The sequence below is a fragment of the Rhinoderma darwinii genome, chromosome 11, assembly GCF_050947455.1.
Source record: "Rhinoderma darwinii isolate aRhiDar2 chromosome 11, aRhiDar2.hap1, whole genome shotgun sequence".
Taxonomy (NCBI): Eukaryota; Metazoa; Chordata; class Amphibia; order Anura; family Rhinodermatidae; genus Rhinoderma; species Rhinoderma darwinii.
The window spans coordinates 99,568,473-99,640,561 of NC_134697.1; the positions used below are offsets into that span (position 1 = coordinate 99,568,473).

The 72,089-nt window shown below is 44.0% G+C and overlaps 2 protein-coding genes across 2 annotated transcripts; one reads left to right on the top strand and one right to left on the bottom strand.

Moving 5' to 3' along the window:
• The first annotated feature begins 1,624 nt into the window (after positions 1-1,624).
• On the top strand, positions 1,625-40,610 carry TNKS1BP1 (tankyrase 1 binding protein 1). The gene is made up of 10 exons (XM_075842149.1): positions 1,625-1,674; positions 7,495-7,566; positions 8,381-8,819; positions 9,597-10,497; positions 17,245-17,714; positions 18,827-21,740; positions 25,307-25,448; positions 25,837-25,988; positions 27,615-27,724; positions 37,674-40,610. Exons 2-10 carry the CDS (start codon positions 7,515-7,517, stop codon positions 37,732-37,734), a joined length of 5,241 nt encoding a protein of 1,746 aa, XP_075698264.1. The 5' UTR covers positions 1,625-1,674; positions 7,495-7,514; the 3' UTR covers positions 37,735-40,610.
• A 3,529-nt stretch (positions 40,611-44,139) lies between these two features.
• On the bottom strand, positions 44,140-50,076 carry LOC142663543 (glutathione S-transferase P 2-like). The gene is made up of 7 exons (XM_075842277.1): positions 49,989-50,076; positions 49,733-49,768; positions 49,185-49,297; positions 46,789-46,876; positions 44,929-45,032; positions 44,466-44,573; positions 44,140-44,383 (listed from the first exon to the last, which is right to left on the bottom strand). Coding segments are annotated over exons 1-7 (636 nt in total). The 5' UTR covers positions 49,990-50,076; the 3' UTR covers positions 44,140-44,197.
• Positions 50,077-72,089: the final 22,013 nt, after the last annotated feature.

Here is a 72,089-nt window from a genome sequence, read left to right on the forward strand (position 1 = left end):
TCCTGCATATAATGTATATAAGTGTCCCGCATATAATGTATATAAGTGTCCCGCATATAATGTATATAAGTGTCCCGCATATAATGTATATAAGTGTCCTGCATATAATGTATATAAGTGTCCCGCATATAATGTATATAAGTGTCCCGCATATAATGTATAGAAGTGTCCCGCATATAATGTATAGAAGTGTCCCGCATATAATGTATATAAGTGTACTGCATGTAATGTATATAAGTGTCCCGCATATAATGTATAGAAGTGTCCCGCATATAATGTATAGAAGTGTCCCGCATATAATGTATAGAAGTGTCCCGCATATAATGTATAGAAGTGTCCCGCATATAATGTATAGAAGTGTCCCGCATATAATGTATAGAAGTGTCCCGCATATAATGTATATAAGTGTCCAGCATATAATGTATATAAGTGTCCCGCATATAATGTATATAAGTGTCCCGCATATAATGTATATAAGTGTCCCGCATATAATGTATAGAAGTGTCCCGCATATAATGTATAGAAGTGTCCCGCATATAATGTATAGAAGTGTCCCGCATATAATGTATAGAAGTGTCCCGCATATAATGTATATAAGTGTCCCGCATATAATGTATAGAAGTGTCCCGCATATAATGTATATAAGTGTCCCGCATATAATGTATATAAGTGTCCTGCACTTCTTTGCCGAGGCAGTCCATTTACGAGTCGTTTACGCCTGAAAATAGGTTGTGTGAACCCGTGTGTGTGTGTGTGTGTGTGTGTGTGTGTGTGTGTGTGTGTATAATAGTGCATGTATATAACTGCGTGTGTGTAATACTGTGCATAACATTGTGTGTGTGTATAACTGTGTGTGTGTATAACAGTTCATGTGTGTAACAGTGCGTGCGTGTGTGTGCGTGTAACATAACAGTGCGTGTGTGTGCGTGTAACATAAGTGTGTGTGTGTGTGTGTGTGTAACAGTGCGTGCGTGTGTGTAACAGTGCGTGTGTGTGTAACAGTGCGTGTGTGTGCGTGTAACTGTGTGTGTGCGTGTAACAGTGCGCGCGTGCATGTAACATAACAGTGAGAGTGTGCGTGTAACATAAGAGTGTGTGTGTGTAACAGTGCGTGTGTGTGTGTGTAACTGCGAGTAACTGTGTGTAACAGTGCATGTAACTGCGTGTGTGTGTGTAACTGTGTGTGTGTGTAATTGTGTGTGTGCCTGGATGAGGGAGTAAGGCTTTTTTTTGCCACCCATGTGCCCGGGCACCCCCATGATTCCGCGTTTGAGAAGCCGCATCTGCGCGATGTTCACTGAAGAAGCTCTGATTGTCTGGCACATAAAGCCGGGGCGCTTGCACTGTGTTCACACATGCAGTTTTTGGTGCAGTTTTCTTCCTTTATCCTTTCCCTTCTAGATTTGCCGGTGTGACTCGGTGTCCGTTGAGTTGCCGGCGGTGCAGCCACATTTTTGGGTTTTCTTGGTCACTGCCTTTTTTGTCCATAATATTTCTTTTTCTGTGCGGCTCATTATGCAGGAGCTGCTTAATATTCATGAGTGGGCGTGCATATGTGAGATGGAGGCGGAGCCACCTCTGAGTAACAACAGAGGAATGCTCTCCTGACTTTCATTCTGCTGCTGGTAAAAACAGTCGCAGACTCACAAGTCAGAGGGACAGACGCAGATGCAGGTACCATATGGAGAGCGGGCGGCTTGCATGGGTCTGCTGGGTGGCATGCTGTCATGCATATTTGGATATGTAGAGGACTGTGTGTGGGGGGTGCTGCATTTTAGAGTGTACTGTTGCTTTAAGCGTCTTGATACATTGTATGATATGGTCCCTGATTTGGTCCTGCTTGGGTCATCTGGTGGTCCATGGGTGATGTCGAGTTCCCTTACGCTCACGTCCAGCCAGATGCTGATGTCTCCAATATTTAAAGGGATAAGACACAATTGGTTGAAATTAATGTATGTAGAGTTATAGAAATGTATGTAGTTCGGGGTTAACAAGAGTCGGGGGCATAGCTGGGTGCTAGGAGGGGGCGCCAACATGCCCGGGCTCTGAAACTTTGCCCTTGGTGAAGAATACTCTGAATGTAGCATATAGTGGTGGGGCGGGTGAGAACCGGGTGTGCCGGAGTCTGTTGCAGTTTCTGCTTGGCATCGAAAACTTATTGCTCAATTCTTGGCTCCTCTTCCTATTTCCCTTGAGGATTTCTTTGTACTTTGGAACATTGTATCAGGCACGGATCACGATACAGGGAGACGAGGCCGGCCCTGAACACACACACATGGACCTGTGCCAGACCCACCGCCAAATCGTTCTACAAGACCCCCGTGGGGCCATGTGTTCATACCAAGTAGCTGCAGCTAAAGGGTTAATGGGGCAGACGATGGTTCAAGAACAAGGCATGTCACCCAGTTCTGGTGGTAAAAGGGCTGATGTGTGGGGAAAGATACTACCTCTATATACATTACATGTACTGTCCCTTTAAATGCAGAGATTTGATCGCCGCTGGGAAGCAGATTTTTTCCAGATGTTTACTTTTCTCCCGAGAGGTCATGTAATCCTTGTATACATTTTAAAGGAACGTGATCTATTTAAAGAACATTCCCCAAGAAATAAGTCAATGATGGGGGGGGGGGGGGTCATCCAGCTTCTCCCGGTTCCTGAATGATAAATGTAATAGATTTCCGATCCAGCTTCTAAGCCGACAATAGTGAATATTGGTTGTCACCCAGAAACGCACATAATGAAGAGAACGAGGGACGGATTGTGGGTGTGGGGTTAGTCTTTTGGGTAGGTTGTTGAAGGGATCCATTTTTAAGCCCCGGGAACTCCCCAAAAACTCTTAAAATGCCCATTTTGGAGCACAGTCGCAGAAGCCCCACCACTTTGTAGGACCGTTTTGCAGGACCATCTCGCGATTGGGACTGGGAGCTATGCCTAATGGTAAATGTGCCGTCCAACGCAAGTACTCAGGCCTCCTGCGCAGATCAGACCCATATCCAGGATGCGGCACTTGTAGTAGGGAGCCGCATCCACCCTGCGCCGCCGTCGCGTGATTATTACTACCCGAATACAATATCTGATGGAGGTGGCCACAAACCCGACCATACTTAAAATCATTTCATTGGAATTTTAAGCCCCACCCCTGGTCTCCCCTGGAACGTCCCCCTTTATACACCGTTGCGTAGCTATAGGGGTCGCGGCAGTCGCTATTGTAACCGGCCCCCAAAGCCAGGAGGGCTCATGGCCGCCCAGACCACGTCGATCTACAGTTACTGTAGTCACTGGGGCTTATGTAATAAACTACATGGCCCCCTCTTACTACAGTAACACTAAAACGTCCCCACCTCACTCCTGAGAATGGCCCCGGGTGTAGCGCTCGTCCAGACGCCTTTCAGCGTCTCAATGTTACGTGTGCCGCGCACAATAAACGGCGTCAGGACCCGCGCTACACCCGGAGGTCAAGAAAACCCGATTCAGGAGCAAGAAGGGTAAGTATAAGAATATTGTCTGCTGGGTCCTGTATCTAATGCGATCATGTTTGATACCGTATCCTGAGCCCTGTATCTAATCCGATCATTTGTGATACTCTCTACTGGGCCATATATCTAAGGCTCTTGGGATACTCCTACTAAGTCACTGTATCTAAGCCTATCATGTATGATACTATCTGTTGTATCTAATCCTATCCAGTGACTGAGCTATAGGGATCAAAGTCTTATAGATGTGCTGTCTCCGAATAAAAATTTGGGGGCAAAACCTATGTATTGGGGCTATTAGCAATGCCCCTGTCTACTAGTGCTGCGTCATTGGGGCACTTAGGAGACTCGGCAATGTAGCCATGAAGAGACGTTGGAGCCCAAGCAGGACTTTTGTATCGGGGCTCTTGAGACTTTAGTTACGCCCCTGAACGATGCCCCTTTTTGTGGTCCGGTTCAGCGGGCTCTGGGACTGTCTCAGGATGAAATTGGAGGCATATGAGGGTACATGTAGACGTCTATGGGCACTGTATTATGGGTCCAAAATATGGCTGTGTGCATGAGTCCATCGTACCTTGATGTTTGGGATGCAGAATAGTTTTTCTGGACTGAGTGACCTGTGCGCAAACAAAATAGACGTTCCGATGCCAAAGGACATAACGGTTATATTTGTTGTCCCTGCCTGCAGTGTTATTGGGGGAGAGAAGTCCGAGTCCGCCGTGGTGTCTGTAAGAAGGTGTCTTCCTGCCGCGTCTGGTCTACGTTGACCTCTCACGGCAAAAATAACGGGGTCTTCAGCGCTATTCTAGGCAATGGAAACGTGATGGATCCTATGGAGTCAATGGGCGCCATCAGGTTATGACTGATAAAATCCTTCAAAGAGCCTCACCCGTAGCCAGTCAGGGTATTATGCTTGGCACCAGACGGGCTTACAGCTGGTAAACGGCCATATTTGCCTGCATTTATTTTTCACCGCTCAGCCAATTATGAGTTTTTAGACTTTGGGGCATCTGCCTACATCTATATTGTGATAAAGCTCTACATGATGACGCTAGAAGAAAAAACCTGGTCATATAATTGGTCGCCTCCTTCGTCTTTCTGTCCTGTTGAGAAATTTAAAAAAACGGTGACAAATAGGTTTAGGAAAAAAGAAGCGGGGCTGAGGCTACCCTGTTTAATATTGTGAGATAGCTTTGCTTGGTCTCCATTGTAGAGTTGGCTGTCACTATTTGATAAGCCCTTCCCCCTACATACACGCCTGCCGAATGTGGAGAGAACCATCGGGTCACACTCTCCCATAATTCTACAAGAGGGTGGTCGTTAAAAGAACATCGGGTCACTGTTCACCACAGGGGTCGGTCATCCTACTGAGGACTTGCCGATTTAAAACCTCACTTTTTGCAGATACTGAACTTTGTAAAGTAACACAGAAGAAAACGGCATTATGCTACAGAAAGGTTTGGGGAAGATGGAGAGTGATGGCAAATGAGTAAGGTTAGGCACTTAGGAAGGGAAAATATGTCCCCATTATATACTAAATGGGAAAACAGTCGGTAAAACGGACATGGAAAAGCACTTGTGGATATCAGTGGCAGCACCTGAACTGTAGCAACCAGTGTCAGGCAGCTGCTGCCAAGGCAAATAAGTTCATGAGGTGTATGAAAAGGAGCGTAGATTCGCGTGACGAAAACATAGTTCGCCCACTTTATACTTCTCTAGTAAGACCGCAAATGGAATATTGTTCGTAGTTTTGGGCACCAGTGCCTAGAGACATAATGGAGCTGCAGCGGGTTCAAAGGCGGGCTACTAAAGTAATAAATGGAAGTGTGGACTACAGTACCCAGAAAAATGATCAAAATTTGAGTTGTTCTTTGGTAAGAGATGGATGAGGGATGACCTATAACTATGTATAAATCTATCCATACAGGGACACTAACCTAAAAGAGAATTCTTTACGGTAAGAGCAGTGAGACGATGGAACTCTCTGCCAGAGGAAGTTGTACTGGTGACTTTGTTGAAAGATATTGAAATGGGTCTGGAAAATTACAGGTTATGGGCACTAGATTACCCGATATGGGCCACTTATCCAGGAATTAATTTTGATTACCTTATTTGTAGTGCGGAAGAAATTTTGAGGACAATTGGCTTCTGTCTCGTGCCTTTGGATCAATACTGCAGGATAATAGGTTGAATTGTGTAATTTTTTTCAGCCTTACTCACTTTGTTACTACAGATGAGATGTACGGCCACTAAAGACTAAACTATTGTTTTTGAAAAATTAATCGTTCAAGCGGTGGTAAGAAACTCTGTAATATATTTTGATACTGAAACATTTTCCAACCTCCGTTTCTCAGACTACCTCCCCCCCACGCCTTCTTCTCTGATCATTCATTCTCAATTAGCTGGTAAATCCGTATCCAGTGAGGCAGTGATGAAGGTGGATTATCAGCTCACTGAGGGATCAAGTGATCTGCTGCTCATAGAAGTCTATGGAGAGGGGAGAGGACAATTGAGCAGCTGCAGAGAGAGACACAGACAAGTTTCTTCTAGTAGACCTTTTGATAACTACTCAGATGCCTCAGTCAATAGCGACCGCAGCATCTAATCAGTAGAACAAGGGGAGAGCCCCCTCTGTCACTCCATAGCCCCCCGCAATGCAATTGTGTAGTGCCGATGGTTGTCATGGCAGCCTGGGCGTCTATTTAAGGCCTCAGGAATGTAGAAAATACCCCAAAATGGTACCAATAAAACGACCACTCGGCCCGTTAAAAATTCCCTTCTACCGACGGAAAAATAAAGTTAGAAGGCCGAAATTGTAAAAGCTAAAATGTGTTCGGCGATCAGTGATTCACTTGTTTCAGATCAATTCTTGGGTCTAGAGGTGAAGCGTGAATAACTTTGGATGGAAGAATTACCTGACAAGTTTGAAACAAGCCCCCGGGTGGCGGAGTAAGTAAATCCAACCCCGCACAGAGACTCCCATTATACCAGGAGAATATTACGCTGTAATTATTGTTTGTGAAACTTTCCTTATGCAATAGAATCCAACCCGAATGTTAATGCAACCGGATCATCAAGTTTTATGTTTTCCTCTGACAAAGCAAATGAAACTGTACTGACACGTAGCACCTCAGGGATCACCTGGCACCGCAATTGTCATGTCAATTGTATATCTTCCTGACAGCGCAGCTTTCATTCTATTGAATTAATGTGTTCAGCAAAGCATATGCAATAGACTGTTCTCAAAAAATGGTAAACAGCGCCCCTCCTGTCCTTAGGCTGTGTTTGGTATTGCAGGTCATTGAATGGGACTAAGCTGTAGTACCAAACATGGACAAGAGTGGCACTGTTTCTGTTTAACCTCTTCCCATCGTAAACGTACAACAATGAGAGACGGAATAAAGAAACGGCAGCTGGGCACGCAACTTTTTGACATTTTTAGGTCTGGATTACACACACCCTTTAGATGCAGTTTTTGGCTCCGAAGTGGATCGAAAGGGAAGGAACGTTCTATAGAAAAGCCTGATGCGTCTCCTTTCTTCTGTGTTCACGTCTGTTTGGATCAAAAACTGAGACAAAAACTGCATTAAAACTGTGTGTGAACCTGGGCTTAAGGGACAGCCCTGGGCCTAACCAAAGCCCCCAGGGTTATCCTTTGTAAATCCGTTTTACATGCACTGTATTAGAATAAATATATGTTCCAATGTGTTCTAAAAAAAAAAAATTTTGGAAGATTTTAAAAAGTTTCAAAAACGAAGTCCTAAAACATAAAATCTATACATATTATGCGCTTAATCGTTACACCCATATGATGAGTTGGAAACTTAATTTAAGGTGTTCGGCAAATGACCTAAAAAAAAAAAAGGTTCTGTCCTGGGAGATCTTTTTGGCTATGGCCCCCCCCCCCACTTTCTACATAACTGCATAATTTTTGGGAGGCTATAAATGAAAATGTGCTATTCGACTTGAATATTGTTGCTCGTTCCTTGAAATTGTTTTTTTTTTTTTTTCTTGGCACCAGGAACATTTCCCAGCATCACCATGTCGGCGTCCAACTCGCAGCAGATCCTGGAGAAGACAGAACCCGTGAGAGGTACGATATCCACACGAGACATTGCAGAATGTTAACAAATCAGAACAAAAAGAGGACGTGTTAGATGGAAAACGCCCAATAGTTACTGCGAAACATGTGTGGAAGACGATCGCAACCAGAGGGCCGGAACAGCTGTCTTTTAGGTTACACAACTTTGCATTGATCCAAACATGAAGTCATCAACAGCCTTTGGATTTCATGTGAATATTAACAGATGAAGTTTAGTGCTCAAAACCGGCCCACGTCAAAAAAACGCTGTTTCGGGAATAGTTAGTAAAGCAACTTACGACTTAATGAGTCCAGTGGCATCAGATACTTGTGTATTGTGCCCAGGAAGCGGAGGACCGTATACCTCACTTTTCTGCGGGTGCGCAGTGTACTGTCCTCTGCTTCCTGTTACCAATGCGCATGTGTCCGATGCCGCTCCTCGTTTCATCTCGGTAAATTGGGAGTTTCTTCTATAACTATTCCCTAATCTGCTGTTTTTGGCCTGGGCAAATTTGGAATAATAAACCCTAGCTACATATAGGCATGCTGGGGGTTTACTGGCTTCAAACTTCTTGACTGTTTCCCTTTAAGATATTATACAACTATTACTAGCTGCGTATAATAGCTCATCAACGATGGAGTGAAGGGAAGGTTGGCACTTTTTAAGGGTACAGTGGGTTAGTTGGGGCACTCTGGAATTATGTGAAAGGGCAGTCTGGCGCGGTTATTCGGGGTGCTCTTAAAGTCCGGTATAACCTATGCTACTGTTTCATGTATTGGTCACATGATGTATTAATATATATATATATTTCCTGTTTACAAACAGGTGTAAAACATATGAAACCTCCGCTAAAACCCAAACCATTGGTACCTCCACGTCCTAAAGAAATTCCTTATTCCAGTGGCGCAAGTAATAGTCCTTTGCTATCACCAACATGTGGCCCATGCTCTCCAACTTTGGATATGCCGTCTGCCTTCAAAATCAGCCAGCTCACAGGACCACAGCCTTATGGGACCAGGCGGACTTCTTTAAAAAGATGGTCCTCCTCTGTTGGAGAAGAAGCGAATCCGGAGAATAACGCATTGTCACCAGTGGAAAACAGAAGTCTAGATCTACCAGCCAAGGTCACAGCCCAACCGTTATCTGCTCCTTTGAAGCCTCTGCAGAGTGGACCGGTCTGGAAAGGAAAAAGTCCCTTTATGTTAACAACTCGAGGATGGGGAGAACAAAGATTGAGTCAATCAAGGGATCATGGAAATGAGAGGTGAGAATCCTTTTTTGATTACTAGGGTCAACTCCAGTTTTTTTTTTTTAATCTTGTCAAATTTTCAATGTCTTAGAGGGGTTGTCTTGGTGGCCAATAGACCGTCTGCTGCCGTCCAACCACTGTTACCCGGCTGATCACTAGAGCAACGTAGCTTGGCTTTTTCTGGGTGGCCAGTTGGTCACACGTTGACTATGTGCTTCTGTATATGTCTCCTACGTCTTTGCTGAGACAACCCCCCCCCCACTTTAAGGCCAAGTTGACACATTTTTCGAAACCATTTTGGGCATTTATCCCTATGGTTTTTGAGGATCTTAGCCTAAGTTCTCTAATGTCGCTATAGACACGAGATGATTGTCAGTCAAGCAATTGTTGGCCCAAAAGCGATAACCCTCCTGCCCCAAATACCCGGTAAACCTGTACATCTGCCTCCTATAAGCAGGCATGCAGAGACGTTCTTCGGGTGTTCGACCTGTGAGATTGCACAGGGTCCATTACTTATTACTACTTAGGGGGGCACCACTGGCCCTGATGACCTGGGCAGTGTAAATTATACAATGTAAGATTTATTTTTTGGGCACTATATGGTGGCATTATGTGGCCTTTATATTTCAGTATTATTTTAACAATATATGGCAGTAGTATGTGTTTTTTATTTGGGCATTTATATGAAAGACATGGAAAATGTAAGCCCCCTTCCTGCTGTCCTCTCCCCGTCTTTGTCTTTTTTCTTTCATCGCTTCCCCATACTTAAAACCTCTGTTTTTATTTTGTCAGCGAGGCTGCGTCCCAGAAACCCCGTCCCATCTCGATGAGTAAAGATACAGATCGACAAAAAATAGAAGATAATGCACTTGAACAAAATACAGTCCCTAATTCAAAAAGTCACCCAAAAATTACTCCAGCGGAAAAAGGTGTGACTTTAAATGCCCAAAACTCCATAGTAAGTCCTGCAAAATTGCCCTCAAGAGTGTCTGAAGATGTAACGATGGCCTCAGGATTTGGTTCCTCGAGTAATCCAACGCAGGTTAAAGAAGTTCAAAACCAATTTTCTGCTCCTCTACAATCTGAGATTAATGTTGAAAGTAGCAAACCGGTCCCGCAATATGACCATAAGGAAGCTAAGATGGGGCAGCCCACTGGGTCAAAAAGAGAGGAAAAAGTTCCAAATGTTCCTACGAGGAAATCCTTACATGTGCCAAAAATTCAGCCGGAGGAAAAAAATGTCATCGTTTATGATAACCAGATTCCTGATGTATCTACGACGTCAGATGGACACAAATTACTCCGTGATGACATCTGTATAGACCAGGGACACGTGGAAAACGGGGACGAGAAGCACAAACCAGAAACTGAAGTAGATCACCCTCACAACCCCCAACAAATTGGAGATGTTACACCCCAAAAACATACACAAAACAGCAATACAGATTCCGAGCAACCAACACCTCCTGATAAACCACAACCAAAGGACAACTATGTGGATGTTACGTCGAAGCTTTTACCCCCAAAACCCAAAGAACGGAAAAAAACATCCGTTCAATTCAATGTGCCAAAATCAGATGACCAAGCTGAAGGACAAAGACCATCGGACTATTCTCCGTCTGAAACCAAAGAATATAGACCCAAGGAGGATGAAAGTGCAGAAAGATGGCAAAAAGTGGCTGGCATCGAGGAGGTAAGATAAAAAAAAAAGGGTCCGGCAGTTGGGTCTCATGTACACGGCACAGCCACGTGGAGGCTGAATGTAGGCACGCAACGGTTGTGTCGGTGTTTCATGCGGCGCCATTTTATGCAGATATTCTCCACTAGAAGACAGCGCCTCAGTATTATGGCGTCTGTTAGAACAGGTCACGATATCGGAGGTTACAGTAGAATCCCACATGGGCCCTTTTTTCCATTCACATTTAAATCCGAACCCATGTGACATCCCACCCTCTTCTACCTTCACATTCAAAGCTGCGTTCACAATTACCCATTGTAATCTTTCAGCATTGTCAGCCTTACATTCTCATGACCGAAATCAGAAATGGGGCGTCTCATTACAATTTTTCAGTAGTGCAGCCTCAGGCTTGGGGACAGAGATTAAAAAAGATTCCTTTTAATTCGACATCCAATAAAAAAATTAATTCTGGAAAAAAACAGCCGAGCAGCAAATGGTGAAACAATATTATTTGTAAGAATGTAATCCGTAAAGCCTGTTTATCGTAAGTCGCCCACTCGCCCCTTTGTGGTAGGGAGGAAAACTACATCTGAGAAGATCAGGGTGACATATGCTTCTTACTAGAAAACCCGAACGTCCGCTTGTAGTTGTGAACTGCCAGGGGCATTTTTATAGGGGGTGCAGAGGTCCTGGTGCTTGAGGGGCTCCAAATTGCACATAATAGTTGGGGGGGGGGGGGGTGTGGGAGTTTTGGCATAGAATCTGCGTTGGGACACGAGCTTCCAGTTACCGCACTGAGTTTGCAGCCACGTGATATTTTTAGGTCACAGCGAGGCTCCTCATGATGGTTTTGCATAGTCTGTCTTACATTTCCCTATTAGGTAAGTTAATTTCTCCCGTCGTGTTCCCAGTGTGTTAGGTTTTTTTTTAGCCCACATCGGGAATGCTGATATTGAAGGACTTCTCATGTTTCCATGCATCCTTATCTGGCGTATGTTTATTTATTAACTATGCTTGTAGTGACTATGCTACATAGGAATGCATTACAGAGACTGTGTAGAGCTGTACTGATGTGGTCTACACATAGAAATATATTGGGGTAAGACCATTGGAACGCCCACCTTTATGGTGGGAATACAGATTACAGATGTGCAGTTAAAAATACAACTTTATAAAAACAAAATGTCACTCGACAACATAGAACGTGGGATACAGTGACGGGGTAAGAAGGAGTTCTTCTTAAAAAGAAAGGGAGATTGGGGGAAGAGGGCAGGATTATTGGGGTTCCTCACAAGGCAAAGTGGAAAGGTTCCAAACAAATAGGGGTCCGAGTCCGTTAGAGGTCGAGAAGCCGAGTCAATTGAGTGGAAGGGAGAAGGGGAAATGCTCCAGATTCCCTGAAATATATAATTGGAGTCAGCCAATATAGAGGATAATTTTTCATTGACCGTATACCATGAGGGGCATCTCGCCGAGTCCGGGGGAACCCATCAATAAATTTTTGTTCTGGAGAGCCTCCTGTGGATTCTTCTTAAGGTAGTGGCCTGTTCTCGAAAGGATTAGGGAATACACATGGGTCGAAAGTTTTTCTATGTGAGGGCATCCCCGACAGATGTGTTTGTCTGAAAGCAATGAGGTATTTGTAGCATGGGCTTCAAAACTGATTGTAATGGAAAACTTTTTGGATAAAATTAAAAATAAAACAAGACAATAGGGAAAGAAAGGGAGGGGATAGCTAGACTTTCCTCCACCGGGTAAAACATTCAGTTCACGCCCCTAGCCCTGTATCTTAATAATCCTCCAACTCCCTTGTCTACGAAGTATTTCTTGCGTGTGCCGACACTAGGATCCGTGTTGCTGATTCCCATACCCTTCATGTGACAAGGTGAGCTGGACAATTTTTTCATATTTTTCCCTGTATCTTAATATCCAGTCTATGGCAGAGTGGTTTGTTGGCATCTGAGGTACATTCTCCACCAGCCCCCCCCTACCTATGCAAAGGGCCAAGTAAGAAGCTGAGAGGGTGCCGCAGGCGTGGGACATCTTCATTCAAAAGACGTCTGTTACTCTTACCTTGCCTGGTCCAGCTCCTCTCTTTAGCGATGGCCCTGCTGGATGTGGCCACAGCTCTTTTCTTTACTACGGCTGGCAGTATTGGGTTTCCAGGGGAACCGGCACCCAATGATGGCATCAGGCCTTCCGGCCTGTTTAAAAGGTACTCCGCCTGCCATGCCTTACCTGTTGATCAAGGTACCTCCATTATTTTGCTATTGTTCCTACTTGACTCTGTTCCTGACACTGATCCTCACCCTGATATCGGCCCTAGTCCTGAATTATAGTCCAGTCTCGCCCTCTGCATTTGTTGCTTAGTTCCTGTGGTTCTACTCCTTCTATCGACTCCAGACTACGGTTCTGTCTCATCCTTCGGCTTGTTACTTTGTGACTACTAATCCCTTAACAACCACTGACTACGTTTCTAACACCGCTACAGCTCACCTACCGCCAATCGGTGACTATTCTGGGGATCGCAACCTGGGACTCAGACTGGGAAAATCTGTACCTCCTTGTGGCCACTTTGATTCTCAACTATCCCAAACTGTCAGTGGAGAGGTTGTCGCCACTTTCTTTTGGTTATTTCCATAGCCTAAATTAATTTCACTTCTCAATTGAAACCCAGGACAGAAACGGAGTAATTCTTGATCATGAGGACACCCCTCCTATCAGGAGTCCAACGTTTTTCTAGCTTTGTCTGCTCATAAATCAGTATGAAATATCACTGACTTGTCAGGCAGAAACACCAAATACATTTTGATTGTGTGCTAAAGGTGGACGGAAAACCAGTTTTCCTGGTTCCTCCATGATAGATGAGAACCGGAGCACTTTAGCTGTTGATATACTATGATCCGTATCTGAATTTACAAATCTGCATCTTCAACAATCTTTAGAAAGACCATGAGGGTTCCCTGTGACCTGATTTCATTAGAAACCTTGTAACTCCTGTATCCATATATGAAATACCTTTTTAGTCTGACCATGATGGACCAGAAATATCACAGGTCAGTCGTGCATTCTGTAAAGTTAAATGTCCAGAATCCATAACCTGGTCCACAATCTTCAGAGTTGGTGGAGACGAGTGGCGGGACACCAGCTGCGTTATTTGTGCTAGCGCCTTGCTCCTTCTCCTTATAAGCAGCTGGGAAAACTGAGGTCACGAGGATTTCTGACTTTCTGAAAGGAGAAGTGTCCTCAAACATTTCCTAACCCTCAAAGTCAGAAGGCCTCCCAAGGGTCAGTGACCAGAGGCCAACCCATGCCAAAGCTTAGGGTGACCCGCCTGTGCCCTTGTGCTGAACCAATCAGCTGTGGAACATTATCCACCACTGACCGCTTCTATCCAGGTGCGATCTGGAGCAATCCCTGCTAGGCCTCATGCATCCTATCTGGTGTGCGCTATCCGGGCTTAAAATATTAGACAGTTGAGTTATCGAAAAGCTAATAATTGCCGGGATGTCGGAATGGACGCTTTGTTGGATAGAATAAAAATTCATAACCAAGCCAAATAAATCACCGCTTTTTTTTAACTGAAATTTCCCGGTTTATAAGATACGATTGTAGCAATCATGGGAATCGCTTTGAGCAATTTTTTGTGTGGTCCAGATAATTGTTGATGGGTCTGATCATTAATACAGAGCGAATACGACGATGATCTGACATACTTGGTCATAGCAATAAATCCAACCTGCAGAAAAAGTGCAGTTATGTATTTTGAGGATGGACTTTCTCTAACCCGGGGCAAAGACTGTTGTCCTTTATCTCTATATCTAAATACCTCGGTCTAAGCAGTCGCATTTCATCACCCTCTCGGCACCAGGTGTGCGCTCTGGGTGTTGTAGACCTCTAATTTCCCATGAGTCTTTGCCAGTAGTCTCACCGTGTTGTAGCTTCCTCGGCCTTCTGCTGTGCCGTCCGAAACCGGAGTAAATCACTGAGGCTGGCTGCTGCCAAGCTACACGCCGCTCCTGTCCGTCCCCCCCCCCCTACGGCCTGACACAGACATTGAGTCGCTATGTTTCCCGCCCAGCTTCCCACCTCAGAATGTGTGTTCCTTTGACTTCTGTCCCGTACCCTTCTGCTGCCATTCTGGACCTGTACACCACAAACACTCCGTGTGCCCCATTGACTACTATCCGGCTAGAGAGCAGAGCAGGAACACATTGCATGCTTTGTAGCAACGCGTTCCCCGCCGTGGAACCGAACCGACCAAACCTGGCATGTCACTAGTGACGCGCCGTATACTGACCGTATTCTAGGTATACGGCACATCAACAGAGCAGGCAAAAATCACGATCTCGCCAGTCGCGTGACCTTCAACAGCATCGGCAATTCAGAGACAGTAAGTGCATTAGAAATGTGATCTGAGGAAGAGGTTCTAAGTAGAACCAGTTAAAAAATTTAACTCCGAAAGCCCCTTTTATGACGAATTGGTTGTGACCGTAGTACTCTGAATATCCTGTCTTAAGGTCCGCATTGATTCTGAGCTGATGGTATGTTAAAAACATTCAACAAAGTCCCCCCGACATGTTTAGCCGAGATGACGTCCTCAGGGGTACAATGGGGCAATGGCGACACGGGGGGCTTTGTTGAATGTTTTTAACATACCATCAGCGCAGAATGAATTCTGGGATCGCGGTCTGCAGAGGCTTCCCTCCAGTATAGACTGTATATTAATTCTTCCGTTTCATGTATATGAGTGATAATGTTCCGTGGCTGGTTTTTAGAATATCGGCTACGTGACTGTAATAAAGGTTATTTTCGTTATTCAGAATTATTTGAATCGAACAATTCAATCCCTTCTGTTAGTAGTGTGGAAAATAGGGGTAGTTGTCTTATAGGCAAATTGTGTTTTGGCATAAATTTTACCTGCTAGGGCAAATATTTTTGTTTATTTGTACTATTAGAGATTTCTTCTGACTTTACCCAAAACTGACTCCGACTCCACAGGCCTAGTTGCCACATTTTCTATAAAACTTGTTCTGCCTAGCAACAGTCCTCGCTGCCAGAGGTGACCATGCCAGATCTCTCTGCTATTGTGGACCAGTGTGGTTACTCTCCGTATGATAGAATTGCAGGAAATTTACAGCTAATGCACCCCCAGCGCTGCCAGTTCTTGCATACAGTGGAAAAATATGACGTTTGGGTTAAACCTCATAATTATAAAGCCCCTGTGCCGCCTATTGCGACACCTACGAATTTATCAGAAAGTGGGTGGGATTCCAGAGTCCCAGTAATTATTCGGACCGGACATAATACTAAATAGACTGTAAAGGATCTGCCAGGCACAGCTTCTGTGTCAACGCCCATAGGTAATCAGTCTGCACCTGCTTCTATGTCTGTGAGACTGACTCCATCTTCCACCACTCAGGATGGCAGAATTAGGAGTGGGAGAGCCTATCGCAGCCTGGCCAGATGGAGCTAGGTCCCGCCCTCTGTCTATTTATACCTGCCTTTCCTGTTCCTCCTTGCTTGTGATTCTTCTCGTTTTGTTTCCTGGCCCTGCTGCAGCTTCTGAACTATTTGACCCTTTTTCATATTGACCCTGGCTTACTGACTACACTCCTGCTCTGCGTTTGGTACCTCGTACACTCCTGGTTTGACCCTGCTTGTTCACTACTCTCCTGCCTTGCGTTTGGTACCTCGTACACTCCTGGTTTGACTCGGCTCGTTCACCTCTCTTGTTTCTCACGGTGTTGCCGTGGGCAACTGCCCCATTTCCCTTTGCTTCTGTGTACCCTTGTCTGTTTGTCTGTCGTGCACTTATTGAGCGTAGGGACCGTCGCCCAGTTGTACCCCGTCGCCTAGGGCGGGTCGTTGCAAGTAGGCAGGGACTGAGTGGCGGGTAGTTTAGGACTCACTTGTCTGTTTCCCTACCCCCATCATTACATAGACACTGTTTTTACTATATTGTTAGCAGTTGTTAAAAAGTAAGTTTGTAGTCCGCTCCTCTCGTCCCCACCAACATTTTGAATTGTATCGGCTTCCAGATATATGGAAGGTGCACTAACTGCTTGGTGCACTACGGGCCATAGTGATATCCAAGATGATATCCGGCACTTCCTCGATTAAAACTTTTGTATTTCTGGTTTCATTTTCTATATCACGCTTACGCATTTTGAGCCGATGACTAAGAGTCAGGGTGGGTCAAAATGCGTATTGTGTGATATGGAATGTCAAACCTATTTTAAATGAAACCATAAATACAAAGTTTTTATTGAGGAAGTGATGTAACCTTGAGGAAGTGATGTAACCTTGAAAGGTCTGTTAATTGAAAGCAGATCTCCAAATAATGACTTGCATACGAGTAATGAACTTATGAGTTACTTTTCTGATAGTCTGCACATGGTTTTACTTCTTAGAGCAGTTAGGAACCATTTTGGAGGGTTTGAAGATTTTTTTTTTTGTCACCCAGTCATCACAAACCTGCACAAACACTTCCCTTTTCTCTTTATTTCTCCCCTTCTCCTTTCTCCAGGTCTGTCAAACTTCTATATGTTACTCCCTCCGATGACATCTGTTCCTTCTTGAATTAGTACACAAGGGGAAGGCACTCCTACACGGAGGCTGGGATGTCCACATTACTGTCCACCTTCACTTATAGTAATGCAAATTTATCAACTTGGAGGACTAAGTCAGCTAGAAAATTTTGGTAAAATGTGGGTCTAATGAACAGGTCAATGGTAATAATTTCTGTTTCAAAACTTGCAGAAACCAGCTTCTCATGGACACCAGAAGACAGGGGAAGTATCAGTGGAAGAAGAACAGAAGTCTGCGGGAATATACAAGCCACCAAGTTTTGAGGGGACGCAAACACCCAACTATACAATGACCATAGATGATGGGATTTGTAGAGATGATGTTATTAGCAAAGTTCCTACAGACTATACAGTGAGTCATAGAAGTGGACGTCCTGATACACCTATCCAAGAAAATATAGATGTTGGTCAACCGGACGTTCCTGCATCAAGTTTTCATCATAAAGAAATTAAACTTCCGGATCAAGATTTACATTCAATTTCTAACACTACAAAACTGTATGAAAATGTCGAGCATGGGAACCAAGACGTTCACACCAAAGAACCTGACGATGATGAGGACCAAAGAAGCTTCCATGAGAGGCAGCCAGAAGATCCTCGGGTGGAGAATGTGGAGTACATTGCCCATTTTCCAGCACACAGGTAACCAAGTCTGCTTTATTTTATCTTCGACTGATCACTGATGGTCTTCTACAGGAAAATAAATAAAATGTTCTTACGTTAAATAAATAATTTGATGCCAATGAAATCACAAACCTCCGTGACATTTCTGTTTAGAAAATCTATATTTTAGATTAAGGGTGCACCACCTGTTCTGGTCTGAGGGCCACATTGTTAGATTGTACCACTCCCAAGGGCCGAAATAAAACTTAAAGGGTATTCCCATCTGGAACATTTAATGCGTATTAACAGTATATGCCTCAAATGTCTGAGAGGTCGGTGTTCCACTTTTGAGACTCCTGCCTATTCGAAAATAACGGAAGCTCAGTGCCCCCGGAACAGTATCCTCCAACGCAGTGGCAGCTATGCGGTGCCTTTTTATTAGTGCCTACCCCTAACAATGCCAATGGCACAGTGGCCACCAATAATGCCCCTCATAGCACTGCCAGGCATACAGTGCACACCTATAAGTGCCAGTCACACAGTGCCCCCCCATTACTGCCAGCCACACAGTTTATCATTACCCCTTCGCTCTCCCCACTCCCGCTGAAAGTCTCTCCTGCTTCCGCTGCATGCCACACATTGCCCCTCATTACTGCCAGCCACACGGTTCACAGTTGGCACATCTCTCTTCCTGCTGCATGTCTCTCCCCCGCTGCAAGACACTCTCACTCCCGCTGCATGCCAGAGATTGCCCCCCATTACTGGCAGCAACACAGTTTACCAAATTTTAGAACTTCTCTATCCCCACTCCCACTGCACGTCTCTCCCACTTTTGCTGAATGCCACAAAGCAGCTCCTGTGGTCTACTGAGGGATTTACTAAGCTCAGTTCTGACCAACTCAAAGTGGATCGGTATGTTCCACTGATTTGCCCCAAGCATCTTCTAAATCAGTTTGCCGTTCTTGCAAAATCCAAGTGACCTTCGACCATGATCGTCGTTGATCGTGTTGCGGTCAGAATTACCACTACCACCAGCGCTAGGCAACAATGGCGCTTCTCGTCCGGCGTTAATGCGTGAATTTGTTTACTCATTTTTATGGGTTCTACGTTTCATACATGTACTTTTATTGTATCGCTTTCATATCTTTTAGATCAGGACATGGAAAGGATACCGATTCCTCCCATGACTCCGGGACACCTTATATCCAGCACTATAAATCCAGCACAGCGGATCATTCAGAATTTTATGAAAATAGAGAGTCCGAAGACAAATCTCCTCCTTCTCAGGAAGTATATAATCATTCAAAGGTATTTCATCCAATAAATGCTCAGGGTAAGCAACAGGAAGAGGTGACTCCGCTGAAGAACTATGAATCAAAAAGTTCCAAGTCCAAACACGGTCATGTAGAAGACTTGGAGTTAAGTGACAGAAGTGACTTCAAAGATGGAATTCAGAACTATAATTTCTCACAAATTGTGGAGGATGGAGAAAAGCATGGAGAAGCTGAGTCAGAGGACCATTCTTATTCACGTAGTCAGTTAGAAAAACCATTGCATTCACAGTCTAAGGGATTGGCTCACACATACAAACCATCGAAGGAACCAGTTCATACATACTCACCATCTGAGGAACTACTTCACACACACAAACCATCTGCGAAACCAGTTCATACATACTCACCATCTGAGGAACCAGTTCATACATTCTCACCATCTGAGGAACCAGTTCATACATTCTCACCATCTGAGGAACCAGTTCATACATACTCACCATCTGAGGAACTACTTCCCACACACAAACCATCTGCGAAACCAGTTCATACATACTCACCATCTGAGGAACCAGTTCATACATACTCACCATCTGAGGAACCAGTTCATACATACTCACCATCTGAGGAACCAGTTCATACATACTCACCATCTGAGGAACCAGTTCATACATACTCACCATCTGAGGAACCAGTTCATACATACTCACCATCTGAGGAACCAGTTCATACATACTCGCCATCTGAGGAACTACTTCACACCTATAAACCATCTGAGGAACTACTTCACACCTACAAGCCATCTGAGGAACTACTTCACACCTACAAGCCATCTGAGGAACTACTTCACACCTACAAACCATCTGAGGAACTACTTCACACCTACAGACCATCTGAGGAACCAGTTCCTACATACTCTCCATCTGAGGAACCACTTCACACATGCAAACCATCTGAGGAACCAGGTCATACATACTCACCATCTGAGGAACTACTGCACACACACAATCCATCTGAGGAATCCGTTCATACATACTCACCATCTGAGAAACCAGCTCATACATACTCGCCATCTGAGGAACTACTGCACACATACAAACCATCTGAGGAAGCATTTCATACACCTGCATCATCTGAGGAACCAGTTCATATATACGCATCATCTGAGGAGCCAGTTAACACACATGCACAATCAGAACCAATGCAAAGATATCCACAATCAGAAGATGAAAATCATAAGTATGAAGTAGTAAAGAAAGCACGGTATACGTATGATAAGCCAGAGAAATATACTTATAAGCATTCAGTGGAGCCAGTTTACCAGAATATACAGTCAGAAGAGGAAACGCATAGATGCGTTGGACTACAGAAAGCAAGGTATGAGTGTGATCAACCAGAGAAACTGGATCTTACAAATAAGCAACCAGATGAGCTAATTCCCCACAATGTTAAGTCAGACGAATTGGCTCATAGTCCTACACCATCAAAGACAACAACCCTCATATATGAACAATCAGAGAAGCCACTTTACACATATGACCAGTCAAACGAGTCATACCACCAAGACGTACAATCAGAAGTGCTCCAAAGAGTGTATGAACATGCAGAGAAAACCAAGTATGTGCGACCAGAAAATCCACCGGAAAATATAATTTTTAATGAAGAACAATCAGATGAGTCAAATAACCAAGAAAACCGAGCAGAAGAACAGGCTAGTGGGAGCTACCTATCAGGAAAAAATTCCAGTGAAACACCATCAGAGGAGCCGAATTACCAACCAGCACAATCTGAGGAGTTAAATTACCTACAAGCACAGTCGGAGGAGCCAAATTACAAACCATTACAGTCAGAGGAGCCAAATTACCTACAAGCACAGTTCAAGGGGCCACATTACAAACCAGCACAATCCTCAGATGTTCTAGATTACCAACAAGAACAGTCAGAGGAGTCACATTACCAACAAGAACGCTCAGAAGATTCACATTACCAACAAGAACGCTCAGAAGATTCACATTACCAACAAGAACGCTCAGAAGATTCACATTACCAACAAGAACGCTCAGAAGATTCACATTACCAACAACCCCAATCAGAGGAGCTAGATCTCCGGTATGGACATCCAGGAAACATAGAGTTTAAAGATAAAAGCTCAGAAGATTCACATTTAAAGTATTATTCAGAACAGCCACAGCACAAGGATGTTCAGGCTAAAGCTCCAGAGGGAAAAAATAAGATTTCTGTAGAAAAGAATCCTAGTTTGACCGGGTCTACGGAGATAGAGTACATGGGCATTCATGGAGTAGAAACAGATAGTGGACATGTTACTTTAGTAGGGCAAGATCAAGCTGAGAGAAGACCTGAAAAATACCTGGAGGAGGAATATAGTTCTCCAGAAGAATGTCACCACCGAGATGATTCAACATCTGAGACTGACCAAAGGGACCTGATCTCTAAAGAGCAAGAGCTTGGGTACGCACATCAAGAAGAGCGACAGACTTTATATACTCATACTGGTGAGCCAGAGCGTGGCGACTCTAAAGAAACTGATAGACATTCTGAGTCACACTCTGAGTCACCAGTTACTCGAGCAGAAGACTATTTGGGAAAAAATACTTATTTTGAAGAAAATATAAATGGACATTCTGAACTTGCAGAATCGGAGTACATTGAAGATAGGTCATCTGGACCTAAAATATTAACACATACAACAAATGAAATACAAGAGGAAAGTACTGGAGAGACCGTATCCGACACCGAGGATACTCCAGAAGAGAGACATTTTGATTTTCTAGAGGTATGAATCCTACTATTTTTGTTTTTTTGGCTAATCAACGATCTAGGTATCTAGATAACCAGTCCATTATTTAGGTGTCCTGCATGTGGCACAGCCGTGGGCTTGAAGCCTATCCTGAAGAACACAGAGTTCCTGTGGCTTCATACCAAGGAGTCCTAGTGACCCCCCCCCCCGTGTGCCTCCATTTGGTGCTCTGTGTGACTTCTTGTTACGGATACTCTCCCCTAGAATCTGATAGAATAAACCTCTGTTTGCCTAAGAATGAAATTAGAGGATTAAGTTGATAAAATATGGCCCCATACACTTCCATAGGTCCATATCACGGCTCCGTACAACCTATTCTATTATGTCCGTGTGCATGAGGCCTTCGAGTTCGAATCTGTCAGCAGTTATCCGTATCTTGACCACAGACATGTCTACCAATGACCGTTATCAACCCACATTATTACGAGAAAAAAAAATCTGGGTAGAGCGGAAAGTGGTCGAAAGCCTTTACTGAGTCATGTCATGTCTGAGTCATCATACATATCTTTATTATATATGGTGGCTAGAAGCCGCACTCAAGGTAGATCCTTAAATCCGCTCTGATATGAATACCCACCAGGTGCATCTCTGTTGTACGCAATGGTGGGAAGGGGCATACGCAAGATAGTAGGCAATCTTGTGAAATGTCCGGCTGTCGTCCCCCACCATCTAGGCTTCAGTCATTGCTTGAGTGTCTGTATACCCAGCCTACCCCGAATATATAGATTAGGCCTTTTGCTAAATATGAGAATCTGATATTCTGCGAAGTTAGGGACTTTCTTAGTATGTTCTGGCGATATTTATGTAGTTAATCAAAATGATTTCATATGTCTGGTATTCGTGTGTCTCACATGGTCACTAGTAGCTTCCTTGTGTGATTAGTTTAGGAAAAGTAATCCAATGTTCTTCCGTATGGTCAAAGGCCCCTTGCGGTGTTGTCCTATATACAGTGAATGGACATATTTATTTTTTTCCAACACACCCGTGTAGTAGCACGTTGGACGTCCTTTTGGTCTTCAGAACCGCTGCGATTTGTGGTGGCGGAGATTTCACTAGGTGTTGAAGTCGTTCTGCAGGAATATTTACCAATGTGGCCAGGGTAGCTTCTCGCAATTCTTCTTCTGTTATAGGCTGAATAGCTGCCATAAAGGGACGATTTTGGTCATCTACAATGCTTAGGTAGGCTTAGGTACTGTTCAACCATCCAGCTACAGGTATTGGAGGGCCCAGGGTGTGGCAAGAAAACATTCCCCACCCCATCCCACGGGTTCATCATATCTGGCAACTCACTCCAAATTCTGACCCTTCATCCGCATGGTGCAACAGAAATCTGGAATTATCTGACCAGGCGTGTTTTTTTCACTGCTCTGTGATCCACATTTTTGCGCTTTTTTTTGCCCACTGGAGTCTCACCTTTCCGTTTCCCTTCGACAACAATGTCACTGCTGGTGTTCTAGTTCATCCGTGCTAGATACTGGCCCCGGGTAGTCTACCACCGACGACCATGCCTCGTTCAAAGTCTCTCAGGTCACTCGAATTTCCTATTCTAATGTGCATTCACACTGAAACGGATCCACAGAAAACTTGCTCCGGGTGACGTGTCTACTCTCCTTACAGGGAAGTGCCACTAGTGATAGGGCTGGTGTCTCCAATAAGTGGCCATTCAGTGTATACACCTCTGTAGAGCTAGACGGGAATAGTTGGTAGCTCGGGTATCCCAACAGAAAACTGTAGACCTCAACATCAATTCTTAGAGCATGCTAACCAATCTGTCAACTATGGAGCAATATCTGTTTTTGTTCGAGTCTGAGTAATTCTTACACGCCCTCTACTTATTTGGCCAGGGATACACCTTGATAAATACCTTCCATTATCCTAGATAAGCCCCGCTATTTGTGGAAGCTTATTACTTTCTATAAGTTTGAGGTTCATCTATTATAAACTAGCAAAATCAAAAATTGGAGGTGTTGTCCATAGCACGTTCCAGCTTTCTTTTATCTAATGGTGGCTAGAAAAACTTGATTGGTTGTGGACAACCCAGCTTTACTTCTCAGATGCAGAAATAAGTCCTAAGTAAAGAAGAGATCCGTATAAACCGAACTCTTGGGCGGAGTGCAGATCGTAAATGGCAATTGGCCAGAGGGGCGCGATGATGTCACTGTAGCGGGGTCCCCAGCTGCCTGTGGTCTACGAGAGTGAATGACAGGGTAGGGAGCTGATGGCTCCCTGTTCTGCCAGAGTATTAAAGGGGTATTCCAGCCCAAAGCATTTTCCACATAACCACTGGATAGGTGATAAATTCTAGATCGGTGGGGTTCCGATTGCTGGGACCCCCACCGATCACCATGTCCGATCACTGGGCCCCCCCATCTCTAAGAAGGTGGCTAGGAGGAGTTTGAATGGGGTGGCCACCGCTGCTCTTTTCTAGACGCGGTCTTGCAGCTGGGGAAATGGGGACCTGGGGTTCTGGCAATCGGTGGTGGCTCCAGCAGTCAGACGCGTTCTCTCTCGAGCCACAAAGTGCCAGAACAGTTACCACCTTGTTGGTCTTCGCTTAGACCAAGTATTTACTGGTATCTATTTTGCCAAACATTTGCGCCAGATAATGACAAAACTTTAGTAAATGCGTCAGTCATTAAGGGAATGGGCGCATTGCCGTACCAAGAAAAGTTATCAAACTTGGGGATACTCCGTTTAGAAAAGACAGATTAGGGGTGATGTAATTACAATGTACAAATATATAACCAATCAGTACACAGATATTTCTAATCTTTTTACACTTAGGCCTGTAATCATGACAAGGGGACATCCTCCATAATCATAGACCGGGATTCTTTAATGTAAGAGCAGGGAGACTATGGAACTCTCTGCCACGAGACGTGTGACTGTTGATTCGTTGGAAAAAACCTTAACCATATAACTATGAAAAGTGTTCCAGGGATAGGATCTTGGCTGACATCCAGTAGGCCGGGATACGAGCCTGCTCCTCAGTAATGATTGGTATAGGAGAGACCCTTGACAACCTGAAGAAGGGATGTTTATTCACTTCTGTATTTACTACAAGGTTCCTTTTGGGTTATATTGGTGTGGAACAGAACCCATAACAGACAGGTCCAACCCCTGTAACAAACACCAAGAGCTAAAAAAAAGTGAACCGCGGCACTAGAAATGCACTGTGCCACTTAGTCTCTTGGCCAAGGTCTTTCTTGGCTTTGGTTGGCCATCGACTATGGGCTAATCCTGATTCCTCTGAAGAAAGCCGAGCCAAGCAAAGCTCTAGGAACATTGCTGTTAGGAGAGAATATCTCTGTTATATGATGCTGTGCAGAGCGCCATGTTGTCTACAAGCTTTGTAGTATAGGACCACAGGGACTCCGTGTGTCTTGGAGACCTAAAGTTGCCATGATGAGGATAAGGCAATTCTTATTAACTTATGGGCAATTTTTAATGGGTACCTTCGAGTTTTGGTTCTTCAAATTTTAGTTTAGGGTATTTTAGGCTTTTCCATTGAGACTTCTTTTAAGTAGCTGTTTTCCATTCAGGGCACCGATGTTTTAGATACGTCTTTAATGAGGGGCAGAGCATCACTCGGCAAAAAGAGATGTCACAGAACACCCGCAACAGGAACCTGTACTTCTCAAGAAGAGACCGATCCGGAATATTGGATGTTCCGGGACTCCACAGGTATAGAAACTGCAGATAACCATCATTACGATGAATTTCACAATTGTTAAAAAAATTTAGTCTTTTTTTGTTTTTAATATTTTTGTCAAGTTACAGGTTAACACTCCAAGCTTACCACTTGTAGTCCTCAAGTCAGGGACGCAGGACATTGTGAAGCCATACAATTAAATTCTGGTTCTCTGGTCCTTCAACTAAGTGGGAGGTGAATCCAGGAACGGTTTTGCAAAGGCATGGGTGTCTTTAAGGGGGCATCACATGACCATGACCCGAATTTTAGTTAAGATAAACGAAAACCGTTTCCTATGAATTTCCTGCTGAAGATGCCTCCACATTCTGTAAAATGTCTTCTGATTATCTTTGACGTGAACATTTTTACATAAATTTTCAGAACCTAAAATTTCCCCAGGAAAAGACTCCGATGGTGGGGAAAAAGATGAGACATCTCCTGACTGTACGCCAGACAATTCTCCTTCATCAGCAAAATCCCCCACTAAGAAGAGTGGAATATTTTCTGGAATAATCTCCCCATCTATACTAAAGGTAAGCATGGCTGCATCCAATAGCACTTTGATGTGTTTTAGGAGGTGACCTTTCCCCCCTCTATATATACGGGAACCATTCATTTTGGTTAACCAGGTGGTGATTTTTTTTAGTCCTCATGGTCATCACTGTATTAGATGTAATACATAAGATCAGTGGTTCTCAAAGTTCTTCAGGGGAAGACCAAACCATCTAGAGACCCTATTGAGGAACCCTAATCCCTCATCCATACAAACACATCACCAGAATGCCGTGGTCCATAGTGACATCACCAGTGCGGGTAATGATTGGCCACCATGGCCTGGCGATGTGTAGTCTGTATGGACGACACCCCATCCGGTAAAGGAGGAAGTAGGCTGTGTGGATGGGTGGAGAATGTCAGCGCTGGAATATAGTGGAATTGCCACGAACTTGGCAGGACATATAGGATTCCTTGTTGCTTGTTTAGGGTTGGCGCTGGCAGTGTCGAGGTGCGGAGTCTAATAGGCCCCCTGGTTTTTACCAGGGAGCACAGGGTCACAGGTACAGGGTCACAAGCCAAGGTCAGGTACATGAATAGACAATCACAGGTACAAGAGAAAGAGTCCGGATGGGATCTAATATACTGCTCAGGAAGAGGCTTATATAGGCAGTTCAAATGAATCATGTGACATCAGAGGGCGGCCGAATTTGAAAGTTGTGCCTCATGCTGATCACTGGATCAACACTGGCAAGTAGCACCACACCGCACACTGACCCCTGGAGTTTAGTACTGAACGCCGCCACCCAGAGGGATCTCCGGCACTAGACACTGCCAAAATATGATACTGTAGAAAGGAGAGTCTGCCAGGAGCTTGGCACGCCAAAGAATTTCCTGCTAATGTTCTACTAATGGTGGACACCCGGAGCTGCATGGAGAATGGGGCTCAATTTTTTTTAAATAATCATTGCAGGGCCCTTTAGTGGTGTACATAGAGGCGGGCCCCATGTCTCATAGACAAGTATTACAATGGTCCTCCTATTATTTCAGGTATTTCCCCCAGGAACGGAAGCGCCTAGTGTCCGTTTTCTCCTCCGTGCCCTATCCATGATCCTTAGGCCAATTGACCAATCCTTGTTTTCTAACATTGCCGTTTCTCTGAAGAGGGATTATCTCCTGGTGCCCCATAGCAGCTGTATGATCTGTCTCTATGATATATGTGCCCTTGGAGCCCTTTCATTGTAAATGTCTAAACGTATTAGCGGCGTTACCAAAGGGTGAGCCCTGCAGTGATGTTAATATTAAGGGGCCACAACTGGGTGTTCGCTATATGTGAGAACACATCCATGGAACCTTAGAGACCCTGCTACAGCATCCTGGGGTCCTGTAGAACAGAGTTTGGGTACCAGTCCCGTGATATAATCCGTAACCTCCCTAATATGAGGCAGTAAATGAATATGACCTGAAGGGGCAGCGCGCACGCCCGTCACTTGAGTGTATTACGTGTAATTATTAAAAGGGGAGTTGAATCGATTTATAAATCTCTTGTCCATGCCATAAGTGTCTGATATATATTCTGAAGGTACAGTAGGAACAATATGTTTGCAATTATTCTGCCAGTCAGAAATAAAGGTATAGATAAGCACTTTTATATAATTGCTTGCCAGGGTCGCTTGAAATCTCGAAATAAAACTCCCGAAGATGAAGCTACCAAAACTGAACCAAAGGAAAGCCAAGATCCGACATCTCCTGGGAAAGAAAAATCTGAGTCTTCAAGGTAAAATACATCACAATAAGCCGATCTAGAAGAGAGGAAGCCGACACATATTGTAACGGGTGTCAAAAATAAATATCATTGTGCTAAAGCACCAGGTACCACTATGCACAGAGGATACACCTGTACTGTACACCTATACACAGAGGACACACCTGTACTGTACACCTATACACAGGGGATACACCTGTACTGTACACCTATACACAGAGGACACACCTGTACTGTACACCTATGCACAGAGGATACACCTGTACTGTACACCTATACACAGAGGACACACCTGTACTGTACACCTATACACAGGGGATACACCTGTACTGTACACCTATACACAGGGGATACACCTGTACTGTACACCTATACACAGAGGATACACCTGTACTGTACACCTATACACAGAGGATACACCTGTACTGTACACCTATACACAGAGGATACACCTGTACTATACACCTATACACAGGGGGTGCACCTGTACTGTACACTAATACACAGGGGATACACCTATACACAGAGGATACACCTGTACTGTACACCTATACACAGGGGATACACCTGTACTGTACACCGATACACAGAGGATACACCTGTACTGTACACCTATACACAGAGGATACACCTGTACTGTACACCTATACACAGGGTACACACCTGTACTGTACACCTATACACAGAGGATACACCTGTACTGTACACCTATACACAGAGGATACACCTGTACTGTACACCTATACACAGAGGATACACCTGTACTGTACACCTATACACAGAGGATACACCTGTACTGTACACCTATACACAGAGGATACACCTGTACTGTACACCTATGCACAGAGGATACACCTGTACTGTACACCTATACACAGAGGACACACCTGTACTGTACACCTATACACAGGGGATACACCTGTACTGTACACCTATACACAGGGGATACACCTGTACTGTACACCTATACACAGAGGACACACCTGTACTGTACACCTATACACAGGGGATACACCTGTACTGTACACCTATACACAGGGGATACACCTGTACTGTACACCTATACACAGAGGACACACCTGTACTGTACACCTATACACAGAGGACACACCTGTACTGTACACCTATACACAGGGGATACACCTATACACAGAGGATACACCTGTACTGTACACCTATACACAGAGGACACACCTGTACTGTACACCTATACACAGAGGACACACCTGTACTGTACACCTATACACAGGGGATACACCTGTACTGTACACCTATACACAGAGGACACACCTGTACTGTACACCTATACACAGAGGATTCACCTGTACTGTACACCTATACACAGAGGATACACCTGTACTGTACACCTATACACAGAGGATACACCTATACACAGAGGATACACCTGTACTGTACACCTATACACCGAGGATACACCTGTACTGTACACCTGTACACAGAGGATACACCTGTACTGTACACCTGTACACAGAGGATACACCTGTACTGTACACTAATACACAGGGGATACACCTGTACTGTACACCTATACACAGAGGATACACCTGTACTGTACACCTATACACAGAGGATACACCTGTACTGTACACCTATACACAGAGGATACACCTGTACTGTACACCTATACACAGAGGATACACCTGTACTGTACACCTATGCACAGAGGATACACCTGTACTGTACACCTATACACAGAGGATACACCTGTACTGTACACCTATACACAGAGGATACACCTGTACTGTACACCTATACACAGAGGATACACCTGTACTGTACACTAATACACAGGGGATACACCTATACACAGAGGATACACCTGTACTGTACACCTATACACAGAGGATACACCTGTACTGTACACCTATACACAGAGGATACACCTGTACTGTACACCTATATACAGAGGATACACCTGTACTGTACACCTATATACAGAGGATACACCTGTACTGTACACCTATACACAGAGGATACACGTGTACTGTACACCTATACACAGGGGATACACCTGTACTGTACACCTATACACAGAGGATACACCTGTACTGTACAACTATACACAGGGGATACACCTGTACTGTACACCTATACACAGGGGATACACCTGTACTGTACACCTATACACAGAGGATACACCTGTACTGTACACCTATACACAGAGGATACACCTGTACTGTACAACTATACACAGGGGATACACCTGTACTGTACACCTATACACAGGGGATACACCTGTACTGTACACCTATACACAGAGGATACACCTGTACTGTACACCTATACACAGAGGATACACCTGTACTGTACACCTATACACAGAGGATACACCTGTACTGTACACCTATACACAGAGGATACACCTGTACTGTACACCTATACACAGAGGATACACCTGTACTGTACACCTATACACAGAGGATACACCTGTACTGTACACTAATACACAGGGGATACACCTATACACAGAGGATACACCTGTACTGTACACCTATACACAGAGGATACACCTGTACTGTACACCTATACACAGAGGATACACCTGTACTGTACACCTATATACAGAGGATACACCTGTACTGTACACCTATATACAGAGGATACACCTGTACTGTACACCTATACACAGAGGATACACGTGTACTGTACACCTATACACAGGGGATACACCTGTACTGTACACCTATACACAGAGGATACACCTGTACTGTACAACTATACACAGGGGATACACCTGTACTGTACACCTATACACAGGGGATACACCTGTACTGTACACCTATACACAGAGGATACACCTGTACTGTACACCTATACACAGAGGATACACCTGTACTGTACAACTATACACAGGGGATACACCTGTACTGTACACCTATACACAGGGGATACACCTGTACTGTACACCTATACACAGAGGATACACCTGTACTGTACACCTATACACAGAGGATACACCTGTACTGTACACCTATACACAGAGGATACACCTGTACTGTACACCTATACACAGAGGATACACCTGTACTGTACACCTATACACAGAGGATACACCTGTACTGTACACCTATACACAGAGGATACACCTGTACTGTACACCTATACACAGAGGATACACCTGTACTGTACACCTATGCATAGAGGATACACCTGTACTGTACACCTATACACAGAGGATACACCTGTACTGTACACCTATACACAGAGGATACACCTGTACTGTACACCTATACACAGAGGATACACCTGTACTGTACACCGATACACAGAGGACACACCTGTACTGTACACCTATACACAGAGGACACACCTGTACTGTACACCTATACACAGAGGATACACCTGTACTGTACACCTATACACAGAGGATACACCTGTACTGTACACCTATACACAGAGGATACACCTGTACTGTACACCTATACACAGGGTACACACCTGTACTGTACACCTATACACAGAGGATACATCTGTACTGTACACCTATACACAGAGGAAACACCTGTACTGTACACCTATACACAGAGGATACACCTGTACACAGAGGATACACCTGTACTGTACACCTATACAAAGAGGATACACCTGTACTGTACACCTATACACAGAGGATACACCTGTACTGTACACCGATACACAGGTGATACACCTGTACTGTACACCTATACACAGGGGGTGCACCTGTACTGTACACTTATACACAGGGGGTGCACCTGTACCGTACACCTATACACAGGGGGTGCACCTATACCGTACACCTATACACAGGGGATACACCTGTACTGTACACCGATACACAGGTGATACACCTGTACTGTACACCGATACACAGGTGATACACCTGTACTGTACACCTATACACAGGGGGTGCACCTGTACTGTACACCTATACACAGAGGATACACCTAAACACAGAGGACACACCTGTACTGTACACCTATACACAGAGGATACACCTGTACTGTACACCTATACACTGAGGATACACCTGTACTGTACACCTATACACAGAGGATACACCTGTACTGTACACCTATACACAGAGGATACACCTGTACTGTACACTAATACACAGGGGATACACCTGTACTGTACACCTATACACAGAGGATACACCTATACACAGAGGATACACCTGTACTGTACACCTATACACAGGGGATACACCTGTACTGTACACCGATACACAGAGGATACACCTGTACTGTACACCTATACACAGAGGATACACCTGTACTGTACACCTATACACAGAGGATACACCTGTACTGTACACCTATACACAGAGGATACACCTGTACTGTACACTAATACACAGGGGATACACCTGTACTGTACACCTATACACAGAGGATACACCTGTACTATACACCTATACACAGGGGGTGCACCTGTACTGTACACTAATACACAGGGGATACACCTATACACAGAGGATACACCTGTACTGTACACCTATACACAGGGGATACACCTGTACTGTACACCGATACACAGAGGATACACCTGTACTGTACACCTATACACAGAGGATACACCTGTACTGTACACCTATACACAGGGTACACACCTGTACTGTACACCTATACACAGGGTACACACCTGTACTGTACACCTATACACAGAGGATACACCTGTACTGTACACCTATACACAGAGGATACACCTGTACTGTACACCTATACACAGAGGATACACCTGTACTGTACACCTATACACAGAGGATACACCTGTACTGTACACCTATACACAGAGGATACACCTGTACTGTACACCTATACACAGAGGATACACCTATACACAGAGGATACACCTGTACTGTACACCTATACACAGAGGATACACCTGTACTGTACACCTATACACAGAGGATACACCTGTACTGTACACCTATGCACAGAGGATACACCTGTACTGTACACCTATACACAGAGGATACACCTGTACTGTACACCTATACACAGAGGATACACCTGTACTGTACACCGATACACAGAGTATACACCTGTACTGTACACCTATACACAGGGGACACACCTGTACTGTACACCTATACACAGAGGATACACCTGTACTGTACACCTATACACAGAGGATACACCTGTACTGTACACCTATACACAGAGGATACACCTGTACTGTACACCTATGCACAGAGGATACACCTATACACAGAGGATACACCTGTACTGTACACCTATACACAGAGGATACACCTGTACTGTACACCTATACACAGAGGACACACCTGTACTGTACACCTATACACAGAGGATACACCTATACACAGAGGATACACCTGTACTGTACACCTATACACAGAGGATACACCTGTACTGTACACCTATACACAGGGGACGCACTTGTACTGTACACCTATACACAGAGGATACACCTGTACTATACACCTATATAAGTTTATAAATGCTAAAAAGAGGATACACCTGTACTGTACACCTATACACAGGGGGATACACCTGTACTGTACACCTATACACAGGGGGTGCACCTGTACTGTACACCTATACACAGAGGATACACCTGTACTGTACACCGATACACAGGGGATACACCTGTACTGTACACCTATACACAGGGGATACACCTGTACTGTACAACTAAACACAGGGGACACACCTGTTGTGTACACCTATACACAGGGGACACACCTGTACTGTACACCTATACACAGGGGACACACCTGTACTGTACACCTATACACAGGGGACACACCTGTACTGTACACCTATACACAGAGGATACACGTGTACTGTACACCTATACACAGAGGATACACCTGTACTGTACACCTATACACAGAGGATACACCTGTACTGTACACCTATACACAGAGGATACACCTGTACTGTACACCTATACACAGAGGATACACCTGTACTGTACACCTATACACAGAGGATACACCTGTACTGTACACCTATACACAGAGGATACACCTATACACAGAGGATACACCTGTACTGTACACCTATACACAGAGGATACACCTGTACTGTACACCTATACACAGAGGATACACCTGTACTGTACACCTATACACAGAGGATACACCTGTACTGTACACCTATACACAGAGGATACACCTGTACTGTACACCTATACACAGGGGACACACCTGTACTGTACACCTATACACAGAGGATACACCTGTACTGTACACCTATACACAGAGGATACACCTGTACTGTACACCTATACACAGAGGATACACCTGTACTGTACACCTATGCACAGAGGATACACCTGTACTGTACACCTATACACAGAGGATACACCTGTACTGTACACCTATACACAGGGGACACACCTGTACTGTACAACTAAACACAGGGGACACACCTGTACTGTACACCTATACACAGGGGACACACCTGTACTGTACACCTATACACAGGGGACACACCTGTACTGTACACCTATACACAGGGGACACACCTGTACTGTACACCTATACACAGGGGACACACCTGTACTGTACACCTATACACAGAGGATACACGTGTACTGTACACCTATACACAGAGGATACACCTGTACTGTACACCTATACACAGAGGATACACCTGTACTGTACACCTATACACAGAGGATACACCTGTACTGTACACCTATGCACAGAGGATACACCTGTACTGTACACCTATACACAGAGGATACACCTATACACAGAGGATACACCTGTACTGTACACCTATACACAGAGGATACACCTGTACTGTACACCTATACACAGAGGATACACCTGTACTGTACACCTATACACAGAGGATACACCTGTACTGTACACCTATACACAGGGGACACACCTGTACTGTACACCTATACACAGAGGATACACCTGTACTGTACACCTATACACAGAGGATACACCTGTACTGTACACCTATACACAGAGGATACACCTGTACTGTACACCTATACACAGAGGATACACCTGTACTGTACACCTATACACAGAGGATACACCTGTACTGTACACCTATACACAGAGGATACACCTGTACTGTACACCTATACACAGAGGATACACCTGTATTGTACACCTATACACAGGGGACGCACTTGTACTGTACACCTATATACAGGGGATACACCTGTACTGTACAACTAAACATAGAGGATACACCTGTACTATACACCTATATAAGTTTATAAATGCTAAAAAGAGGATACACCTGTACTGTACACCTATACACAGGGGACACACCTGTACTGTACACCTATACACAGAGGATACACCTGTACTGTACACCGATACACAGGGGATACACCTGTACTGTACACCTATACACAGGGGATACACCTGTACTGTACAACTAAACACAGGGGACACACCTGTACTGTACACCTATACACAGAGGATACACCTGTACTGTACACCGATACACAGGGGATACACCTGTACTGTACACCTATACACAGGGGACACACCTGTACTGTACACCTATACACAGGGGACACACCTGTACTGTACACCTGTACTGTACACCTGTACTGTACACCTATACACAGGGGATACACCTGTACTGTACACCGATACACAGGGGATACACCTGTACTGTACACCGATACACAGGGGATACACCTGTACTGTACACCGATACACAGGGGATACACCTGTACTGTACACCTATACACAGGGGACACACCTGTACTGTACACCTATACACAGGGGACGCACCTGTACTGTACACCTATACACCCCCCCCTTGTAGATAGCGCCACACACACACACACAGCCCCCCTGTAGATAGCGCCACACACACACACAGCCCCCCTGTAGATAGCGCCACACACACACACACACACACAGCCCCCCTGTAGATAGCGCCACACACACACACACAGCCCCCCTGTAGATAGCGCCACACACACACACAGCCCCCCTGTAGATAGCGCCACACACACACAGCCCCCCTGTAGATAGCGCCACACACACACAGCCCCCCTGTAGATAGTGCCACACACACACACAGCCCCCCTGTAGATAGCGCCACACACACACACAGCCCCCCTGTAGATAGCGCCACACACACACACACAGCCCCCCTGTAGATAGCGCCACACACACACACAGCCCCCCTGTAGATAGCGCCACACACACACACAGCCCCCCTGTAGATAGCGCCACACACACACAGCCCCCCTGTAGATAGCGCCACACACACACACAGCCCCCCTGTAGATAGCGCCACACACACACACAGCCCCCCTGTAGATAGCGCCACACACACACAGCCCCCCTGTAGATAGCGCCACACACACACACAGCCCCCCTGTAGATAGCGCCACACACACACACAGCCCCCCTGTAGATAGCGCCACACACACACACAGCCCCCCTGTAGATAGCGCCACACACACACACACACAGCCCCCCTGTAGATAGCGCCACACACACACAGCCCCCCTGTAGATAGCGCCACACACACACAGCCCCCCTGTAGATAGCGCCACACACACACACAGCCCCCCTGTAGATAGCGCCACACACACACACAGCCCCCCTGTAGATAGCGCCACACACACACACAGCCCCCCTGTAGATAGCGCCACACACACACAGCCCCCCTGTAGATAGCGCCACACACACACAGCCCCCCTGTAGATAGCGCCACACACACACACAGCCCCCCTGTAGATAGCGCCACACACACACAGCCCCCCTGTAGATAGCGCCACACACACACAGCCCCCCTGTAGATAGCGCCACACATCCACTTTCTCGTATATAGTGCCCTAAGAAAAAAAAAGAAAAAACAACTTATACTCACCTAGCCCCAATTTTACGATGCACGGAAATGCAGAGAGTCTCTCAGGCTGCTCAGGCTTGCAGCCTGTGAGACACCAAGATGAAACCCTTGTGTAGGTTGGCGAGATACGGTGAGGTCATCGCGCCGGCCTATCCAGGGATCCTGTATCAGCGTCTTATAGGCTGCATGCCTAACTTGTCCTGTAGCCTAGTGAATGGAGGAGCAGGGAAGTGAGCGCTCCCTGCTGTTCCGCCATAGTATTCAATTGTATCTGCGTCCTGAGGACACCGATACAATTGAATGTGGCAGTCACGCCGGGCATCAGGCTAAAAACCTGGGGCTTGACTAGGCATGAGGGGGCCTGTGCTGCCCGGGCCTGCACATAAATGTTCTTTTAACGAATCTTCAAAAGAACATTTAAGTGCCCAGCCGGGTGGCACAGGCCCCCTCGGGGGGGGCCTGTGCCCCATACCAGTAGTTCCGGCACTGTGAAGAGCAGCACAGCGTAGCAGGAACAAACTTGAACAATACTAAACCACCTGTTGGACAAGTAGTTGCGCTCCAGCATAGGTGGAGTCAGGCAAGAAAAGTGAATAACGGAAACGCTATTGAGTTGCCTCTGGCTTACCTAGGGGGGCTGAATAGAAGGAATCCCCCTTGTTCTTTACCTGCAACCCCCGCAAGGCGGTCTGGACTTTGCCTGTAGGATTCCAAGGTCGTAGTCCCCGGGATAGTCACCAATATATGGTGCAGATGGTGGGTATAAACTATGTCATGGTCATGGATTTGGGTTGGGATTACGGTGGCAGTTCGGGAGAGATCCCCAACACCGCGTCTCCCAGCCCAACTCTTGGTTTCGCCTTTTAGTTTCTTTCAGGGCAAACTGTGAAGGTAAAAGGCGATTGTAGTTGGATCCTTTGTTAAACTAGGAGAAGCGTTGCCAGAGATATCCTGCACCTGCTTATCACCCACTCCCTATGGCAATAAGCGGCATCGGATTTCTACTGGTTAGCAGAGCAGGCAGCCACGGCCCGTAGTAATGTAGTATTCGTAATGTCTTGCGGCTTGGGGTGTCTGAAAAAGGCCGAAGGAATTGGGTGGTGGTGGAGGCCCTGGGCAATTGCCCATTTGTACGAAATCTTTTCATATATTTTTGCCCTTTTCAGTCATTCTCTTAACTGGCTGCAAGCGCTGAAGAAAAAGAAGAAGAAAAAGCCACCAAAATGAAGAATCCACAGAAAATAGGACGACGTCTTAAAGTCTTCGTGTCAAGTACTCTCTATATGCTGGACATGTGCGCTAGATGGACTCTGGTACATCCTATCCATTATATTGAGAATTTACAATTATTACAAATAATCTCGTAATGTGTACTCAGCATAACAGGTAAACCAGTCACTTTTCTAGTGAGTCCATCGATTTTATAGTTTTGTTTTTTTAGGGGGAGGCGGGTGAGAAATTTCTTGTTTTCTTTTGCTGATTTCACTCAATTTGGTGAAGTTGTTCCTATGCTTTCCTATACTTAAAAAGTGGACATTTCCTTTAACACCTTATGGTGCTGATTATTTTTGTAATATATTCTTTTTTTCTAATATCAAGCCATATTCTCTGGTTGATGAGGTTCTGGCTGCCTGCAGCCACCACTAGAGGGAGCTCACTGAAGACAGATTTATTATAGAGTTCAATGTATAAACAGTATGCATAAAGTATTTAAGCTCCCTCTAGTGGTGCCTGCAGGTGACCAAAAAGTTTTATAATTGAACAAAGACTGTGTGAATGAAACCAAGGGATTTGTAGCTCTGTAGTTGAGCCAACCAGGACACTTTGTATCTCCTCCCGCAGCTCCCACATTGAAGAAATTATTACACAACAATCTTCTCAATCTTGGCAGCCATCGTCTCCTGCAAAATGCAAGAATTGTATATAATAAAACATTATATAATATTTGGAAGGAAAGCCATGTCTGGGAGCTGCTCATGCGTGATCACCGCTCCGTTCAAACTCCTCCTCACTGTGGTCCTGCAGTGAGGAGTAAAGGGGATTCGGGACTCCCATTCTAGTGATCAGTGGGTGTCCCACCGTTGGGGCCCCCAGTGATCAAAAATGTATCCCCTATACCGAAGATAAGTGGTAAGTGTCCTTCGTAGCACAAACCATGTGCATCCATCACCCATAAAAGGGGCTGTGTCCAAAGTGCAGCAGAAGGGGCACAAAGATTACTTCCATAAAGTATGTGGCCCAGCCCGCTCACATCTCAGATTGTGGGACTCGTGCAAACCATAATTCTACAATGTCGGCCGCTGTGGGGGGAGCAATGTATACACGGTTTACCTGGGGTTACCAGATTTTCTAGCTTTCCGGGTCACATTTTTTTTTGGCAGTGCTTATATATCTATTTAAATGCATAGATTTTGTATTACTCTGGAGATATAGTCATATTTATTAATTCAAGATAATTATATGAATTCAGCAGGTTGGGTATTCCCAGGGGAAATGTTTTATAAGCTTAGATAGGGCTCTGGAGTGTTGTGCAATATTAATAGTCGTCCCCTACAAAACCAGCCCTACACCTCACGGAGATGTTTCCATGGCCCGCTCGGCATTGCACAGAGAAATACCCTTTGCCAGGAGTTCTCCTTTACAATTAGATGACGTTTGGTTCTGTGCCCAATATCTGCAATGGTGAGTTTTGGTTAAACGTATGTAAATAACGTACAATCTATGTACGATGCAGGGAACGGCGAGCTTAAAGGGGTTTTCTGGGAAAAACATAGATGGCCTTTGGATCCTTTGGGTAGTCCACCAATGTATGATAAGTGGGTGTCCAAACCCTGACACCACCACTGATCAGTACTGATCAGCAGGAGTACCGTGACCTCTTCATCTAGGTTGTGGATGTATCTGGTACTGCAGTTCAGCTCCACTCCCTTATGGACGTGCTCCTCGGGTTGACCCTTTATATTGCTGATCATGTTTTTTTTTCCCAGAAAACTCCTTTAAGGCTTTATTTCTATGGCCGTATTACAGTTCCTTACATGTTTACGTAATGCGGCACCCATAGAAGTCTATAGGTCTGCACTGGAGCGTACAGAGGTCTTTTTTTGTCAATTCAAAATTGTTTCATCGGATGCCATTTTATAAAGATTCCCAAGAACCATTGCTTCTTGAGGACAATACCCATACAGAGACACTATGTCGACACCAGGATTGCTTACGGCTCTCTCGTGTCGATGGGGTGGTCGTCTTGACTTTTGATAGGACAACACCAGTAAAGTATGAAGAAGTAACTCTCCGACTTTACAAAATGTATTGGAATTGTGTGTTATTCGCTTCTAAATGTCTTTGTATGTAAAATACACTATTGATATAGATGACCGATGAGTGTATAGTTCCCTACATGTGTCCTACGTGCCGGCAGCAGGAGGAGCTGAGCAGATTGATCTATATATTAGTGGGAAAAGATCCAGGATAACTTGATTTATTGATCTAGACCCTTCTCACTTTGGGCTAAGGAGTCCAGTGGGTGGAGTAACTCAATAACTGACAGCCCTCCCTGTGTGTGCATGTCTCCTGAGCCAATCACTCAGTAGACCCGCCCACCACCGGAGTAGACCCGCCCACCACCGGAGTAGACCCGCCCACCAGACTCATTAGCTCAGAATGAGCAGAGATTCAACTGAATAAAATACTAAATAAAGTTCTACAAAATATTTTTCAAAAATTTGTAGAGAGATTTTCTCGGCTCTGTAACATGAGGACCAGAGATAGGACACCATGTTCACTCTGAGCCCCTCCTGTTCTGCCTCCGGGAAGTGCCTGAGGATGGTGCAATATACTGAAATTAACCCTTTATTATACATAATACAGCGCCCGTCACACTTTACTGCTGTGACGTAGAATTCTAATTAGAGGAGGAGACTTTTATACTGTAACTTCTCCATTGTTATTTCTATGATATATTTTCTATTGTACAACACAAATCGATAAGTCTATTTTTATGATTAAAGCCAATGTAAGCGGAAGTTCGCTGGGATTATGTGCTTTCTGGGTACGGTCTGCAATGACACACTGATGGTATGATAAATAAACAAGTATAAAGCAAACTTTACGTCTTGGATGATTTTCTGCTACCTCTGCGCCCCCTATAGCTACGCCCAATGGCATCTACCAAAAATGGCCTACAGGTTTTGATCGAATACTCCGCAGTCCATTGCCCACTACTCCTTCAGTGCTCACCTGCACCTGTTTATTACTTACCCTTACCCCTTCCCGCCTAAGGATGTATGGGTAGGTCGTTGCTGGGAAGGAATCCGCACGATTTGCCGTACCGATCCGGCACGCATGTGTTGTGGGCTCATCAGTTGAGCTCGTAATGATCACAGCAAGAACTGGCTGTAGTACCCCTTAGATGCCGTGGCCAATAGCGACAGCAGCATCTAAGTGGTTGACACTTATCGGCCCCCCACAAGCAATTGTGGGATGCCGATGGTTGCTTTGGTAAACGGGAAGATAAACAATGCATGGAAGCCTATTCGGCCCTGCCAGAGACCAGACCTAGAAGGCTGCCTGTCCGTTAAATAATAACCGTTATAATACATAAGTAGCGCAGTGTATTGTACCAGCGAGAAGAAAACCGGGCCCTCAAGTCCCCTGTGGGGCTAAAAAACAAAAAATTCTAATTTTTTTCTTTTTGAAAAATTTAAAATCGCAGATTTTTCCCTGATCAAGTCCTTTTATAATTGAAAAAAAAATAAAATAATTTAAGACGACAATATAATCTCCACGTTCATAGCCATTAACATATAAATATATAATATTATTTATCCTGCAAGGTGAATGCCGTGAAAACCCCAAAAACAAATGCTTGAATTGTGTATTTTTGGTCATCTTGCACCCAAAATAGAATAAAAAGTGACCAAAAAGTAGCATGTACCCCACAATGGTACCAATAAAAACTACAGCTCGTCCTGCAAGCCTTACGCTGCGTCATCAACGGAAAAATAAAAAAGCTAAGACTCTCCGAATATGGCGACACAAAAACGGGATTTAGAAAGTGTTTTTTTTGTGTAAAAGTCGTAAAACATTAAAAAACTAGAACTTTGGGATCGCCTTAACTGTTCTAACCCACAAAATAAAGTGAACACGTCCTATATACCGAGCGATGAACGCCGTAAAAAACGAAACCCAAAAACTTTTGTGGAATTGCTGCGTTTTTCTCTAAATTCATTTTGGCCCCCCCCCCCAAAAAAAAAGTCTATAAAAGTGAATGAAAATGTAAAGCCTCATGTCAACAGAAAAATGAAAACGTTATGACTCTTGGAACGCAATGATTCAGGATGACGGCCCAGACTCCTTTATACACCCGGTGGTTTCTCGCATAAAACCTAACGTCCTCATTTGCTGGACCCCACCGGTGAACCCTGTGGATGCGGCAGGGAGATTTGTGCCACATATGGGGCTAGTGAAGAAGCCGAATATTAGGCAATACTGGAGGGATGATATTTTGTACAATATCCCGATTTACCGCATGGCCGTGTCCCATGGTACAAAAATATGTCCGTGCACAAAGTTTTATACCCTTCGGTGCCTTTCCGATGTGCAGGCCAGATGGTAAAAATTCCTTCATGCCGTCATTAGTTACCAAGGCTGCCATGATGACCATCGGCGCCCAAAATTTGCATCGCTGGGTGGATTGATGGACTGACAGTGGGCTCCCACTTTTTCAGACGGCTTAGATTCCGCAGTCGCTATTGACCGTGACATCTAAGTAGTTAAACGGCCACGATCTGATCTATTTTCGGGATCCCGGCTGTTTAGTCCCAGGTGTCAGTTGTAATTCACAGCTGACACCCGCGGCATATAGAGCGAGCTTAGCCAGTTAGCCCACTCCAAGCCCCCCTCCCACACCATGACAATCAGGTACGTCATGGTGCTGGAAGGGGTTGAACCGTAATTGATTTGACGGAGATCAGTTCCTCATCGTAGAACCCCTACAAGATACTATGGTCTTTCCCAGTCTGATTCCCAAAGCTCCTAGGCCCCCATGCAAAATCTGTAGCCGGGCACCCCAATCATCATGAGGACTAGAAGTGAAGAGGACCCGGGAGAAAGCGGTAAGTAAATGAATGGAGGGGTATGAATTATGGTGTATGGTCTGACCTGGCGTCTAAAATACCCCACAGACACCTAAATAAAATTCAAAGTTTGCTATGTGGCCCAGCAATTTTTGATTAGGCAAAAAGGGGATATTTCCCGAAATACTATCACTAATCCCCAGAGCACCCTACTGTACCTGACTCTGCTATGGGTCCCTATGATCGTTACATCCCGTGCTTACACTTTACTACAGAAACGTCACATTTTTACAAAGCGTTCTCACATCTGTCTGCAAAAACAAGTAGCAGGCTGCCGAGCTCGCCGACATGCCCTCTAAATAGGCTACCAGATCCTCCAAGTATCCCACAACCATACAAAATCACCCACAACTCCTCCAAAGGGGTTCAAAACGGGCCAGTACTCACCCTTCTATAGTGAGCCATACATTTCTCCATGACAGCCACAAGGATTCTGTGATGGCAACCCCCCCCCCCCCCCAATAAGCCCAGCCCACGCTTACCTATTGCGCTAAATTGTGGCTTCTTTTCTGACTTGCGCAGTAACTCTGGCCACATAGTGTCTGGACAAGCTGCCATTATGGTATGTACACCCATGCGGGGGGAACCTGGTGCAGATTATAGCTACATCTCTAACAACAACTACTTTATGGAGTGGTAATATGTGAAATAGCCACTAGATGGAGATGTTTTGTTGTAATTTGAGTTAGAAGATAGAGATTAGGGATCGATCGATCGATATGAGAGACCCTAACATTGACTGTTTCTGATCTGCACCATAGGTGTCGGAGCTGATCATTTTTTTTATTTATTTTTTTGGAGCTTGCTTATACATTCATAGGTTTGAATGATAAAAGTGGGGATCTAAATACGAAGACCGGCGGTGATCAGTAGGAAAAAGGTGTGAAGAATGTTGGGAGGCCAGTGCCAGTATTACATTTTTATAATTCTCCATAGCCACCACTAGGGGGCCTCAATCTATGTCCCATTTTAGACATATATGACATATCCATAAGACCGAGAATATGCCATACATTGCAGTTGTTAAGTTTAATATACATAGAAGGAACGGGGGCCCATAAAAAAGATCAAAATAGGTGCCCCATTTTGATGCAGTGTTTGTCACCCAGGACAGAAGGGCCTGTGTCCACCCCCCCCCCCCCCTCCATGTCCTTTCCTTAACCTTTGGGCCAATTCTTCACCCCCTTGTTTGCTAACAATGAAGTCATGCGCAAGCTCTTGCCACCCATTAGGAAGGGGCTACCTCCTTCAATGGCCCCCATAGGTGTTGCATGGTACACCTTCGAGCCGATGGGGAGCAGTTTTGGCATCATGATGATGATCTTCAAGAAGAAGATGTTCGTTTTTCCACCTTCTTGGCCTATCATTATGGATTAAGAAACTATAGATATTTGACTATGTGGTCATATCTGAATCCTCAAAAGTCCATATAAAGAAGGGCACATGTATTTGTAGACACCAGTCAAAAGAGCTAAAAATGAGTAAACCAGACTAAATATACTCAAAAAAGAAAAAAGTTTAATGGGAAAATCAGAGGACATGATGACCTTGTCCATTTACTTGTGCTTGGGGGTTATTGGGCGCCTTTTACGACCTTCAGACTGCAAGTATGCACTGAGCTTTGGTCTTTTTAGCAGCCGTTCTACGTAGCCCGACAGCAGTGGGTAGCCAGACAGGCAGGTTGGGGAAAGGTCAAGGTTGCATTGCAGCGTGTCCAAGAGATTGTAGTCCGCATACGTGATCTGTGGCAAAAAAGAATCGAAGATTTTATTGTGCCCTACTAAGGACAATGTACGTGTCTATTGGCCAAACGCTTAGATTTACCTGATCTCCCACCAGGAATTTTTGTCCTTTGGAATTATTGGAAAGAATCCGTTCAAAATGACCCAACTGCGTTGCCAGTTCTGCCAGAAATTTTTCCTTGTTTGCCTCCTGGAAGACATGAAATGTGGTTTGGAGATCACTATATAATAGTACAACAGAGATACTTCTTCCATTCGTTTCATGTGCCTATATAAAGGCACGTGGAGTCCCCGCAACTCCATGCGGCAGAGCTGTAAGCCCTCCATGTGGCACCGTATGGCGCCACTCTACTGCCCCATACTACGGAGATAAACTCCCATGGAAACAATGCTCCTAGGCGAGAATACCTTCATGATATGATATTTGATGGAGTATTTCAGCAGTACAGTATAGGCCCATGATGCTATGTTACAGATACGTACAATACAGCTGTAATATGGACGCGTGCAAAAGTTTTACACTTCGGACATATTATCATACACACTTTTTCCAAGAAGAGGAATATGTAGTATTTCAGTCTGAGATCCTCGACACCATCATTTATCATTTCGATGATTGATATTTCCTGTTCATTGCTGCCGCTGAGACCTGTAAGATACAATACACAAATTTATAGGGTTAATTTTGAAAAATGCACAGGAGTTATATGGCTGTGTGAATGATCTGTGAGTTTTACATGTGTGAAGTTTACCATTGGGCTCTGTTCACATTGGCTGTCAGGATTCAAACTCCGACACCCCTGTGTCCCACGCAGTAGCTCTTGTCATTGAGCTACGGGGGCCGCTGGACAGCTTCAATGTTGAATCTATTTTCTATCTACCCGTGATTCTTGCCTCTCTGGATTCTTTGCCTTGATTGGTCTCTCACCCTTTTGGCTTACTATACAAGTCTGACAATTGCACTTCCTCCTTGCCAGACTATCGAGCCTCCTACCGGCTGCCTTACTCTATAAACTGTGGCTGCTCTGATCTGTGTACTGACCTTGGATTGTTTCCTGACTACATCTCAACCTCAAGCTCCAGCCTGTTGCTACTTATCTGTGTACTGAACCTGGACTGTTTCTTGAACACGTCTCTGCCTCACGCTACAACCTGTTGCTACTTATCTGTTTTCCGAACCTGGACTGTTGCTTGACTACTCTATCACCCTCCTGCCAGGTCATTACCAATGGACTACCATCTGCTACCGACCTTGACACTGCCATTTAGAGCCCTGGTCAGGGTTTCCATCACCCTTTCCATTTTTTTTTAACTCCAGGAACAGAGAAGTCTTCCACAAAAAATATCAAAACCCCCAAAGAACCCAATTTATAGTTAATGGGGTCCATCGAGATTTGTCAGATCTGCCATGGCTCCATTATAAACAGAAGTCCTCACACTAGATTGAACAGACCCTTAAAGAGGCTCTGTCACCACATTTTAAGTGGCCTATATTGTACATGATGTGATTGGCGCTGTAATGTAGATTACAGCAGTGTTTTTTATTTAGAAAAACAATCATTTTTGACCTATATTAGCTTTATGCTAATGAGTTTCTCAATGGACAACTGGGCGTGTTTTACTATATGAGCAAGTGGGCGTTAAACATAGGAGTGTATGACGCTGACCAATCAGTGACCAATCAGCATCATACACATCTCTCCATTCATTTACACTGCAGATAGCGATATATCTATATCGCTATTTGCAGTCACATAAACACACTATAACGCTACTCGTGTCATGACCATGAATATACATTACCTCCAGTCAGGACGTGTTGTGTATTCATTCTATTGACCACTTCTGTAGCGTCTCTGTGATTTACAGCACAGCACAGTGAGATCTTGCTGTGAATGACAGTTTACAGCGTAATCTTGCGAGACTACACCTGCTATGCTGTAACTCACAGAGACGCTACAGAAATGGTCGGGAGAATGAATACACGTCACGTCCTGGGTGGAGGTAATGTATATTCATTGTCATGACACATGAGTAGCGTTATAGTGTGTTTATGTGACTGCAAATAGCGATATCTGCAGTGTAAATGAATGGAGAGAAGTGTATGAGGCTGATTGGTCAGCGTCATACACTTCTCTCCACAACGCCCACTCAAAAAGTAAAACACGCCCAGTTGTCCATTGATAAACTCATTAGCATAAAGCTGCTATAGGTAATAACTCCGTGTGGTGAGAGAGCCTCTTTATTACTAGGACCACTGTTATCTACATTACAGCGCTGATCACATCATGTACAATATAGGCCACTTAGAAGATGCGCTAAGTGTCATTCTAAAATGCCCCTGTGTTACAGAACCCAAGGCGTGACTGTCTGGATAATATATAATATAAGAATGCAACCCTCACCATATTTGCGCGCCAGGTATCGCAGGATGGTGCAACTCTGATACAGGACAAAGTCTCCATCTTGAAAACGAGGAACTTGACCAAAGACCTGTGAACAACCCACAGACATAGACCTATGAAATGAATTGCATAAAGCAAAATAACGTACGGGGTGGATGTTGGCAAAAGAGATCAGAGGGATGACCATAGTCAACATCCTAGTGTGGGCCTCAGTGTAAAAGTCATTCCTGGGCCGACCTGCGTCTTACGATGACCTGAGATGTAACTTAAACCTCCTGGCTTCAAAGTAAAACCTGTACCAGTACCCCCACTACTAGATAATACCGGTGTCTTATGTGGCAAGGGGACCTTTGGGCCACCTCAGACACCAGGGCCTAAGACTGTCACTTCTGCACTCCCTACAATATAGCTATGACTCCGACTCTCTCTGTATATTTTTTATTTTAATTTTTTTTGAGGGGGGGGGGGGCGAAATACCTGGTGGAAGCCAACGGAAACCCAGGGAGTACATACAACCTACATGCAGATGTTGTCCTTGGTGGAATTGGAGATGCACACACACTGGGTCCTGACGCTGAAAGAAACATATGATGTTCTATGGCATCAGGACCCGATGAGGGAGTGCGCAGGGTAAGTATTAGGATACTTACTGCTGGGGCCGTGTATCTAAGCCTATCGTGTGACACTGACTGCTGGGGCCCTGTATCTAATGCTGTGATGCTGTCTGCTGAGCCGCTGTATCTAAACACATCATGTGTGATATGGTCACTGTATGGCACTAGGTTACACGGCAACCGTCAGTCGTATATGAGCTACATGCGACTTCTAGTGGTACCTAAAAGTTTGAACATTACCTTTTCCTATAGAATATAATAGAAGTTACGTGTGTGATCACCGCTCCGCCCCATCATTATTCCGGTATTGTATAACCCTATTATCTTTGCTCTGCTAATAATATCATCATAAAGCACATACAGAGTAAAGTGTAATATATGCAGTAAACTTGGTTCTCACGTCCTGTCTATGTACTATGATTGGTCCTGTTCCTGTATCTATGCAGTAATCTTGCTTCTGTTGCTGTATCTATGGAGTAATCTTGGTTCTGTATCTATGCAGTAATCTTGGTTCTGTTCCTGTATCTATGGTGTAATCTTTGTTCTGTTCCTGTATCTATGCAGTAATCTTGGTTCTGTTCCTGTATCTATGGTGTAATCTTGGTTCTGTTCCTGTATCTATGCAGTAATCTTGGTTCTGTTCCTGTATCTATGCAGTAATCTTGGTTCTGTTCCTGTATCTATGGAGTAATCTTGGTTCTGTTCCTGTATCTATGCAGTAATCTTGGTTCTGTTCCTGTATCTATGCAGTAATCTTAGTTTTGTTCCTGTATCTATGCAGTAATCTTGGTTCTGTTCCTGTATCTATGCAGTAATCTTGGTTCTTTTCCTGTATCTATGCAGTAATCTTGGTTCTGTTCCTGTATCTATGGAGCAATCTTGGTTCTGTTCCTGTATCTATGGAGTGATCTTAGTTCTGTTCCTGTATCTATGGAGTGATCTTAGTTCTGTTCCTGTATCTATGGAGTGATCTTAGTTCTGTTCCTGTATCTATGGAGTGATCTTAGTTCTGTTCCTGTATCTATGCAGTAATCTTAGTTCTGTTCCTGTATCTATGCAGTAATCTTGGTTCTGTTCCTGTATCTATGCAGTAATCTTGGTTCTGTGCCTGTATCTATGCAGTAATCTTAGTTCTGTTCTTGTATCTACATAGTAATCTTGGTTCTGTTCCTGTATCTATGCAGTAATCTTGGTTCTGTTCCTGTATCTATGCAGTAATCTTAGTTCTGTTCTTGTATCTACATAGTAATCTTGGTTCTGTGCCTGTATCTATGGAGTGATCTTGGTTCTGTTCCTGTATCTATGCAGTAATCTTAGTTCTGTTCCTGTATCTATGGTGTAATCTTGGTTCTGTTCCTGTATCTATGGAGTAATTTTGGTTCTTACTTCAGTAAGTTATGCGACCAAAATCTATGCAATGCAATAATTTTGGTTCTGGATCTATGCATAAGGCTTGGTACTGATATGTACATGAAACATATGTATTTAGGGAGTGTGGCAGTAGGCTTGGAGATCTGCTGCACACCCTACACATTGTCCTCGACAGATACTCTACGCGCACTCTGTAGATACTCTGCGCGCGCTCTATAGATACTCTGCGCGCGCTCTATAGATACTCTGCGCGCGCTCTATAGATACTCTGCGCGCGCTCTATAGATACTCTGCGCGCGCTCTATAGATACTCTACGCGCACTCTGTAGATACTCTGCGCGCGCTCTATAGATACTCTGCGCGCGCTCTATAGATACTCTGCGCGCGCTCATGTCTCACGGGTTTTCTCACCGCATTTTTCTTCAGATCTCTGATCCCTGCGGTCCAGTCCTCCATCTTTACCTCGTCATCAGTCCATGAGGCACCTTGATCTGCCAGTAACAGTCGGATCGCCTCCGCTCTCCCTGGGAAAAGAGTGCTGGAACTTGTATAAGTGACATCAACATTTCTGGAAATGAGACTGATCCACAAAGGAAGAAACAAAGGACACGACATAAACGAACGCTGCCACGAGAGGGCTGGGAGTAGACGTGATCTACAAATCTGTGCGAGGTGACCTGTAAGGCTCTGTTCACACTGCGTGCACATAGTATACATTGGAAATAAGTGCCAATATTATGGGGGCATTTTGGCTGTCACTGTTTTGTCTGTCATTGAGGGTGTCAATCTTATGGGGGCACTTTGTCAATGTTATCAGTGATTGAGTTTGTCACTGTTATGGGGGCACTGTGGCTGTCACTGTTTTTTCTGAACTTGACGTTGTCCCTTATGAAGGTCAAAGCCCGATCCCCCGCAGAGCGTTCCTACCACGAGTGTTACGTAATAACGGTTATATTCACCTCTGACGGGGAAGTAAGTCACTGTATATCCCGACACTGCAAGAAAGACGCAACGGTTACAGCACGCAGAGGCCGCGGCACAAAGTTATCAGACAAACATTCCATTCACATCCAGCAATCACAGGTACTCGCAGGAAACATTCACTGACAGCTAACTGGTTACATGTGATCTGGATGGAGCAGAAGTCCAGGGTTCACGATAGAGCGGCTCTAATACTAAACATTAAATAGTCACGTAAAGAGGCGCTGCAGTTACTTGTGTGAGGAGGAGACGTCCGGCCGCGTGGTGTAGATAGTCGCTTGTGCCGCTCCAGCACTGATATGTATAGCACAGGAGCTCCGCTGAGTCACAGTACAAAGGTGAACACTGCCTCACTACTACCCCCTACAGGCGGCTGCACGCAAGTCAACGTCCCACTCTTTAACCTCTTCATGACCGGTAGAGTTTTGGGCCTTGATGCCTGGAGGGAAATGTCACCTTTAGGGCTTATTCAGACAAACGGGATATATGTCCGTGCAACGCGCGTGATTTGCAGTCTATGTGTTCGTCTATGGGGACGTGCAGACATATGCGTGATTTTACGCAGCGTTGGTCCGCTGCGTAAAAGTCACGACATGTCCGTTCGTTGAGCGTTTTTGGCGCATCACGCACCCATTGAAGTCAATGGGTGCGTGAAAACCACGCATGCCGCACGGAAGCGCTTCTGTGCGAACAGCGTGAATCGCGCAACAGCAGTGAAAAGGATGAATGAAAACAGAAAAGCGCCACGTGCTACAAACATCCGAACGGAGTGTCATAATGATGGCGGCTGCGCGAAAATCACACAGACCCCCCGCATCATACGGGGTGACACACGGAGCTGCTAAGTGGCTTTTGCGCAGGCAAAATGCCGCCTTTTTTTGCCTGCGCAAAAAGCACATGCTCGTGTGAATCCAGCCTTAGCAACGGGCAGGGGCCGGCTCCAGGTTTATGTGGGCCCTCGGACGACAATATATATATATGATAGGATTAGATACACAGCTCAGCAGACAGTATCACACATGATAGGATTAGATACACAGCTCAGCAGACAGTATCACACATGATAGGATTAGATACATAGCTCAGCAGACAGTATCACACAATATAGGATTAGATACACAGCTCAGCAGACAGTATCACACATGATAGGATTAGATACAGGGCTCAGCAGACAGTATCACACATGATAGGATTAGATACACAGCTCAGCAGACAGTATCACACATGATAGGATTAGATACATAGCTCAGCAGACAGTATCACACATGATAGGATTAGATACATAGCTCAGCAGACAGTATCACACATGATAGGATTAGATACAGGGCTCAGCAGACAGTATCACACATGATAGGATTAGATACACAGCTCAGCAGACAGTATCACACATGATGGGATTAGATACACAGCTCAGCAGACAGTATCACACATGATGGGATTAGATACACAGCTCAGCAGACAGTATCACACATGATGGGATTAGATACAGTGGCTCAGCAGACAGTATCACACATGATAGGATTAGATACACAGCTCAGCAGACAGTATCACACATGATAGGATTAGATACACAGCTCAGCAGACAGTATCACACATGATAGGATTAGATACAGGGCTCAGCAGACAGTATCACACATGATAGGATTAGATACACAGCTCAGCAGACAGTATCACACATGATGGGATTAGATACACAGCTCAGCAGACAGTATCACACATGATGGGATTAGATACACAGCTCAGCAGACAGTATCACACATGATGGGATTAGATACAGTGGCTCAGCAGACAGTATCACACATGATAGGATTAGATACACAGCTCAGCAGACAGTATCACACATGATAGGATTAGATACACGGCTCAGAAGACAGTATCACACATGATAGGATTAGATACAGGGCTCAGCAGACAGTATCACACATGATAGGATTAGATACACAGCTCAGCAGACAGTATCACACATGATAGGATTAGATCCACAGCTCAGCAGACAGTATCACACATGATAGGATTAGATACACAGCTCAGCAGACAGTATCACACATGATAGGATTAGATACACAGCTCAGCAGACAGTATCACACATGATAGGATTAGATACACAGCTCAGCAGACAGTATCACACATGATAGGATTAGATACACAGCTCAGCAGACAGTATCACACATGATAGGATTAGATACACAGCTCAGCAGACAGTATCACACATGATAGGATTAGATACACAGCTCAGCAGACAGTATCACACATGATAGGATTAGATACATAGCTCAGTAGACAGTATCACACATGGTAGGATTAGATACACAGCTCAGCAGACAGTATCACACATGATAGGATTAGATACACAGCTCAGCAGACAGTATCACACATGATAGGATTAGATACACAGCTCAGCAGTCAGTATCACACATGATAGGATTAGATACACAGCTCAGCAGACAGTATCACACATGATAGGATCAGATACACAGCTCTGCAGACAGTATCACATATGATAGGATTAGATACAGTGGCTCAGCAGACAGTATCACACATGATAGGATTAGATACAGTGGCTCAGCAGACAGTATCACACATGATAGGATTAGATACACAGCTCAGCAGACAGTATCACACATCACAGGATTAGATACACTGCTCAGCAGACAGTATCACACATGATAGGATTAGATACAGTGGCTCAGCAGACAGTATCACACATGACAGGATTAGATACACAGCTCAGCAGACAGTATCACACATGATAGGATTAGATACACAGCTCAGCAAACAGTATCACACATGATAGGATTAGATACACAGCTCAGCAGACAGTATCACACATGATAGGATTAGATACACAGCTCAGTAGACAGTATCACACATGATAGGATTAGATACAGTGGCTCAGCAGACAGTATCACACAGGATAGGATTAGATACACAGTTCAGCAGACAGTATCACACATGATAGGATTAGATACAGTGGCTCAGCAGACAGTATCACACAGGATAGGATTAGATACACAGTTCAGCAGACAGTATCACACATGATAGGATTAGATATAGCAGCTCAGCAGACAGTATCACACATGATAAGATTAGATACACTGCTCAGCAGACCGTATCACACATGATAGGATTAGATACACAGCTCAGCAGACAGTATCACACATGATAGGATTAGATACACAGCTCAGCAGACAGTATCACACATGATAGGATTAGATACACAGCTCAGCAGACAGTATCACACATGATAGGATTAGATACACAGCTCAGCAGACAGTATCACACATGATAGGATTAGATACACTGCTCAGCAGACAGTATCACACATGATAGGATTAGATACACAGCTCAGCAGACAGTATCACACATGATAGGATTAGATACACTGCTCAGCAGACAGTATCACACATGATAGGATCAGATACACGGCTCAGCAGACAGTATCACACATGATAGGATTAGATACACGGCTCAGCAGACAGTATCACACATGATAGGATTAGATACACAGCTCAGCAGACAGTATCACACATGACAGGATTAGATACACAGCTCAGCAGACAGTATCACACATGATAGGATTAGATACACAGCTCAGCAGACAGTATCACACATGATAGGATTAGATACATAGCTCAGCAGACAGTATCACACAATATAGGATTAGATACACAGCTCAGCAGACAATATCACACATGATAGGATTAGATACAGGGCTCAGCAGACAGTATCACACATGATAGGATTAGATACACAGCTCAGCAGACAGTATCACACATGATGGGATTAGATACACAGCTCAGCAGACAGTATCACACATGATGGGATTAGATACACAGCTCAGCAGACAGTATCACACATGATGGGATTAGATACAGTGGCTCAGCAGACAGTATCACACATGATAGGATTAGATACACAGCTCAGCAGACAGTATCACACATGATAGGATTAGATACACTGATCAGCAGACAGTATCACACATGATAGGATTAGATACAGCAGCTCAGCAGACAGTATCACACATGATAGGACTAGACACAGCTCAGCAGACAGTATCACACATGATAGGATTAGATACACGGCTCAGCAGACAGTATCACACATGATAGGATTAGATACAGGGCTCAGCAGACAGTATCACACATGATAGGATTAGATACACAGCTCAGCAGACAGTATCACACATGATGGGATTAGATACACAGCTCAGCAGACAGTATCACACATGATGGGATTAGATACACAGCTCAGCAGACAGTATCACACATGATGGGATTAGATACAGTGGCTCAGCAGACAGTATCACACATGATAGGATTAGATACACAGCTCAGCAGACAGTATCACACATGATAGGATTAGATACACGGCTCAGAAGACAGTATCACACATGATAGGATTAGATACAGGGCTCAGCAGACAGTATCACACATGATAGGATTAGATACACAGCTCAGCAGACAGTATCACACATGATAGGATTAGATCCACAGCTCAGCAGACAGTATCACACATGATAGGATTAGATACACTGCTCAGCAGACAGTATCACACATGATAGGATTAGATACGCAGCTCAGCAGACAGTATCACACATGATAGGATTAGATACACAGCTCAGCAGACAGTATCACACATGATAGGATTAGATACACAGCTCAGCAAACAGTATCACACATGATAGGATTAGATACACAGCTCAGCAGACAGTATCACACATGATAGGATTAGATACACAGCTCAGCAGACAGTATCACACATGATAGGAATAGATACACAGCTCAGCAGACAGTATCACACATGATAGGATTAGATACACGGCTCAGAAGACAGTATCACACATGATTGGATTAGATACACAGCTCAGCAGACAGTATCACACATGATAGGATTAGATACACAGCTCAGCAGACAGTATCACACATGATAGGATTAGATACACAGCTCAGCAGACAGTATCACACATGATAGGATTAGATACATAGCTCAGTAGACAGTATCACACATGGTAGGATTAGATACACAGCTCAGCAGACAGTATCACACATGATAGGATTAGATACACAGCTCAGCAGACAGTATCACACATGATAGGATTAGATACACAGCTCAGCAGTCAGTATCACACATGATAGGATTAGATACACAGCTCAGCAGACAGTATCACACATGATAGGATCAGATACACAGCTCAGCAGACAGTATCACACATCACAGGATTAGATACACTGCTCAGCAGACAGTATCACACATGATAGGATTAGATACAGTGGCTCAGCAGACAGTATCACACATGATAGGATTAGATACAGTGGCTCAGCAGACAGTATCACACATGATAGGATTAGATACACAGCTCAGCAGACAGTATCACACATCACAGGATTAGATACACTGCTCAGCAGACAGTATCACACATGATAGGATTAGATACAGTGGCTCAGCAGACAGTATCACACATGACAGGATTAGATACACAGCTCAGCAGACAGTATCACACATGATAGGATTAGATACACAGCTCAGCAAACAGTATCACACATGATAGGATTAGATACACAGCTCAGCAGACAGTATCACACATGATAGGATTAGATACACAGCTCAGTAGACAGTATCACACATGATAGGATTAGATACAGTGGCTCAGCAGACAGTATCACACATGATAGGATTAGATAGGCAGCTCAGCAGACAGTATCACACAGGATAGGATTAGATACGCAGTTCAGCAGACAGTATCACACATGATAGGATTAGATACACGGCTCAGCAGACAGTATCACACATGATAGGATTAGATACACAGCTCAGCAGACAGTATCACACATGATAGGATTAGATACACAGCTCAGCAGACAGTATCACACATGATAGGATTAGATACACTGCTCAGCAGACAGTATCACACATGATAGGATTAGATACATAACTCAGCAGACAGTATCACACAATATAGGATTAGATACACAGCTCAGCAGACAGTATCACACATGATAGGATTAGATACAGGGCTCAGCAGACAGTATCACACATGATAGGATTAGATACACAGCTCAGCAGACAGTATCACACATGATAGGATTAGATACACAGCTCAGCAGACAGTATCACACATGATAGGATTAGATACACAGCTCAGCAGACAGTATCACACATGATAGGATTAGATACACAGCTCAGCAGACAGTATCACACATGATGGGATTAGATACACAGCTCAGCAGACAGTATCACACATGATAGGATTAGATACACTGCTCAGCAGACAGTATCACACATGATAGGATTAGATACACAGCTCAGCAGACAGTATCACACATGATAGGATTAGATACACAGCTCAGCAGACAGTATCACACATGATAGGATTAGATACACTGCTCAGCAGACAGTATCACACATGATAGGATTAGATACACAGCTCAGCAGACAGTATCACACATGATAGGATTAGATACACTGCTCAGCAGACAGTATCACACATGATAGGATCAGATACACGGCTCAGCAGACAGTATCACACATGATAGGATTAGATACACGGCTCAGCAGACAGTATCACACATGATAGGATTAGATACACAGCTCAGCAGACAGTATCACACATGATAGGATTAGATACACTGCTCAGCAGACAGTATCACACATGATAGGATTAGATACATAGCTCAGCAGACAGTATCACACAATATAGGATTAGATACACAGCTCAGCAGACAGTATCACACATGATAGGATTAGATACAGGGCTCAGCAGACAGTATCACACATGATAGGATTAGATACACAGCTCAGCAGACAGTATCACACATGATGGGATTAGATACACAGCTCAGCAGACAGTATCACACATGATGGGATTAGATACACAGCTCAGCAGACAGTATCACACATGATGGGATTAGATACAGTGGCTCAGCAGACAGTATCACACATGATAGGATTAGATACACAGCTCAGCAGACAGTATCACACATGATAGGATTAGATACACGGCTCAGAAGACAGTATCACACATGATAGGATTAGATACAGGGCTCAGCAGACAGTATCACACATGATAGGATTAGATACACGGCTCAGCAGACAGTATCACACATGATAGGATTAGATCCACAGCTCAGCAGACAGTATCACACATGATAGGATTAGATACACAGCTCAGCAGACAGTATCACACATGATAGGATTAGATACACAGCTCAGCAGACAGTATCACACATGATAGGATTAGATACACAGCTCAGCAGACAGTATCACACATGATAGGATTAGATACACAGCTCAGCAGACAGTATCACACATGATAGGATTAGATACACAGCTCAGCAGACAGTATCACACATGATAGGATTAGATACACAGCTCAGCAGACAGTATCACACATGATAGGATTAGATACACAGCTCAGCAGACAGTATCACACATGACAGGATCAGATACAGAGGCTCAGAAGACAGTATCACACATGATAGGATTAGATACACAGCTCAGCAGACAGTATCACACAGGATAGGATTAGATACATAGCTCAGTAGAGGGTATCACACATGATAGGATTAGATACACAGCTCAGCAGACAGTATCACACATGATAGGATTAGATACACGGCTCAGCAGACAGTATCACACATGATAGGATTAGATACACAGCTCAGCAGACAGTATCACACATGATAGGATTAGATACACAGCTCAGCAGTCAGTATCACACATGATAGGATTAGATACACAGCTCAGCAGACAGTGTCACACATGATAGGATTAGATACACAGCTCAGCAGACAGTATCACACATGATAGGATTAGATACACAGCTCAGCAGACAGTATCACACATGATAGGATTAGATACACAGCTCAGCAGACAGTATCACACATGATAGGATTAGATACACAGCTCAGCAGACAGTATCACACGTGATAGGATTAGATACACAGCTCAGCAGACAGTATCACACATGATAGGATTAGATACACAGCTCAGCAGACAGTATCACACATGATAGGATTAGATACACAGCTCAGCAGACAGTATCACACATGATAGGATTAGAGACACAGCTCAGCAGACAGTATCACACATGATAGGATTAGATACAGTGGGTCAGTAGACAGTATCGCACATGATAGGATTAGATACACAGCTCAGCAGACAGTATCACACGTGATAGGATTAGATACACAGCTCAGCAGACAGTATCACACATCATAGGATTAGATACACAGCTCAGCAGACAATATCACACATGATAGGATTAGATACACAGCTCAGCAGACAGTATCACACATGATAGGATTAGATACACAGCTCTGCAGACAGTATCACACATGATAGGATTAGATACACAGCTCAGCAGACAGTATCACACATGATAGGATTAGATACACAGCTCAGCAGACAGTATCACACATGATAGGATTAGATACACAGCTCAGCAGACAGTATCACACATGATAGGATTAGATACACGGCTCAGCAGACAGTATCACACATGATAGGATTAGATACACAGCTCAGCAGACAGTATCACACATGATAGGATTAGATACACAGCTCAGCAGACAGTATCACACATGATAGGATTAGATACACAGCTCAGCAGACAGTATCACACGTGATAGGATTAGATACACAGCTCAGCAGACAGTATCACACGTGATAGGATTAGATACACAGCTCAGCAGACAGTATCACACATGATAGGATTAGATACACAGCTCAGCAGACAGTATCACACATGATAGGATTAGATACACAGCTCAGCAGACAGTATCACACAGGATAGGATTAGATACAGCAGCTCAGCAGACAGTATCACACATGATAGGATTAGATACACGGCTCAGCAGACAGTATCACACATGATAGGATTAGAGACACGGCTCAGCAGAGAGTATCACACATGATAGGATTAGATACACAGCTCAGCAGACAGTATCACACATGATAGGATTAGATACACAGCTCAGCAGACAGTATCACACATGATAGGAATAGATACACAGCTCAGCAGACAGTATCACACATGATAGGATTAGATACACGGCTCAGAAGACAGTATCACACATGATTGGATTAGATACACAGCTCAGCAGACAGTATCACACATGATAGGATTAGATACACAGCTCAGCAGACAGTATCACACATGATAGGATTAGATACACAGCTCAGCAGACAGTATCACACATGATAGGATTAGATACATAGCTCAGTAGACAGTATCACACATGGTAGGATTAGATACACAGCTCAGCAGACAGTATCACACATGATAGGATTAGATACACAGCTCAGCAGACAGTATCACACATGATAGGATTAGATACACAGCTCAGCAGTCAGTATCACACATGATAGGATTAGATACACAGCTCAGCAGACAGTATCACACATGATAGGATCAGATACACAGCTCAGCAGACAGTATCACACATCACAGGATTAGATACACTGCTCAGCAGACAGTATCACACATGATAGGATTAGATACAGTGGCTCAGCAGACAGTATCACACATGATAGGATTAGATACAGTGGCTCAGCAGACAGTATCACACATGATAGGATTAGATACACAGCTCAGCAGACAGTATCACACATCACAGGATTAGATACACTGCTCAGCAGACAGTATCACACATGATAGGATTAGATACAGTGGCTCAGCAGACAGTATCACACATGACAGGATTAGATACACAGCTCAGCAGACAGTATCACACATGATAGGATTAGATACACAGCTCAGCAAACAGTATCACACATGATAGGATTAGATACACAGCTCAGCAGACAGTATCACACATGATAGGATTAGATACACAGCTCAGTAGACAGTATCACACATGATAGGATTAGATACAGTGGCTCAGCAGACAGTATCACACATGATAGGATTAGATAGGCAGCTCAGCAGACAGTATCACACAGGATAGGATTAGATACGCAGTTCAGCAGACAGTATCACACGTGATAGGATTAGATACACGGCTCAGCAGACAGTATCACACATGATAGGATTAGATACACAGCTCAGCAGACAGTATCACACATGATAGGATTAGATACACAGCTCAGCAGACAGTATCACACATGATAGGATTAGATACACTGCTCAGCAGACAGTATCACACATGATAGGATTAGATACATAGCTCAGCAGACAGTATCACACAATATAGGATTAGATACACAGCTCAGCAGACAGTATCACACATGATAGGATTAGATACAGGGCTCAGCAGACAGTATCACACATGATAGGATTAGATACACAGCTCAGCAGACAGTATCACACATGATAGGATTAGATACACTGCTCAGCAGACAGTATCACACATGATAGGATTAGATACACAGCTCAGCAGACAGTATCACACATGATAGGATTAGATACACAGCTCAGCAGACAGTATCACACATGATAGGATTAGATACACTGCTCAGCAGACAGTATCACACATGATAGGATTAGATACACAGCTCAGCAGACAGTATCACACATGATAGGATTAGATACACTGCTCAGCAGACAGTATCACACATGATAGGATCAGATACACGGCTCAGCAGACAGTATCACACATGATAGGATTAGATACACGGCTCAGCAGACAGTATCACACATGATAGGATTAGATACACAGCTCAGCAGACAGTATCACACATGATAGGATTAGATACACTGCTCAGCAGACAGTATCACACATGATAGGATTAGATACATAGCTCAGCAGACAGTATCACACAATATAGGATTAGATACACAGCTCAGCAGACAGTATCACACATGATAGGATTAGATACAGGGCTCAGCAGACAGTATCACACATGATAGGATTAGATACACAGCTCAGCAGACAGTATCACACATGATGGGATTAGATACACAGCTCAGCAGACAGTATCACACATGATGGGATTAGATACACAGCTCAGCAGACAGTATCACACATGATGGGATTAGATACAGTGGCTCAGCAGACAGTATCACACATGATAGGATTAGATACACAGCTCAGCAGACAGTATCACACATGATAGGATTAGATACACGGCTCAGAAGACAGTATCACACATGATAGGATTAGATACAGGGCTCAGCAGACAGTATCACACATGATAGGATTAGATACACGGCTCAGCAGACAGTATCACACATGATAGGATTAGATCCACAGCTCAGCAGACAGTATCACACATGATAGGATTAGATACACAGCTCAGCAGACATTATCACACATGATAGGATTAGATACACAGCTCAGCAGACAGTATCACACATGATAGGATTAGATACACAGCTCAGCAGACAGTATCACACATGATAGGATTAGATACACAGCTCAGCAGACAGTATCACACATGACAGGATCAGATACAGAGGCTCAGAAGACAGTATCACACATGATAGGATTAGATACACAGCTCAGCAGACAGTATCACACAGGATAGGATTAGATACATAGCTCAGTAGAGGGTATCACACATGATAGGATTAGATACACAGCTCAGCAGACAGTATCACACATGATAGGATTAGATACACGGCTCAGCAGACAGTATCACACATGATAGGATTAGATACACAGCTCAGCAGACAGTATCACACATGATAGGATTAGATACACAGCTCAGCAGTCAGTATCACACATGATAGGATTAGATACACAGCTCAGCAGACAGTGTCACACATGATAGGATTAGATACACAGCTCAGCAGACAGTATCACACATGATAGGATTAGATACACAGCTCAGCAGACAGTATCACACATGATAGGATTAGATACACAGCTCAGCAGACAGTATCACACATGATAGGATTAGATACACAGCTCAGCAGACAGTATCACACGTGATAGGATTAGATACACAGCTCAGCAGACAGTATCACACATGATAGGATTAGATACACAGCTCAGCAGACAGTATCACACATGATAGGATTAGATACACAGCTCAGCAGACAGTATCACACATGATAGGATTAGAGACACAGCTCAGCAGACAGTATCACACATGATAGGATTAGATACAGTGGGTCAGTAGACAGTATCGCACATGATAGGATTAGATACACAGCTCAGCAGACAGTATCACACGTGATAGGATTAGATACACAGCTCAGCAGACAGTATCACACATCATAGGATTAGATACACAGCTCAGCAGACAATATCACACATGATAGGATTAGATACACAGCTCAGCAGACAGTATCACACATGATAGGATTAGATACACAGCTCTGCAGACAGTATCACACATGATAGGATTAGATACACAGCTCAGCAGACAGTATCACACATGATAGGATTAGATACACAGCTCAGCAGACAGTATCACACATGATAGGATTAGATACACAGCTCAGCAGACAGTATCACACATGATAGGATTAGATACACGGCTCAGCAGACAGTATCACACATGATAGGATTAGATACACAGCTCAGCAGACAGTATCACACATGATAGGATTAGATACACAGCTCAGCAGACAGTATCACACATGATAGGATTAGATACACAGCTCAGCAGACAGTATCACACGTGATAGGATTAGATACACAGCTCAGCAGACAGTATCACACGTGATAGGATTAGATACACAGCTCAGCAGACAGTATCACACATGATAGGATTAGATACACAGCTCAGCAGACAGTATCACACATGATAGGATTAGATACACAGCTCAGCAGACAGTATCACACAGGATAGGATTAGATACAGCAGCTCAGCAGACAGTATCACACATGATAGGATTAGATACACGGCTCAGCAGACAGTATCACACATGATAGGATTAGAGACACAGCTCAGCAGAGAGTATCACACATGATAGGATTAGATACACAGCTCAGCAGACAGTATCACACATGATAGGATTAGATACACAGCTCAACAGACAGTATCACACATGATAGGATTAGATACACAGCTCAGCAGACAGTATCACACATGATAGGATTAGATACACAGCTCAGCAGACAGTATCACACATGATAGGATTAGATACACAGCTCAGCAGACAGTATCACACATGATAGGATTAGATACACGGCTCAGCAGACAGTATCACACATGATAGGATTAGATACACAGCTCAGCAGACAGTATCACACATGATAGGATTAGATACACAGCTCAGCAGACAGTATCACACATGATAGGATTAGATACACAGCTCAGCAGACAGTATCACACGTGATAGGATTAGATACACAGCTCAGCAGACAGTATCACACGTGATAGGATTAGATACACAGCTCAGCAGACAGTATCACACATGATAGGATTAGATACACAGCTCAGCAGACAGTATCACACATGATAGGATTAGATACACAGCTCAGCAGACAGTATCACACAGGATAGGATTAGATACAGCAGCTCAGCAGACAGTATCACACATGATAGGATTAGATACACGGCTCAGCAGACAGTATCACACATGATAGGATTAGAGACACGGCTCAGCAGAGAGTATCACACATGATAGGATTAGATACACAGCTCAGCAGACAGTATCACACATGATAGGATTAGATACACAGCTCAACAGACAGTATCACACATGATAGGATTAGATACACAGCTCAGCAGACAGTATCACACATGATAGGATTAGATACACAGCTCAGCAGACAGTGTCACACATGATAGGATTAGATACACAGCTCAGCAGACAGTATCACACGTGATAGGATTAGATACACAGCTCAGCAGACAGTATCACACATGATAGGATTAGATACACAGCTCAGCAGAGAGTATCACACATGATAGGATTAGATACACAGCTCAGCAGACAGTACACACATGATAGGATTAGATACACAGCTCAGCAGACAGTATCACACATGATAGGATTAGATACACAGCTCAGCAGACAGTATCACACATGATAGGATTAGATACACTGCTCAGCAGACAGTATCACACATGATAGGATTAGATACACAGCTCAGCAGACAGTATCACACATGGTTGGATTAGATATAGGGCTCAGCAAGCAGTATCACACATGATAGGATTAGATACACAGGCTCAGCAGACAGTATCACACATGATACAATTAGATACAGCGGCTCAGTAGACAGTATCACACATGATAGGATTAGATACACAGCTGAGCAGACAGTATCACACATGATAGGATTAGATACACGGCTCAGCACACAGTGTCACACATGATAGGATTAGAAACACAGCTCAGCAGACAGTATCACACATGATGGGATTAGATACACAGCTCAGCAGACAGTATCACACATGATAGGATTAGATACACAGCTCAGCAGACAGTATCACACATGATAGGATTAGATACACAGCTCAGCAGACAGTATCACACATGATAGGATTAGATACACGGCTCAGCAGACAGTGTCACACATGATAGGATTAGATACACAGCTCAGCAGACAGTATCACACATGATAGGATTAGAGACACAGCTCAGCAGACAGTATCACACATGATAGGATTAGATACACAGCTCAGCAGACAGTATCACACATGATAGGATTAGAGACACAGCTCAGCAGAGAGTATCACACATGATAGGATTAGATACAGTAGCGCAGGAGACAGTATCACACATGATAGGATTAGATACACAGCTCAGCAGACAGTATCACACATGATAGGATTAGATACACGGCTCAGCAGACAGTATCACACAGGATAGGATTAGATACATAGCTCAGTAGAGGGTATCACACATGACAGGATCAGATACAGAGGCTCAGAAGACAGTATCACACATGATAGGATTAGATACAGGGCTCAGCAGACAGTATCACACAGGATAGGATTAGATACACAGCTCAGCAGACAGTATCACACAGGATAGGATTAGATACATAGCTCAGTAGAGGGTATCACACATGATAGGATTAGATACACAGCTCAACAGACAGTATCACACATGATAGGATTAGATACACAGATCAGCAGACAGTATCACACATGATAGGATTAGATACATAGCTCAGTAGAGGGTATCACACATGATAGGATTAGATACACAGCTCAACAGACAGTATCACACATGATAGGATTAGATACATAGCTCAGCAGACAGTATCACACAGGATAGGATTAGATACATAGCTCAGTAGAGGGTATCACACATGATAGGATTAGATACACAGCTCAACAGACAGTATCACACATGATAGGATTAGATACACAGATCAGCAGACCGTATCACACATGATAGGATTAGATACACAGCTCAGCAGACAGTATCACACATGATAGGATTAGATACACGGCTCAGCAGACAGTATCACACATGATAGGATTAGATACACAGCTCAGCAGACAGTATCACACATGATAGGATTAGATACACAGCTCAGCAGACAGTATCACACATGATAGGATTAGATACACAGCTCAGCAGACAGTATCACACATGATAGGATTAGATACAGTGGCTCAGCAGACAGTATCACACATGATAGGATTAGATACACAGCTCAGCAGACAGTATCACACATGATAGAATTAGATACACGGCTCAGAAGACAGTATCACACATGATTGGATTAGATACACAGCTCAGCAGACAGTATCACACATGATAGGATTAGAGACACAGCTCAGCAGACAGTATCACACATGACAGGATTAGATACACAGCTCAGCAGACAGTATCACACATGATAGGATTAGATACAGCAGCTCGGCAGACAGTATCACACATGATAGGATTAGATACAGCTCAGCAGACAGTATCACACATGATAGGATTAGATACACAGCTCAGCAGACAGTATCACACATGATAGGATTAGATACACAGCTCAGCAGACAGTATCACACATGATAGGATTAGATACAGCAGCTCGGCAGACAGTATCACACATGATAGGATTAGATACACAGTTCAGCAGACAGTGTCACACATGATAGGATTAGATACACAGCTCAGCAGACAGTATCACACATGATAGGATTAGATACACGGCTCAGCAGACAGTATCACACATGATAGGATTAGATACACAGCTCAGCAGACAGTATCACACATGATAGGATTAGATACACAGCTCAGCAGACAGTATCACACATGATAGGATTAGATACACAGCTCAGCAGACAGTATCACACATGATAGGATTAGATACACAGCTCAGCAGTCAGTATCACACATGATAGGATTAGATACACAGCTCAGCAGACAGTATCACACATGATAGGATTAGATACACAGCTCAGCAGACAGTATCACACATGATAGCATTAGATACACCGCTCAGCAGACAGTATCACACATGATAGGATTAGATACCCAGCTCAGCAGACAGTATCACACATGATATGATTAGATACACAGCTCAGCAGACAGTATCACACATGATAGGATTAGATACACAGCTCAGCAGACAGTATCACACATGATAGGATTAGATACAGCAGCTCAGCAGACAGTATCACACATGATAGGATTAGATACACAGCTCAGCAGACAGTATCACACATGATAGGATTAGATACACAGCTCAGCAGACAGTATCACACATGATAGGATTAGATACACAGCTCAGCAGACAGTATCACACATGGTAGGATTAGATACACAGCTCAGCAGACAGTATCACACATGATAGGATTAGATACACTGCTCAGCAGACAGTATCACACATGATAGGATTAGATACACAGCTCAGCAGACAGTATCACACATGATAGGATTAGATACACAGCTCAGCAGACAGTATCACACATGATAGGATTAGATACACAGCTCAGCAGACAATATCACACGTGATAGGATTAGATACACAGCTCAGCAGACAGTATCACACATGGTAGGATTAGATACACAGCTCAGCAGACAGTATCACACATGATAGGATTGGATACACTGCTCAGCAGACAGTATCACACATGATAGGATTAGATACACAGCTCAGCAGACAGTATCACACATGATAGGATTAGATACACAGCTCAGCAGACAGTATCACACATGATAGGATTAGATACACAGCTCAGCAGACAGTATCACACGTGATAGGATTAGATACACAGCTCAGCAGACAGTATCACACATGATAGGATTAGATACAGTGGGTCAGTAGACAGTATCGCACATGATAGGATTAGATACACAGCTCAGCAGACAGTATCACACATGATAGGATTAGATACACAGCTCAGCAGACAGTATCACACATCATAGGATTAGATACACAGCTCAGCAGACAGTATCACACATGATAGGATTAGATACACAGCTCAGCAGACAGTATCACACATGATAGGATTAGATACAGTGGGTCAGTAGACAGTATCGCACATGATAGGATTAGATACACAGCTCAGCAGACAGTATCACACATGATAGGATTAGATACACAGCTCAGCAGACAGTATCACACATGATAGGATTAGATACACAGCTCAGCAGACAGTATCACACATGATAGGATTAGATACACAGCTCAGCAGACAGTATCACACATTATAGGATTAGAGACACAGCTCAGCAGACAGTATCACACATGATAGGATTAGATACACAGCTCAGCAGACAGTATCACACATGATAGGATTAGATACACAGCTCAGCAGACAGTATCACACGATAGGATTGGATACACAGCTCAGCAGACAGTATCACACATGATAGGATTAGATACACAGCTCAGCAGACAGTATCACACATGATAGGATTAGATACACAGCTCAGCAGACAGTATCACACATAATAGGATTAGATACACAGCTCAGCAGACAGTATCACACATGATAGGATTAGATACACAGCTCAGCAGACAGTATCACACATTATAGGATTAGAGACACAGCTCAGCAGACAGTATCACACATGATAGGATTAGATACACTGATCAGCAGACAGTATCACACATGATAGGATTAGACACACAGCTCAGCAGACAGTATCACACAGGATAGGATTAGACACACAGCTCAGCAGACAGTATCACACATGATAGGATTAGATACACAGCTCAGCAGACAGTATCACACATGATAGGATTAGATACACAGCTCAGCAGACAGTATCACACATGATAGGATTAGATACACAGCTCAGCAGGCAGTATCACACATGATAGGATTAGATACACAGCTCAGCAGACAGTATCACACGATAGGATTAGATACACAGCTCAGCAGACAGTATCACACAGTATAGGATTAGATACACAGCTCAGCAGACAGTATCACACATGATCGGATTAGATACACAGCTGAGCAGACAGTATCACACATGATAGGATTAGATACACAGCTCAGCAGACAGTATCACACATGATAGGATTAGATACACAGCTCAGCAGACAGTATCACACATGATAGGATTAGATACACAGCTCAGCAGACAGTATCACACATGATAGGATTAGATACACAGCTCAGCAGACAGTATCACACATGATAGGATTAGATACACAGCTCAGCAGACAGTATCACACATGATAGGATTAGATGCACAGCTCAGCAGACAGTATCACACATGATAGGATTAGATACACAGCTCAGCAGACCGTATCACACATGATAGGATTAGATACACAGCTCAGCAGACAGTATCACACATGATAGGATTAGATACAAGGCTCAGCAGACAGTATCACACATAATAGGATTAGATACACAGCTCAGCAGACAGTATCACACATGATAGGATTAGATACAGCAGCCAGTATCACACATGATGGGATTAGATACACCGCTCAGCAGACAGTATCACACATGATTGGATTAGATACACAGCTCAGCAGACAGTATCACACATGATAGGATTAGATACACTGGTCAGTAGACAGTATCACACATGATTGGATTAGATACACAGCTCAGCAGGCAATATCACACATGATAGGATTAGATACACGGCTCAGCAGGCAATATCACACATGATAGGATTAGATACACAGCTCAGCAGACAATATCACATGATAGGATTAGATACACAGCTCAGTAGACAGTATCACACATGATAGGATTAGAGACACAGCTCAGCAGACAGTATCACACATGATAGGATTAGATACACAGCTCAGCAGACAGTATCACACATGATAGGATTAGATACACAGCTCAGCAGACAGTATCACACATGATAGGATTAGATACACAGCTCAGCAGACAGTATCACACATGATAGGATTAGATACACAGCTCAGTAGACAGTATCACACATGATGGGATTAGATACAGTGGCTCAGCAGACAGTATCACACATGATAGGATTAGATACACAGCTCAGCAGACAGTATCACACAGGATAGGATTAGATACACAGCTCAGCAGACAGTATCACATGATGGGATTAGATACACAGCTCATTAGACAGCATCACACATGATAGGATTAGATACACAGCTCAGCAGACAGTATCACACATGATAGGATTAGATACACAGCTCAGCAGACAGTATCACACATGATAGGATTAGATACAGTGGCTCAGCAGACAGTATCACACATGATAGGATTAGAGACACAGCTCAGCAGACAGTATCACACATGATAGGATTAGATACACAGCTCAGCAGACAGTATCACACATGATAGGATTAGATACACAGCTCAGCAGACAGTATCACACATGATAGGATTAGATACACAGCTCAGCAGACAGTATCACACATGATAGGATTAGATACACAGCTCAGCAGACAGTATCACACGTGATAGGATTAGATACACAGCTCAGCAGACAGTATCACACATGATAGGATTAGATACACAGCTCAGCAGACAGTATCACACGTGATAGGATTAGATACACAGCTCAGTAGACAGTATCACACATGATGGGATTAGATACAGGGCTCAGCAGACAGTATCACACATGATAGGATTAGATACACCGCTCAGCAGACAGTATCACACATGATAGTATTAGATACACAGCTCAGCAGACAGTATCACACATGATAGGATTAGATACACAGCTCAGCAGACAGTATCACACATGATAGGATTAGATACACAGCTCAGTAGACAGTATCACACATGATGGGATTAGATACACAGCTCAGCAGACAGTATCACACATGACAGGATTAGATACACATCTCATTAGACAGTATCACACATGATAGGATTAGATACAGTCGCTCAGCAGACCGTATCGCACAAACGATAGGATTAGATACACAGCTCAGCAGACAGTATCACACATGATAGGATTAGATACACAGCTCAGCAGACAGTATCACACATGATAGGATTAGATACACAGCTCAGCAGACAGTATCACACATGATTGGATTAGATACACAGCTCAGCAGGCAATATCACACATGATAGGATTAGATACACGGCTCAGCAGGCAGTATCACACATGATAGGATTAGATACACAGCTCAGCAGACAGTATCACACATGATCGGATTAGATACAGCAGACAGTATCACACATGATAGGATTAGATACACAGCTCAGCAGACAGTATCACACATGATAGGATTAGATACACAACTCAGCATACAGTATCACACATGATAGAATTAGATACACAGCTCTGCAGACAGTATCACACATGATAGGATTAGATACAGAGCTCAGCAGACAGTATCACACGTGATAGGATTAGATACAGTGGCTCAGAAGACAGTATCACACATGATAGGATTAGATACACAGCTCAGCAGACAGTATCACACATGACAGGATTAGATACACAGCTCAGCAGACAGTATCACATGATGGGATTAGATACACATCTCATTAGACAGTATCACACATGATAGGATTAGATACAGTCGCTCAGCAGACCGTATCGCACAAACGATAGGATTAGATACAGTATCACACATGGCAGGATTAGATACACAGCTCTGCAGACAGTATCACACATGATAGGATTAGATACACAGCTCAGCAGACAGTATCACACATGATAGGATTAGATACACCGCTCAGCAGACAGTATCACACATGATAGGATTAGATACAGTGGCTCTGCAGGCAGTATCACACATGATAGGATTAGATACACAGCTCAGCAGACAGTACCACACATGATAGGATTAGATACACAGCTCAGCAGACAGTATCACCCATGATAGCATTAGATACACAGCTCAGCAGACAGTATCACACATGATTGGATTAGATACACAGCTCAGCAGGCAGTATCACACATGATAGGATTAGATACACAGCTCAGCAGACAGTATCACCCATGATAGCATTAGATACACAGCTCAGCAGACAGTATCACACATGATTGGATTAGATACACAGCTCAGCAGGCAGTATCACACATGATAGGATTAGATACACAGCTCAGCATACAGTATCACACATGATAGGATTAGATACACAGCTCGGCAGACAGTATCACACATGATAGGATTAGATACACAGCTCAGCAGACAGTATCACACATTATAGGATTAGATACACAGCTCAGTTGAGGGTATCACACATGATAGGATTAGATACACAGCTCAGCAGACAGTATCACACATGTTAAGATTAGATACACAGCTCAGCAGACAGTATCACACATGATAGGATTAGATACACAGCTCAGCAGACAGTATCACACATGATAGGATTAGATACACAGCTCAGCAGACAGTATCACACATGATAGGATTAGATACACAGCTCAGCAGGCAGTATCACACATGATAGGATTAGATACAGTATCTCAGCAGACAGTATCACACATGATAGGAGCAGATACAGGTTCTCAGCAGGCAGTATCACACATGATAGGATTAGATACACATCTCAGCAGATAGTATCACACGTGCTAGGATTAGATACACAGCTCAGCAGACAGTATCACACATGATAGGATTAGATACACAGCTCAGCAGACAGTATCACACATGATAGGATTAGATACAGTGGCTCAGCAGACAGTATCACACATGATAGGATTAGATACACAGCTCAGCAGACAGTATCACACATGATAGGATTAGATACACAGCTCAGCAGACAGTATCACACATGATAGGATTAGATACAGTAGCGCAGGAGACAGTATCACACATGATAGGATTAGATACACAGCTGAGCAGACAGTATCACACATGATAGGATTAGATACACAGCTCAGCAGACAGTATCACACATGATAGGATTAGATACACAGCTCAGCAGACAGTATCACACATTATAGGATTAGATACACAGCTCAGCAGACAGTATCACACATGATAGGATTAGATACACAGCTCAGCAGACAGTATCACACATGATAGGATTAGATACACATCTCAGCAGACAGTATCACACATGATAGGATTAGATACACGGCTCAGCAGACAGTATCACACATGATAGGATTAGATACACAGCTCAGCA

Excerpts from the sequence above, each read along its gene's own strand:
- LOC142663543 (XM_075842277.1), bottom strand. Across the intron at positions 49,298-49,732 it reads GACTTACTTCCCCGTCAGAG|GGAGAGCGGAGGCGATCCGA; the intron begins GTGAATATAACC and ends CTCTTTTCCCAG. Across the intron at positions 44,384-44,465 it reads AATTCCTGGTGGGAGATCAG|ATCACGTATGCGGACTACAA; the intron begins GTAAATCTAAGC and ends TTTTTGCCACAG.
- TNKS1BP1 (XM_075842149.1), top strand. The coding sequence starts at position 7,515 with ATGTCGGCGTCCAACTCGCAGCAGATCCTGGAGAAGACAGAACCCGTG. Across the intron at positions 21,741-25,306 it reads GACATTTTGATTTTCTAGAG|GGCACCGATGTTTTAGATAC; the intron begins GTATGAATCCTA and ends TTTTCCATTCAG. Across the intron at positions 27,725-37,673 it reads GAAAAATCTGAGTCTTCAAG|TCATTCTCTTAACTGGCTGC; the intron begins GTAAAATACATC and ends TGCCCTTTTCAG.